General features: G+C 40.9%; 2 protein-coding genes across 3 annotated transcripts; one reads left to right on the top strand and one right to left on the bottom strand.

Annotated features, from left to right (window-relative positions):
* Positions 1-1,311: 1,311 nt before the first annotated feature.
* Positions 1,312-40,107, top strand: RNF13 (ring finger protein 13; the record flags this gene model as incomplete). The annotated part of the gene is made up of 9 exons (XM_082003538.1): positions 1,312-1,425; positions 4,471-4,551; positions 11,811-11,936; positions 17,840-17,927; positions 19,106-19,196; positions 20,502-20,607; positions 25,673-25,766; positions 37,903-37,983; positions 39,743-40,107. The coding sequence occupies 9 exons, from the start codon at positions 1,312-1,314 to the stop codon at positions 40,105-40,107; spliced, it is 1,146 nt and encodes a 381-aa protein (XP_081859664.1).
* A 4,421-nt stretch (positions 40,108-44,528) lies between these two features.
* On the bottom strand, positions 44,529-50,528 carry PFN2 (profilin 2). Of its 2 annotated transcripts, none has more exons than XM_082003637.1 (3): positions 50,091-50,528; positions 48,306-48,498; positions 44,529-46,289 (listed from the first exon to the last, which is right to left on the bottom strand). In XM_082003637.1, exons 1-3 carry the CDS (start codon positions 50,220-50,222, stop codon positions 46,192-46,194), a joined length of 423 nt encoding a protein of 140 aa, XP_081859763.1. In that variant the 5' UTR covers positions 50,223-50,528; the 3' UTR covers positions 44,529-46,191. The 2 variants fall into 2 exon arrangements, with proteins under 2 accessions (XP_081859763.1, XP_081859762.1); XM_082003636.1 differs by having other exon boundaries at positions 46,196-46,598.
* Positions 50,529-62,020: the final 11,492 nt, after the last annotated feature.

The following is a 62,020-nucleotide window of genomic DNA, read 5'->3' as shown; positions in this document are numbered from 1 at the left end:
TCTGTAACTTGTTTTGAAGAATACTGAGTTTCTAAGATGAGCAGTACTGTAGATTATTGTCTTAAGTGTTAGCTTTCATCTTTGCTGGAAAGAATTGAAAGGTTCAAAATGTAAATATTCTATCTCTAGCATTTGTGTTGTAATTAATGGGCCAAATTTTGTGGTTTCAAGATAAGTGTGATTGTAAAATTGCCCTTTTTTTTAATATGCGAGATTACATAATGAAATCTTACCATTGCAGTTAGTGCAGGTATTAAATTTGAGAGGGAGTTCTCTTCATGCAAGTGTTTGTTTTGTTTAGGGTTGGGGGGGTGTTTTGTTGTTGTTGAGGGTCTTGGTGGTGTTTTTTTGAGGGTAACATACTCTCAGTGACTTCAATAAGGGTGCAGGTATCATTGCTTGTATAAGGAAGGCATTCAGGCCCTCAATTTGTATTTTTAATATATTTTGAAAAAATCTTTTTGTGGCAGAGTATAAAAATGTTTGTTTTGCTTCCTCCTAATGCCACTCCTCACTTTGCTTTGATTAATGATAAGCAATTTTATAGAACAGTTTCTGTTAGGAAACGTGCCCCTCTATTTCCAGACACAGGCTGTTGCTTTTTGCTGCTGGTTTTGATGAACATTTATTAACAAAGCGGAATTAACTTCCTTTTAATGTCATGAGCGTGTGAAATGCATACAAGCACACTTTACAGAATACTTGTGTCCTTTTTTTTAAAGGTCTCAAAAATGCACACGCTTTACAGGAGACTAAATCTGCTGTCCAGACCAAGAGTCATATTTGAGTATTTGTGGATTTCACTGACGTTGATAGAACTAGTTTATATTTGTTACCTGTTGGTATAACACTGGTTTTGCTAATGTGTATTTAGAATAAATGCTTTTAGTAGAATTATTCCAGGTACATGAGGAATTTTGCTGATTTCGATTTATGCTAGAAGGAAGGAAGATTAAAATTAAGAATGTCTAAGGATGATTAATACCATGTGAATGTTCATTCCTGTATACTGCTTGCTTTGCTACGTGTTTCCTAAAGCTTTTTGAAGTGCTGCTATTATATTATTTGTGTTTTATGCAGGCGTTCCCATGGAGGTTACATGCTCTTAGCAAAAGGAAGTTCTATCTCTAAAATAATTGTATAAATTAAAGATTACTTGTTTCTCAAAAGTAAATGTAGAATCACATTTTGCATACTTCTTTAGAAGAGAAGTTTTAACTGACTGATATAGCCCAGTAAAATGACAGAGGAAAATATTTGCTATATGCCTTGACTCTCTTGTTTTCTTTTGTTGCAGGTATTAAATAAAGTATGTTGTTGTCAATAGGAATGCTGATGTTGTCTGCCACTCAGATATACACTATTTTGACTGTTCAGTTATTTGCTTTCCTGAATCTTTTACCCGTGGAGGCAGATATTTTAGCAGTAAGTATAAGAATATTTTTCCACATAGACAAAATCTCTATAAAACTGAATCTTCTGTTAAAACTATTCTATTAGTGAATCAGTTAGTACAATAAATGTTATAGCAAGTTGTTTGGAATGGAATTAGCGTAACAGTTTAGTTCAATAAAATAATAAATTTGTACATTTTCAAATGAGTTTACAGATGATGTGTGCTCAGATACCATGACAGTGAAAGCACTTAATTCCTGCAGTCATTAAAAAATTTATAATCTGACTAGATACCTATAGCATGTTATAACCCTGTTAAAAGAATATTTGGTTTAGACATTTAGACAATTTAGATTTTGTTGATGGATGCCATTTTGTAGGGTAACTGTATATAAATAAATAATATTCTATGGTTAGTATAATTTATGTGTGGGCTGGAGGCAGTGTCATTAAAGTTTTGGTATATGTTACACCTAGATACTTTTTTTTTTAAATACCTACTAATCTCTGGTATCATTAAGAATAACATTTTCTGGATGTGTAGAATTTTAAATGATCAAGCTAATAAATAGTATAATGAACACAGGGTCAGTGGTAAAAGTTGTTGCTGGGCTATTTGTTACCAGATTACATATTGTGTAGTTTTATGGAGGAAGTCTTATGTGTCTTTGTAGGATATAGCTTAAGCCACTGAAATAATTAAACCGAAATACTGGAGTCTCTATATTCTCTACTAGTTACAGTGCTATCCAGGAGAGTTGTTAATATCATATCAATTAATTTAGGAGAACAGAGAGAAAAACCCTTGAAGCTAAATGTTAAAATAAAAATACTTAAAAGTTTGTGGTAATGTGGGGTTGATGAATACTGAATTACGTTATTTGGATCTTTGGGTTGTAGATAAAAATTTTAAATAAAAATTAATGCAGATAGATGATTGCTTTATTATGGAACTGACATCACCATTTCATTGTGAAATTTTAAACTGGCTTTCTACTGTAAACCTGATTTCCCCTCCCCCATTCCTCTCTCACCAAGCCTGTGCTTCCTTTTTTCATTAAAAGTAATTTTCATTCCTAGTACTTCGTCCCTTAGATATATTAAAAAAACAAACAAACAAAAAACCTAACCAAATAAACCAACAAAAAAAGACCAAGCCAAAAAAACAAAAAGGGCATTTTTGAAGCTTAGTTTAATTTCTTCTATTTAAGATTCTGTGTGCAGTATTCTAAAATAATGCCATCTAAAAATGAAATGTCTTTTTATTCTTGGATATTTGGAAGTTACAGATCTATTCTGAGAATATCTTTGAAGTAGGAAATGAAGAGATGAACTAGACACTGAAACTTTTCTGTGAAAAGGAGCCAGTGGAATGCTTAAGAGATACTCAGAAAAAGAGGGAATGTTTGCACATTGTGTCACATGGAATTGAAGGCGTACAGATAGCTTATAATCTTGAGAGATTTCATGTTTAATGATTGCCTGTTTGGGGAGCAAAATTCCAGCTGAAGTTTTGGGTTCGCCAATGAAAGAAATTCTTCTTTTTCGTACTGATTTAGGTGTGTTTTTATGCTGCTGTGTTCTCACATAGTTGCAGCCTCAAATGAAGGACACTGATTGTATGAAGTACTGTTATGTGTATATGAAGCATGATTGGTTATTTTTTCAGTAAGGAATAAAAATAAATAGGTTTGTGTCTGACTCCTAGCTTAAGTTGCGGCTTGCCAAGTGATTCAAGGGAAAACTTACAGTAGCACAAGGTCAGGAAAGATGTTTTGAAGAAGGTAGATGAGTGAGTAGTGAGGATGGAGGAAGACAGTGTACTGGTGCAGAGCTGTGCTCTGTGATGGTGGGATGGAAGATCCAGGAGGAGAGCTTATATGAAGCAGATTGATTACACAGAACAAAAACACTTCCTTGAACTATAGCTCCATTCCTACAGCTTTCCCCTCAATTTTATTCAAGTTTGTGGGAAGGAAGCTCCTTTGAAATGTTGCTCCCTTGAAAGAGTTAAGATTAATAGTGATAATGTTTTTCTTTAAACTACATCATAGGATGATTAAGGTTGGAAAGGACCTCTAAGATCATCAAGTCCAACTGTCAACCCAACACTACCATGCCTAAGTCTGGCTATTAGGAAATGTCCCTCTGAAATAAACACGATCCTTACTTGACTGTTCTGTATGACAACTGGATGATACAATGAATAGACAAATATTACTGAGTCACTAAACTAACCAACTGATGTGCATTAAAGTCAGTTACTGTATAATTCACAACTTTTGCGGGAAACTAACTTTTTTTACTTCTAATGAAACAAAAGTTAGGATACATACAATTTGTACTTATTATTGTATGGATTCTGCATTGGTTAGGCATATCACAGAGCTACAAAAGATGAACAAGGAAAGGGGAAACAAAGCTTCCACAGATTTAAGGTCTTCACAGTATTCCTCTGTTTTGAAATAAAAACTCATAGCTAGTATAAAACAAAACTGTAGAGATAGTTTTCGGCTACTAACCTGAATAGATACCAAGGAATTCAGAAGGGATAACATATGGAGGCTATTCTTTGCCTATAATAAACCACCTGTTAAAAGCTGTTCTTCCCTGTACACAAGTGAATTCAAAGAAAGAGACAGAAGAAAAAAAAAAACTAAAAACAAACAAACAAACCCCACAAACCCACTACCACCATATAACCCCCCCCCCGCAAAACCCGCAGCTCTTCCGATTTTTCCTTTTTTGGGTTGTTTGTAGTTTCTCTTCTGCAGTTATGATGCTATTTGAATTGTAGACAGTAGAAAGAGAGATTTAACATACAGCTAACAAAAGATCTATTACTTACTTTCATGTTTTGACAACTAGATAAGAAAAGAATGATGTTGCCATGTGAGTGGAAGACAAGTGGGAGAAGCAATTTTGAGATTTCATTGACTTGGTCAGAGGAGGTCCGATGTCTGATAAATACTTTAATCTAAAAAAATACGGAGTGCTGCTTATTTCTATTTACACTTGTTATCTATTTCTCTCTTATTGCAAACCTGAATTTTCTTTAAAATTTATTTCTCTTAGTATAACCTTGAAAATGGAACCCAGACCTTTGATGATCTACCTGCTAGATTTGGCTACAGACTGCCAGCAGAAGGCTTGAAGGTAAAATAAAAATAAAATGTATATATATGAGGACTGTATTCGCTGAGCACTTCTTCTGTAAGCTAAAACAGATAAAACCTAAATTAATATAGTACTGAGGAAAAATAAATACAGAGCTGATGAATCTACTGCTCAAGCAAAACAAATGTGCAAAGGATCTGGTATGAACTGTTGCCTGTGAATAGGGGATTCCTCTGTTAAGAGAGTTTTGGTAATCTGACCTTTTATATGTAAGAGAATTTGCTGAACATTTTTAATAAATAAATTAAAAATAGCTGAATGATAGGAATCTAAGAAAGTAAGTTTGGTAGACCATTGTTTTCTCCAAAGCTGGTGGCAGTACTGATATGTGATATCAGTTACCTTGCACTGGTATTAGTGGATGCCAGACAGAATTTTGTCTTGATTTTTTTTTTTTTTTTAAATATTTGGAGGATTTATTGCCTCTGTAGGGTTGTATATTGGCAAGCCCTTTCACACTGTAAAGTATGGAAAGGCAAGAGGGATTATCTTCCTTGCATGTGGCCCACGTTGAGTGCTGTGTAAAGGAATTTTACATCATTTTCTTGGGAGAGTACAAGAACTGTTGTCAGTTTGCTTCCCTCCTTGCATTTCTTGGGCAACTGAACAGAGAAGCTCAGGGGCTGCAGTTCTGCCTTAAGCCCCATGTGGTGTGCTGAGAAGCCAGGGGCTGTGTAGCAGGTGATTGATCATGCACCCTCTCCTGACACAGTTCCCTTTCAATTGCAATCCACGCCCCATGGCACATGAGAAGTTCCCCATTGTCCCAGTGCTCCTCTTAGGCACGTGTTGCACTAACACTGTTTCATTTTACTCTGTATCATTAAGTGGGGAAAATGCAGATAGCACATATACACATTTTTGTTAGTTATCTGTTATAGTGTCTTATACTCCAAATAAAATCATATTGGGATAGGAATGCCGTGACATGACTTGAAAACTGGTCACAGGATTGTTAACAGAAAACACAAGTAAGTGATAATATATTGCATTAGCAGAAAAGGTACATGTGACTTTTAAATCTTTTTTAGTTTTGTTAATCCAGTTTTCTTTGATTATATAAGAACTAAAACTATAATGTAAATATTACGTGCATTTTACAATTTAATATGGTACAGTATTAGAGAAGACAGAAGTAAGGTGTAAAGATTTGTAAGTATTAATGGAACTGGAAAGGGAAAAACCATGTTGACATTATACAAAGTGATGTGCAAAAAATGTCAAAGATAGCTATTACTGGGAATACATATAGCACTTTATCATTATTTTGCAGTAGATTAGAAATTCTGAAGACCTGATGTCTTCTGAAATAGAGCAGCAAACATGTTTTGGACAGCGGGACAATTCCCTCTCCACGTGTCTAGTGTAGTTAACACACTTGGAATGTAGTAAGATGTGTAGATGGACTGAATGAAATTAATAGAAGGGAAATTATGTTCAAGGTGAAATGGGAAAGGACTATGAAGAAGGTTAAATAAATGTAGCTTTCATAGGCAACGATGAGAAGGCATGTTCTACTTGTTCTGTCTTTTGCTAAGGTAGTTGCTGTCTGTATGTTCTGGTGGCAGTAGTCAGTAACTGGTGTAAAGACAAACTCACTTTTATCTGCATAAAATAAGAGAGGTAGAAAATAAATTAATTTAAAAATAAATTCTATGTGGTAATGTTGACACTGTAAACTGGTGTCATAATCCTGCTGCTTAGAAAAGTATTTAAAAGCTAGATGAATGTTCAGTTCAGTTACAGTCTTCACATCCTCTGAGGTAAGGTTGTTGCTGAGATTATGTAGCTGATTCATGTTGTCAAATGCTGGTGTGCTGTGTTGAATTCAAGAACAGTGGGTGTGCTGCATTTTTCTCTTTGCCTGACATAGATGCCTATGCAGTGACATGAACAGTTTACTCTCTCTAGGATCACATTCCTGCTGTCAGTGTCAGTAAGTTTGTTCATCTACAAGAAAGGCAATTTAGTTTAGCAGTCCAAACAGTTTACTACTTGTATGAAGTTCAGGTTTCATTACTTCTTATTTATTGTGCAAGTGGCTACATGAAATCAGTCTTGTGTCAGTAACTTGTTTGAACAGTGTATGAGCAAATATTTATGATGGAGATGTATATGTTTTTATTTTGTATAAGAATTCTAAGCTGTAAACATATTTAGGCAGCAGACCACTTTCCAGGTTCCAGTGAAGGGGAATTGCTGTCATTTACGCACCTATGGAGGCCGTGAATAGCACATGAGGGCAGCGAGCTGCTTTCCTATTCATTCTGTCTGTAGCCTGTATGGCCCCAAAACCTGGCTCTGCAGAATCATTGATGTTGTGATGCTTGTGAGTAAACAATATGCAAAAAACTAAGCTGATGTGAAGGTGCAGGTTGGATCAGTCTCTGGTTGCATGCTGCCCTTTTAATCCCAAAGGGGAATAAATTGCTGTAAGAATGCCTGTAACTCTTAAGAATACCTCTGCAAATGAAACCTCAGGAAGACTTCATTTTCATGCCCAGTGGGTTTTATCATGTGGAGAAGTGGTGTTAGAGCTGTATAGTTGTTTACTGACTATATTGAGAAACAGAGGGCGATTAAGTGATTTGTGCAAGTAGTGAGCCAATTTAATACATCAAAAATAGATATAAGGAGCTTTGATTCTAACCTTTTTAACTGTTAGACAGCTCTGTGTCTTAACTAAGGTAGATGTCGTCACCTGAGTAGAAATAATAATGAGTTTTAGTCCTGAATATAATACTAAAATTTTTTCTTTACATTAAGGTTTTAATTATTGTTAGAAAATGCTATAATTTTGGTTGAAATAGGATAAAAATGGTATACTTTTTCAATGCTTATAATTAAGAGTTACTAATATGCAACTTGTAAAACACAGTCTGTCAGACTCTATAATAGCAGGTGCAAAGCGTAAATGTAGGTGCTGGTTTGTTTTTTTTTTCTTTTGGCTTGTGTGCTCTAGTCATAAAGTGGTCAGTCATTTGTGCCTGTGTCCTTAGAAGAACAGCTCCTCAGTTAAAGATATTTAAGAACATATGGTAGCATTTGGAAAAATCCAGTGTAGTCATAGTTAACCTTTGGTTTCTATGTATGCATTGCTTGAACTGTAACACGACATTGTGTGATTTGTGTAAAACTTCTCTGTAGGATGCAGATGGTTCTAGACAGACCACTTTAGTTAAAAAAGAGTAAATGCTTTGCGTAAAACTACATAAGTAGTGTTTGCTATAGGAATGAGTGGAATCTTAGAGACCTAAACTTGGCTGTCAGCAAATGAGGGTATAATTTTCAGTGAATATTGCTTTTAATTGTTATAGCCTGTGTACTGTTGTGCCTGTCACTACAAACATGGCAAAGAGCAGATTACTGGTGCAGCTTCTCTGCCAAAAGGGATATTACCATTACAAAAATCTATTCCTCAAAGCAAAATTGCTTCTCTCTGTTGTAGGTTAAACTTTATGAATCACAGAATGGTTGGGGTTGGAAGGGAGCTCTGAAGATCATCTGGTCCAACCCCCCTGCCAAGGCAGGATCACCTAGGGCAGGTTGCACAGGAACACATCCAGTCAGGTTTTGAAGGTCCCCAGAGGAGGAGACTCCACAACCTCTCTGGGCAGCCTGTTCCAGTGCTCAGTCACCCTCACAGTAAAGAAGTTTTCCCTCATGTTGAGGTGGAACTTCCTGTGCTGCCATTGATGCCTGTTGCCCCTAGTCCTATCACTGGGCACTAGACTGGTTCCATCCTCCTGACAGCCACTCTTCAGATATTTATAGACATTGATAAGGTCCCCTCTCAGTCTTCTCTTCTCCAGACTAAACAGCTCCAGATCTCTCAGCCTTTCCTCATACGAGAGATGTTCCAGTCCTTTAATCATCCTCGTAGCCCTCCATTAGACTCTCTCCAGAAGTTCCCTGTCTCTCTTGAACTGGGGAGCCCAGAACTGGACCCAATACTCCAGATGAATAATATCTATAGTTTTAAATTTTACCTATAAATATATAAAACCTACATTTAAACTGACAGTTTATATATATAAACTGTGTATATATATAAACTTAGCTAAATTTTATATATTTAAAGCAACAGTTTATATATAGAGTCATAGAATCATTTAGGTTGAAAAAGACCTTTAAGACCATCAAGTCCAACTGTTAACCCAGCACTACCAAGTCCACCGCTAAACCAGGTTCCTCAGCACCATGTCTACGCAACTTTTAAATACCTCCAGAGATGGTGACTCCACCACCTCCCTGGGCAGCCTGTTCCAGTGCTTGACAACCCTTTTGGTGAAGAAATTTTTCCTAATATCCAACCTAAGCCTCACCTGGCGCAACTTGAGCCTGTTTCCTCTTGGCCTATCACTTCTTACTTGCAAGACCAACCCCCACCTCACTACGACCTCCTTTCAGGTAGTTGTAGAGCACAATGAGGTCTCCCCTCAGCCTCCTCTTCTCTAGACTGAACACCCCCAGTTCCCTCAGCCGCTCCTGACAGGACTTGTGCTCCAGACCCCTCACCAGTTTCTTTGCCCTTCTCTGGACACGCTCCAGCACCTCAACGTCCTTCTTGTCATGAGGGGCCCAACACTGAACACAGGATTCAAGCTGCGGCCTCACCAACACCGAGTACAGGGGCATGATCCCTGCCCTGCTCCTGCTGGCCACTCTGTTTCTGATACAAAAATATATATATATGATTATATATAAATATTTATAGTTACATATGACAATTATTATTTCTACACAGGGGATGACCGCTCTATCTAAAGCTGTCAGTGAAAACTCAGAGTTTAAAGCTCTCAAGGATGTATCTACAATGTAGCAATCATTTCTTGAGCCCACAGCAGTGCAACTTCTCATGATCTTTATTTGCATAAAACAATTTACTTATATTCTTATTTTCTGGCCGTTCACTGCTGTTTATTTGTATGTTAATTTGCTCTAACTTTAAAACTAATTTAAACAAGTGTGAATCTTGCAGGAATATACTTGTGCCAAATGATACTTCATTGCATTAGCATCCAAAAGCCTCTATCGCACTGTGACCTTATTGCACAAACACCTTAGAATAATTTTTCTGAAGAGGTGCATTTCAAATGGGGGGTAGACAAAACATCCTCTACGTGTACAGTCTGGGTTTTTCTCTATCTTGGTAATCAAAATCTGTTGTGAAGAGACTGGTGGAATCTAATTAATATAAATCTAATTATTAATTAACTAACCAATTAATATTACTCTAATTAATAAAGAAGCTTCAGGTCATCTAGAGATTTGACCAAGGAAGCAAACACATTCTAGTAAAGGAAAAAGGGAAAGTCTGTTCTCTTTAGAGATAGAACAAATAGTATTGTGCAGTACGGATGATATTCTTTTGGCATTTGTCTTGCATAAATTTCTGTGTCAGCCGTGTTTACAGAACACTTGCAGTTGTAGGAAAGAAAGTTCAAGGGATTAGTCAACCCTGAAGTCACAACCTTGTGGAGGGCGACTAGTTTCAGTGCATTCAGTATTCTCATGTTTCCTCTTGAGAGAAGCTGTAGAATTTTTTGGCAGATGTTAAAGCATGAGATTAGGAGAGTTTCTACTCCAGACATTTTCAGTGGTGGAGTACTAACTCAGTCACCTAAAACCAATCCAAAGGTTGCTTCAAGATTGGTAGAATTTTCTACTTCTGTGAATCTTTCAGCTGTAGCAGATTTGATGATCTATTTGATGATCTTTGCTTACCATAGTAAACCAGCTATTTTATATGCTCGTTCAGCATTGATTTCACACACCTAACTTTCTTCAGTTTCCCCTTTAATTGCCAAGTACTTAGTTTGTGTTAGTGCTTCTTCACAGAATCACAGAATGGTTGGGGTTGGAGGGGACCTCTGAAGATCGTCTGGTCCAACCCCCCTGCCAAGGCAGGATCACCTAGGGCAGGTTGCACAGGAACGCATCCAGTCAGGTTTTGAAGGTCTCCAGAGGAGGAGACTCCACAACCTCTCTGGGCAGCCTGTTCCAGTGCTCAGTCACCCTCACAGTAAAGAAGTTTTCCCTCATGTTGAGGTGGAACTTCCTGTTCTGCCACTGATGCCCATTGCCCCTAGTCCTATCACTGGGCACTACTGAGAGGAGACTGGTTCCATCCTCCTGACAGCCACTCTTCAGATATTTATAGACATTGATAAGGTCCCCTCTCAGTCTTCTCTTCTCCAGACTAAACAGCCCCGGATCTCTCAGCCTTTCCTCATATGAGAGATGTTCCAGTCCTTTAATCATCCTCGTAGCCCTCCATTAGACTCTCTCCAAAAGTTCCCTGTCTCTCTTGAACTGGGGAGCCCAGAACTGGACGCAGTACTCCAGATGAGGCCTCACCAGCGCAGAGTAGGTGGAGAGGATAACCTCTCTTGACCTGCTGGTCACACTCTTCTTAATGCACCCCAGGATACCATTGGCCCTCTAGGCCACCAGGACACATTGCTGTCCCTTGGATACCCAGGATGCCAAGGGCCTTCTCCATGGAGCTGGTTTCTAGCAGGTCAACCCCTAACCTGTACTGGTGCATGGAGTTGTTCCTCCCCAGGTGCAGAACTCTACACTTGTCCTTGTTAAATTGCATGAGGTTCCCCTCTGCCCAACTCTCTGGTCTGTCCAGATCCCATTGAACGGCAGCACAGCCTCCTAGTGTATCAGCCACTCCTCCCAGTTTTGTATCATCAGCAAACTTGCTGAGTGTACATTCCAACCCTTCATCTATGTCATTGATGAAGACATTAAACAAAACCAGATCCAGTACTGATCCCTGGGGAACACCACTAGCTACAGGCCTCCAACTGGACTCTGCGCCGCTGACCACAACCCTTTGAGCTCTGTTGCTTCTTAGGCTATTATACTTAAATTTTCTTGATTAGTCTCCATATGTCTTAGAATAATAGTTCCACAATATTAATGTAGTATATGCAGTCCTCTTTATGCTAAATTACACTGCAAAGTCTGAGTTGTGAGCTTCAGATGATATAATTGGAAAAACTATTTTCTTTCTAACTTTCTAATTCTTTACAGACTTAAAGATTTTGATGAATCAAAAAATAGTCAGGGATGTAGCAGAAATCTTGCTATGACATAGGGCTGAGTTGGTAATAAGAATTTGTTTAGCTGTTGTATGAAAATGTACAGTTTTCTTTCCTTATACTTGTCTGACAACCCTTTTGTTATTTTGAAATGAAGGTCCTGTTTCTGTTCCTGTTTTCTAGGGATTCTTAATAAATTCAAAACCAGAGAATGCATGTGAGCCTATAGCCCCACCTCCACTGAAAGACAACTCGTCCAGTGCTTTTATTGTGTTAATTCGAAGGCTTGAGTGCAACTTTGATATCAAGGTAAGATATTTCTATTCAGTCGTGTCCTGTGTCCCCCACCCCATTTCAAGGTCTTAAAGAATTTATTGGTGCTTCAGAAAAATACCTATAGCTAACAGCAGGATAGATACTGATGTGAAGGGAAGGGAGAATTTTATTGTCTACAGGCAGATAAAGCAGGATTGTAATATGATTTAGTTTAAGATTAACTGTTTGTGAGCCAACTTACATGGCAAATAAGGATGACGAATGCTGCAGTTTTATAATAGAAAGCATTCAGTAGCACTATCCACTTTTCTTGCTAGTTAGACTGTTTGCTGCCAGGGATCACAGGGGAGATTTAAGGTAACGGAGATAACCTAAAAGCACCCAAAATCTGCAAGCAACTTTCCTGATTTCTTTTTGGTTTAAGTAGCTGGGTCATTTTCTCGGGGCTCACACTGAGACCCCATGAACAATGGTATAGTTACAGTTGGTGGGGAGAGGAGGCAGTGCACTGCCAGACAGAAACAGGCACAAGTGGCAGGATGGGAATGTTTTTAAATGGGTACAACAGCTAGATGTTATATTATGAAGTATTTGTATTACAAAATTTTTGACCTGCATCTGAAGTGTAGCATTCTCTGTATTACTTTAAAAATAGAAAATTGTAATTGTTTGTATTTGGATAGAATATATGGTTTTCTTGAAAACGGCCCAGATGTATGGGGCAGCAAAGGATGTCTCAAGGTAAACAGGGCTTTTCAATTTGTTACTGACTTTCATGAACTAAAAGGAGATCCAGCTGTATTTGCTGTTATGTGGTATGTTCAGTTAACGTGGTGTTGTGAAACATGTAAATTCTACGCAGACTATAGATTCCAGCTGTAGAGGCAGCCTCACTGCTCATGTAATCTACCTTCACATCAAACTCAGGAATGTCACATATTTTATACCATGAATCCTGTCATTGTGTGTGCATATGGCTTAGTGGGAAAAGGAAGGGCAAATGACTGTCTTTTTCACGTTCTCTTTGCCTGTCTAATTGCTGCCCCCAAATTGATGGGACAGTATTACTGCTGAAGACACTGTTAAGGGAACAGGTCAGAATTTTTCTAGAAGAATACGTTTTAAATCGCAAATACAGCAAATGCTTGTTTGCTGAAAACAACTTGTTTTGTTGAAGAAGTTGGAATTATGACTGAGCCTTCAGCTTTTTTACTCTGATGCTAAACTAGAAAAATCACATCTGTCTTGCTGGTCACAGGATTCTGAGCAGCTTTGGAAAGCTGCTCAGCTAAAGGCGAGTCAAGCAGGGGGAAGATAGGTAGAATTGCTTTTCCACATAGCTATCAACTTACTAAATGTGAACTTCTGTATTTTACTTTTACACATCTTGATTTGCCACACTGTCAATGAGTATTCCTTGCAAAAAATGGAAGATTTGTACGTTACTGTTGAGGGATTTCCATGGTCAGTTCTTTAAGGATTAATTAACACTAGCTCTGTATGTAAGCTTTTTTGGTTATGTTTCATATTTCATGTAATATCCGTGGCAAAGTGGATTCTCACACATCTGTTTATTAGACAAAGAGCAAGGTAGAAAGTGGATCAGAAATTCCAAGGCGGGCATGGGTATCTGTATACTCACTGGCCAGTGAATTAACTTTTGTATGATGTTGTTATTACTATTGTAATATTGTGTTACATAATTTCATACATACTACAGCATTTTGCCCTGAAGTTTCTGCCAGGAAACATATTACAGATGTTATATTACATATCAGCTACTTGACTGACTGGATGCAGATTTTAACAAAAAATGCAGTTTTTTTGAAACTCCCATCTCTCCTTCTGTTTTACATTGAAAACTTGAAATACAAGTGCATAGCTATTTCTTCATTTTATTGTGTATGCATCTTTACTAGGCCAGAAACAGTCTCCTCTTCCCTTCCATCTCTTCTCTTAGCACCTAGTGATTTGTTACAGGAATTTTTCTTATGGGAAAAATCATGTCACAGTAGGAGAAGGGTAAAGGCTGAAAGCAAGTGGAGGTAGTTAAGAGCCTTTTAGAATGTGTCTTCTCACTCTCACTTGTTATAACTGATTTTTACTGCTGTTTGTGTTGGTGACCAGTGTGGGAAGGGGCTTGTCAAGAGAAGGTGGTGCTGTGCTTTCAACTCCTGCATAATTACAAAGCTTCTTTCTTTAGCCTGTGTTTAGGGTCTGGTTATCAGTGACTCTGGAATATGTCACTGACACCATGCAGGAAGCATCACATTTTCTGCCTGCATAAAATGTTTGTTTGGCAAAATAAGCATTATGTAAAATTGTGCTACACGTGGAAAAATTTATTATAATGGTCTGGGATTATATGTAATTTAAGTAAATGATACTTGGCTATATTAAAACTGCCTCTTTAGGCACAAAAAGTGGCTCATGGCTTAGACAGGTATACTCTTCACTGGGTAAAAAACTGGCTGCTGGACAGCCAAGCTCAGAGAGTTGCACTGAACAGTTAAATCCAGTTGGTGACTGGTCAAAAGTGATGGGTCCGCAGGGCTCCGTCTTGGGGCTGGTCTTGTGTAATATCTTTATCAATGATCTGGATGAGGGGATTGAGTGCTCCCTCAGTAAATTTGCAGATGACGCCAAGTTGGATGGGAGTGTTGATCTGCTGGAGGGTAGGAGGGCTCTGCAGAGGGAACTGGACAGGCTGGATCAATGGGCCGAGGTCAACTTGTATGAGGTTTAATAAGGCCAAGTGCCGGTTCCTGCACTTGGGTCACAACAACCCCATGTAACGCTACAGGTTTCGGGAGGAGCGGCTGGAGAGCTGCCCGGCAAAAAGGACTTGGGGGTGCTGATTGACAGCCAGATGAACATGAGCTGGCAGTGTGCCCAGGTGGCCAAGAAGGCCAGCAACATCCTGGCCTGTATCAGCACTAGTGTGGCCAGCAGGAGCAGGGCAGGGATCATGCCCCTGTACTCGGCACTGGTGAGGCCGCAGCTTGAATACTGTGTTCAGTGTTGGGCCCCTCACGACAAGAAGGACGTTGAGGTGCTGGAGTGTGTCCAGAGAAGGGCGACAGTGCTGGTGAGGGGTCTGGAGCACAAGTCTGATGAGGAGCGGCTGAGGGAGCTGGGGGTGTTCAGTCTGGAGAAGAGGAGGCGGAGGGGAGAAAGGGGCTTGTGGTGAGGTGGGGGTTGGTCTCTTCTCCCAAGTAACTAGTGATAGGACAAGAGGAAATGGCCTCAAGTTGTGCCAGGGAAGGTTTAGATTAGATACTAGGAAAAATTTCTTGACTGAGAGAGTGATCAAGCACTGGAACAGGCTGCCCAGGGAGGTGGTGGAGTCACCATCACTGGAGGTGTTAATAACAAAAACGTGTGGACGTGGCTCTTCAGGACATGGTTTAGCGCACATGGTGGTGTTGGGTTGATGGTTGGACTTGATGATCTTGGAGGTCTTTTCCAACCTTAATGATTCTATGATTAAACATTACAACACTTTATGTATGCACTATGGCTATTTCCTGTAGTGATGTAGTGTTGGCCAAACTCCAAACCATGCATCTACATTTACATTTAAAACTGATTTTTTTTTAAAAAAAAAAAACATTGGGATTTCTTAAGATGTCTACATTTTCCAATAACATTGTTCTGCTGTTTGGAATATAGCTGTTAGGAATATGGGGAGAGAATCTGAATTGGTGGCACTCTGAGGCACATAACTGTTGAGTAAAAAGTTGATTGTAATTTTCTTATCGTGGAAAGTTACCATGCAATAAGAAATCACTTCCTGAAGCTGTACCATCCTGCTTAGATATATCTTAAAAACAGGTTAATGCTTCAGTTTTGGTGCACAGGTAATGTTTTTTTTTGTCTTTGGGGCCCTGGGTAGCAAGGGTATAATTGAACAGACAATTGCTACTGCTTTTTGCAGCTAGATGGTGTCATTAAGCCTGTGCTCATTCATGGTAGCTTGTGCAGAAGGTGCTTGGCTGTGATTGTGTTAATGTCACTCTTTACTCAAGTAACCCTGTGTCAACAGAGTATCTTATAGGCATATTTATGTGTGGTTTTACACAGACACCATCATTTTATAATCCAATAATTAAACAAAAGGCCTATGTTATAAATAAGTGGCGAAAGTGTGTAGGGAACTAAAACATGTCCTTAAGTAATATAAATTATTTACTACCTGTCCTGAAGGACACATTTCAGTGTATAATGGACAGTTAATAAACACCTACTTGGGACATGATGTTAAAGAAGTAAAACAAGCAGACAAAAAACATTAATACTGCATAGAAACTGTCACTAATTGCCATAGCACATTTATCTGGATATGAAGATTAAGGACCTGTGATAAACAGGAAGCTTTAAAGCTCGGATCACTCAATTAACTTTTGTATTCCTTTCTTCAGTTTCAACACTTTGTGACCTGTAATCTGTGTTATTTGTGATATCTCCATTACTGCCATTCTGTGTCACAAGCTCAGATATGTAGATATTCAGTGCTTTTAATCCTTTTCTTGTTTTACTTTTGGCTGTTTTGTTTAAAATTCTCATGCTTTTTTTCTTATTTTTTTCTTACTTTTACTGTTGTGCAGCGTGCAAGAAGGCTTTATGTTTCAAGCTTGACCTAGGGAACCTTTTTTTAGAATAATCAATGGAAGTTTTCCAGCTTTACAACTCATGTTCCTTATTATTGTTTGTCTCTTCTCAAGAGAAATTGGGAGGGTGTATGCATGTGTGTATAAATACATATATTTTCCCCTCTCCTAACTTTGAGGATAGATGTCTTGAAAAAGAGCACCAGAATTTTCCCCTGGGTTTTTCAGATCTGGTGATGAGATAGTCTGCCGTAAAAGAGAGATGGTGGTGATTTCTTGGTGAGCTAGTGTAGGACAGGGTTCCCTAAGATTTGTTGATATGTATTTTTGTAAGGGTGGTGCTGTAGCTGGTATTTGTTGACTGATTAAGCAAGCTGTTGTGATGCCTTAATATCCGAATGCTGCAGCTGTTTTCCAGTTTCAAAGGTATTTAAAGCTGTGATCTTTGTTCAGTTGTACTTAATTGTTGGTTGTTTGCCTGGTACATAAATACATATTTGCATTACAGTCTCCTTAAATACATGCAACTAAGTGGAAATAAAAGCTGTCACTGTGTCCCATACTAACTCAATTCAGAGAAAGTCTGTCCAACTATAGCCAAGCTTACGATGTAGTTTTAAACAGGAGTTGGATACAGGATGAAACCCAAATGTTCCTCAAGGTTCTCTAGTGCTTTTTGCATCTTGTGATTGGGTTTTCATACTGGTGTAGATGCATTGGAAGCAATATCTAAGATGAAGAGTATCACTACATTAGCGATACTCACTGCAGCAAATGCCATCTACATGGACCTTAGGCTTTGCTTGTTTTGACAAAAAAGCCAGTACATATCGGAAACATAACTGGTACACAATATATTTATAGTTTTGTATCCATATCTGTAATTTTGTACCTTTCCGTGAGAAAGCTTCTGATAACCTGGGCTGTCAGGTAAGATACTTCCACATCTCTAAAGATACAGAAAAGATACTACTTCATGAGCTATCAAATTTCTAGTTTACCAAAGTCAGTCAGTGCCTCTATTTTCAGTCATGATTAAAAATTATTTTTATCTACCCATATAAAGTTTTTTTATTCTGTTTTTAATATATGTTAAAACTGTCTGTCTGCAGACAATATTAAATTATTTTTCTGGAAAAATAACAATTATATGTGTGTAAGAATGATTCTATTATTTTGTTTTGAAAGGTGACGCTTCTAAAATAAGTGAAAATTATGTTGTGCTAGTATTTATAACTTCCTGAAAGCGTACCTGGTCTTAGGGAGGACAGACAGGTTACTGTATTTTGAAGCAGTAGTTTAATAAGTATTTTGTTTTGCTTACAGGTTTTAAATGCACAGAGAGCTGGATACAAGGCAGCTATAGTTCACAATGTTGATTCTGATGACCTCATAAGCATGGGATCCAACGACAGTAAGTACAGGTATCACTTCTTCTCTCCTGTTTGAAAATCATTTCACCTGCTAGAGTGTGCAGTATTAAAATCAGTACAAAGCATTATGGTGAACTGTCACTTAAAATAAAAAACAATAAAAACCCCACCCCATCACCATCAAAAAACTCCAGCAAGAACGAACCCCAGCCAAACCCAAAAAACCCAAAGAACCCAAAAAAGTCTTTCGAAGTGGAAACACCATTGCGTAAGCTAGGAAATGAACTTTCAGGAAACTAAATGGTAGCTCAGTAGCCCAGAAAGCTATGTGAAAGTGGTTTTAATGAATTCCCAACCTGTGTGAATCTTATTTTCAGGTTTCCCTGAGAAATAAAAATGTAGAAGTTCACAATAAATGCAGACTTGGGTAGTGTGAGGTGACATTAAGCCCTGTGTGCTTTTGCCTTGAGGAACCTGAATGCTTTGGTAACTGACTAAACTAAACTCAAGGTACTTTGACCCTTAAATGTGAAGCATAAGTCAGAGGTGCAAATCAATATAAAGGGAAGCCAAGGAGAAGGTTTTCTAGAATATGGGATTTTTTTCATTTGTGCTGCATCTTTTGAGCTTCTTGTTGTCTTCACTAGTAAACAGAGAAGGGGAAGACGGTTCCATCCAGTTCCTTGAGACTGAAATAAAGATGTGGGATTTGTTCATTCTCTTTCTTCTTCTTGACCTTTTCTAGTCACAGCTGTTTCCAGTGTGTTCATTTATGTTTAGGGTGAAAAGGAGAGAAGAAAGATTAATTAAAATTTACAGTACCAGATCAAAATATCATATAAGTTGCTAGAAATTCTGGAAATCAATGGAGCTGTGTGACTTTACCAAGTATCTGAGTAAGAATGATGTTCCAGTTAAACTTACTCTGATGATGCCTCTTTTTTGGGGTCAAAATATTTTGGTTTTATGGTCCCTTTAAATATTCCATTAAGAATTTTGATTTCTATACCTGCAATAAAGTCCCTAGATATTTGACAGGAAAAGTAATACCTCTTCTTACATGACATAAAGATGTAGCATGCATGTGCATCAGTCTATATGTCATTATGTTAAAATAGTCTTCATGTTGTGATAGTCTCATAATGTTCAAGTCTTATGTCTTGAGTGCCCACAGAGTGTCCATGTAATAAGTTTTATTTTACTACTTTTTTTTATACAGTTGAGGTTTTAAAGAAGATTGACATTCCTTCTGTCTTTATTGGCGAGACGTCAGCTAATTCTCTTAAAGAAGAATTTACTTATGAAAAGGGGTGAGTTACCTCACATGCAGCTGTGTTATTCCTTGCATTAAGTCATTGCCTCTTCTTAATATTTATGGATTTAAAATAGGATGTTGTGATGACAGAGGCTATAGGTATTCCAGGTGCAACCTTGTGCCTAAGAGCAATGGGCAGAAAGCTTTTTAAAAATTTCCTGCGAGAGGGTTACCATATATTTATCAAATGTTACTCCTTTTATTTTCATGTAGCGGTAAATATATGATTTTAGCTAATGATCTAGGAATCACAGAAATATTTGTGAGTATGCATATTTCAGATCTAAGGGGGTGTTCATTTTACAATATATGTCAGTTCCCATTGAAGTCAGAGGGTGGTCTTTAAAAAAAATTTAAAATCTTCCTTTATTAATAGTTCTAGAACAAGTAAAGAGATAACATCCTATGCTAGATGAATCTGCAGGATGCATTTAAGATGATTCTAACAGGATGCATGATTAAGTTTGCACTGCTTCGGTTCTGCTTTTAAGTTTAAAAAGAAAAGCATTGTGAGAACAATGGTTAAAATATATACCTTGAACAGGATGGAAGAAGTGTGTTTTTTATTATTAGTCTAATGATCTTGCTTCTAGATTGTGTGATTCTTAAGTAGACACGTTGCTGGTGAAACTATTTGATAAGTAAAGTGTGGCTCCACATGAGTAGTGGTTATAGAACTACTAAAACTTTTATACATTGTACCTTCTCAGGTGTTTCTGACTACTTGTGCCAACAGAATAATAATGGGATCTTGCTTCCTTAAGTACCAATAAATACTAGTATTCAGATATCCAGTCGCCAGTATCTGTATCAGGTTCTCTAGGGAGATTTTTGGTCACTGTATTGTAATTTATTGACTCTCCAGGGGGCAAAGGGTGCACTTTACTATGCTTCATGATTTGAAACTAAAGCTCCTGTGTAACCCAAAATGCTTTAGTAAAAAAAGAGTGATTTCACAGTGTCTTTTGATAGTCATATTACATTTTTTTCATGCTGCTATCAAAGCAGCTATGAGGTTGTTTTCCTGGTTGCTTTAGATTTATTTATGATTGAAGTCAGTAAGTAGTTTTAACTCCAAAAACATTTTAAGAAACATTATTTTATCCTTTTACTTAATTGGCTTTAGATTATGTGGAGATTGGCTGAATTTTCTATTTTGTTGTGCACAGGTAGGTATTCCTTTCATGTGTCTCGTGATAATGTTTTATTTTAATGTTTTTTTTCCATTGTATTTATTCTTTAATTCATTGTGCATTAAATTCTAACCTATTTAGACAGTGTTACCTTTTTCTTCCCACAGTGGCCATGTGGTGTTAATCCCAGAGTTCAGTCTTCCTTTGGAGTACTACTTAATCCCTTTCCTAATAATAGTAGGGATCTGTCTTATTCTCATCGTCATATTTATGGTAAGTTCCTTCTTTTAATAACATTTTTTTCTTTCAAACAAATCATCATACAACTGTCACTTACTCAAGTTAAATGAAGGGATACAATAAAGGAACACCAAAAGCTTTGTGTACTGTACATACCTGTACCATGCTTACCTGTAATCCTTTATTTTCTCAGTACAATAAACAGGTGCAGAATTTTGGCAGAGGGACATCAAGAGCTCTTGGGATGTTCTACCTGGCATAGAATTACTTACAAAGAATTGTCCTTGCTGCTACCCTTTGGCTGCACAAGCGCTTTCTTTTTCGCCCCATAAATAATGACCTGTCCTTGTGCTCTCCTACACTGAGAGTATGTCCCACCTTACAAAACTTGTAGTGCTTCGTAAATGCTAGTCCCATTGTTCCATGGTGCAGGTCTCACTGTTTTTTACTGCAGGTATAGTAATCAGTCAGCAAGCTCAGAACCTGTTAAGAGCATATAGCATATATCTTGCAGCATATACATTACCTATATAGGTTCTCAGTTGGGCACGTGTCTCCTATAAAATGTAAAATAGCATGACTATATATTATTTCAGAATATTTAGTATCCCACTTCTTGGAATCTCTGCTGGTCTCTGACCAATTTATTATTTTACCTTTTGGTAAAAGTCATGTAATGCATCAACTGTGTCACAATGTTTTCTTAAAATACTTCTTTCTGTGTTAATGGTTTTTGCACTGCAAGTTATATATTTCATTGCCAATCCTGGGCACACCTGGCACAATTAAAATTGCCGCAGCTCTCTAAAAACAAAGCAGAAATGATCAGCTAGAGATGATGTAAAATTCACCAATGCTTTGTCTGACCTTCTGGTGATAACCTTGATTATAGAGGACTTTGTCTCAGTTAATTAGGTGAACATATAGCCTTATTGTATCCTGAAGGTCAGCAGTTTCAGGTAAGGAGGGAGGGTATTTCTAAAGGAGAGCGGTCATCAGGGACAGTATGGCTTCAGAACAACAGGTGTTCACAGAATGAGTATTCCAACTTGAGCTTCACTAATAATCTGCTTATAGTGCACCTAAGTTGTAAATTCAAACAAAATATTTGTTATTTAAGAAATGGAATGAAGAAGGCTTTGAAAGAGACTGTAGTATCATTTTGCAAATCATCAGTACTAGCTTTGCACTCTGTCAAAATATGGCGTGAAGCACCGATCCATCATTTTTCAGAAAGATACTAATTAGGGAATGAAGAGAGGGGCAATAAGAATAGTTAGGGGGTCCCTTATTTAAAAGAGCAATTTAGAAGGTTACCATTGAAGAGAAGACTAATGAAAGAGGGAGGGACATATGAAAAGTGTAATGAGGAGCATGAACTTGACTTTTATCATGACCACCACTGTGAAAATTCAGAAATGGAAGAGATGGTTTTTGCTCTCAGAATATTTTTTCATATTTTGCTTCAGAGCTTTTTCAACAGTTCAGCTGCTTTTATTTTTAGATGATGTTAAGTTAGTTGCAAAAATTCCTTATGGACTTCAGTGCTGTCATCTTCAGGTCAAGAAATGAGCTAAATTACAGACTGATTTGTGCCAATCACTTTAGCAAGGAACTAGAGTGTTATAAGAAACACAAGGCTAATCCCACTGAAAGGCTACCTCTCCTTAGAATTGCAGATGTTTCCCTCACTATGAAAACAGCAGTTTTCTGCATCGAAAGTGGCATTACAAATACTACAGGAGCGAGCTAAAGAAATTTATAGTGTTTGTCTTCAGGGTGTAAGTGAGTTCTCTTAGCAGAAGCCGTAGAATCACAGAATGGTTTGGGTCAAAAGGGACCTTTAAAAACCATCTTGTCCACTCCTCTGTCAGCAGGGACATCTTCCACTAGATCAGGTTACTGAAAGCCCTGTCCAACCTGACCTTGAAGACTTCCGATGATGAGACATCCATAACTTCTGTGGGCAACCTGTTCCACTGTCTCACCACCTGCATCATAAAAACTTTCTTTGCTATATCCAATCTGCATATACTGTCTTTCATAGATACTGATTCTTTTAAATTTGCCTTTTAAGAGCTGGATCTTTTTGTATCAGCGTACTGATACTCTGAATTAAAACAATTTTTTACTTCATGTGTGAATTTGAGAGTTCCAGATTCCAAATAAAATATATAGGGAAGAACCATCTGTACAATCCAAAAGGAATAAACAGATGCTAGGTAGGATTAGCTATGAGAAGGGGAAATAAACATTTGGTGTGGAAAATTTCAGGCATTTAAAAAGTCGTCTCCAACTTCCTTGCTTATTCGCTCTGAGGAAATGTAAAAAGGGCATGTCTGTAAACAATGATTAAGCATGTATTTTTCCAAACATGTCCCAGTTATAAAAGCAAAGCCCTTGAGAGACCTGAGTTTCTCTTCTGTTAGTGTCAATAGGTAATCAGTGCTAAAATGAATGGTTCTTCCCATGTCTTAGAATCATGAGGAAAACCAGACAGGAACCAGGAGAAAGTTATATTGTATGTCTGCAAGTCAGGGTTACCTATACTATGTATTTGGGACAGATGTTTGGAGGTTTTTGAAAAGAGGTTATGTAACGTTGGAAATGCCAAAATCCGTCTACACAGCTCATGCTCAACTGTGAGGGGCAAAAAGGAGAGGTAGGTGAAAGCATTTTCCAGAGCATCATAGAGGTTCAAAGGGGAGACAGAATAAAATCAGGCTCACTAGTGACAATGACATGAGGAAATGGCATGACAATGTCTGAGGGACGATGTGCTGGTGAGGGCTTTCGCTCTGCTCCACGACGTACTGAGTACACAGGGGCATATCTGAAATGTGTGTACACTAATGCACACAGTATGAGGAATAAACTAGAGGAGCTAGAAGGTTTGGCTCGCTCCCAGAGCTGCTACACCGTTGGCATAAGTGAGGTGTAGTGGGAAGAGTCCTGTGGCTGGAGTGCTGTGATGAACAGTTACAGACTCTTCGGGAGAGACAGGCAGGACAGGCGGAGGGGCAGCACTTGGTGTAAAGGAGGGGTTGGACTGTACAGCACTTGCAGTTGGGGATGAAATGGCTGAGAGCCTCTGGGTAAGGATTAGAGGAAAATCTAATAAAGTGGATGATCATGTCGTCTTTTTTTTTTTTTTTTACCACTAGTGGTGGGCCCTGGGACCACCAGAGCCCTGGATTGGAGGACCACGACTGGGTGATAAGCTCCCAGTTGAACTTGTATGGGATTTGCTGTTCCAGTTGAATGCACAGAAGGCTGTGGGGCCAGACGGGGTTCATCCCAGGGTACTGAAAGAGTTTGCCGATGTTATTGTGAGACCTCTCAGTTATTTGTCAACATTCTTGGGAATTTGGAGAGGTCCCAGCCGACTCAAACCTAGCAAATGTTATTTGCCCTGTTTTCAAGAAGATGAAAAAGGAAGACCCTGGTAATTATAGGCCTCTCAGTCTCACTTCATTGCCTAGTAAAATTGTGGAAAAAATTATTCTGGAAGTTACTGAAAAACATTTAAAAGACAGTGTGGTCATCGGTCACAGCTAACAGTTCATGAAGGGAACGTCAGTCCTTACTAACTTAATTTCCTTTTATAACAATGTTACCCACCTAGTGGACAAGGAGAAGGCAGTGGATATGTGGGGGTTGTGGCTTTTTGTGTTTGTTTCTTTTTGTTGGGGCTTTTTTAGCAAAGCTTTTGATACTGTCTTTTACGGTATCCTTCTGGAGAAAATGTTGACCATAAAGCTAGACAAGTATACAGTGGGTGAACAATTGGCTGAAGGCTTAGGCTCATAGAGTTGTAGTAAATGGGGTAACATCTGGCTGGCAGCCAGTCATTAGTGGTGATCATCAGGGTTCAATGTCATGGCCAGTTGTTTTCAATGTTTCTGTCAATGATTTGGACACAGGAGTTGAGTGCACACTAAGTAAGTTTGCCAGTGATACTAAATTAGGAGGCATTGATTTCCTTGAGTGTAGAGAGGCCTTAACGGAGCGATCTTGATGGATTAGAGCACTGAACAATGAATTGGTGCGGTGAACTTGATCCCGGGGAGGTTCCAGGTTGGATTTGGTCCTCATTCATGTGTGCTTTCGGCCCTGCTTCTTTCAGAAAATCTTGTTTCTACCTAAGAAATGAATGTGAAACTCTCTGATTGTTACGAAGTATGTGAATTAAAGAAGAAAAACTGCAGTTTATGTGTACAGCTCATTGTTTAGCTGCAGTGTAAAGAGTCTGAATGAACAGTTTAGCTCCAAATATGCTTAAAAAGTGGATAAATAAATTTTATTTTGCCAAAACCAAACGATCCTAATAATATTTGTCCATAATATACATACATTCATACTTCTAAAAAAAAAAATCTGTTGTAAAGTATATCTGTGCATTTCAGGGATTCTTAAAAGTAGATTCCTAAGGTGTACAGCACTTTGGCAAATTTCAAAAGACTTCTTAGTGTGTATACTTTGATTAAGGACTTTGTTTGTCATCATATTTGAAAAAGAATGTCATATCACAGATGCTAGAATTAGAAAGTGAACAGAAACAGCATTAGGGACTATTAAGAATATGGAAATGGAGTCCTTAGTATAGTTGAAGAGAGCGAGTAACTGACTTGAAGTAACCCCTTTATTCCTTCACAAACTACATCTAGATACTATGAAAACAGTTCTGATAAATATGGGAATAATCCTGTAAAAGAGCTGCAATAATCTAAAAATGTAAGCTAAACCAGTCAAACATAATAAATTGTGTTTTGCTCCAAAATGTGCCATCCCACTCTATATGGGCCTTGGTAGAGGACTGCAGTGGTGGTCATTATTTTATATAGTATGGACATTTTTTTTTTCTTTCCTTCCCCAAAAAATCTTGTGTATTTTCAGTTTGAAGTGCCATGGTCATCGAGAATATCCTTTAGGCTTGTTTGGCTTCATCCTTGAGTCCAGGCAAGGAAAGAGGTGATTCAGTTTGAGCTGGAGTTCCCTTTAGACTAACTTACTGCGAAGACTCATAAATTAAAACTTTTATTGTTCTTTTATTGTTTTAACTTACTTTTCATATTATCTTACTTACGTCTGTTTCCAGATCACAAAATTTGTGCAAGACAGACACAGAGCAAGAAGGAATCGGCTTAGGAAGGATCAGCTTAAGAAACTTCCTGTACATAAATTTAAGAAAGGCAAGTGGATCATTCTTTGTCTAAGTAATTAGACCCTGTTGTTTTTAACACCAAAAAAAACTAAATTGAGAGGATTTGTAGTTTTGGAGATAATTTTGAGTACACTTGAAATTAGTAGAGTTTGGAGTGAAAGTGACATTTGACTTGACCCTTCAGTTCTCAATGAAATAGATACATTCTAACATTTCTTTAATGGAAGTAGGGCAGATACCATATGCATACTGTGACTGAGAATTATAAATGTTGCTTAACTTACCACAAAATCAGTACAGAAATTCCATTAAAGTTCCTTGTTGCATGTGATGCATTATTTACATTATTTGGAATTCCTGTCTGGAATACTGCATCCAGCTCTGGAGTCCTCAGCACAGGAAAGACATGGACCTGTTGGAGCAGGGCCAGAGGAGGCCCCAGCAATGCTCCAAGGGCTGGAACAGCTCTGCTGGGAGGACAGGCTGGGAGAGTTGCGGTTGTTCAGCCTGGAGAAGAAAAGGCTCCGGGGAGACCTTATTGTAGCTTCCAGGCCTTAAAGGGGGTGTACAAGAAAGATGGGGACAGACTTTTTAGCAAGGCCTGTTGCAACAGGACAAGAGGTAATGGTTTTAAACTAAAAGAAGGCAGATTCAGACTAGATATAAGGAAAACATTTTTCACAAGAAGAATGGTGAAACCCTGGCCCAGGTTGCCCAGTGAGGTGGTAGATGCCCCATCCCTGGAAACATCTCAGGTCAGGTTGGACGGGGCTCTGAGCAACCTGATCCACTTGACGATGTCCCTGCTTATTGCAGGGGGATCGGACTAGATGGCCTTTAAAAGTCCCTTCCCACCCAGACTATTCTACGATTCTGTGACTATTTGTCTGGAGACTGACAAATACTAGTGGCACATAAGTTGCCTGACATTGTAGAGACTAAAACCAAAGCTATCTTGTGGGTATAATTTATCTGCTTTTCCAGAGAAGTGCTCCTTTCATTCAATCCCAATACTTCTGTGAGGGAAAGAGCACTTCAAACATAGTGCCAAAATGCTTGCTGTTGCAATTCTTTGTAGTGATTACTTTTTTTGCAAGATCTAATGACAAGGTGAGAAATAAAGCTGTAGTAAGTTACTTTATTCAATGAAATAGAATAGCTGTCTTAAGTCCTTTGTTGCAGTCTACTCCTTAAAAATTGAAAAAAATCTACTCTTCTGTTTTTTAAAATGTTACCATTTTACCATCTGATTGTTCATTCGTACAGGGGATTACAAGGTATGAGAACAAAAGGGAGGAAAAGGACTTAATTGAAGTGATTGATTACTACATAACATGTCAATAGAAAATGTGTTTGCTGAGGTGCAAAGACCATGTTAGGGGATATGCCTGGATTGAAGGATAGAACCACTTACTGTTCTTTGCCCTTGATAAAGCCGACCTGCGTTATTAATGCCATTGCTGTCACTTTGTGCAAAGCAGATGTCCCATTTGAGCGGGTACAGTACTTGTGCAACGTTAGCCTCATGGCGGCGGGCAAGTGTTTTCCTCTGCAGGGTTCACAGAGCCTTACTATAATGACCTATTGCTATGGATTTAAAATTACCTCAAAAAATTATCTTAAGCCAATAAAGCTCATATTAATTTTGTTTCCTCTTACTGATTCTCTATGAAATCTAATTAGAATAAAAATACAAAATAAATTATGTTGTACTTAAAAGAGAAATTTGCAAGGAAAAAGTTGCTTCAAGAATGTCAGTTAGTGTCTTTTTCAGTTAATTGTGCACATCTGTAATACTATTTCAGAATTGCATGACTTAAGTAGCCAGTGTATGAAAATATCTTACTGCTGTTTTCCTCATTCTCCTTCCTCTTTGCATTGCTGAATTTTAAACAATATGAATTGTTTGGAGCTCAGTCAGTCATTGTAAAGTAAACCTGGCTGTAAATACCCAGGTTTACTTTATGGTTTTTATTTTATTTTTATTGAATGCAGTGGCTGGATATCGTGGCTGACGTACCTAAAGAATTGTTAACACAGAAAATACATGAATCATCTTTAAACAGGGTTTGAGTCAAATACTGCTGTAATGCATGGCAATTTTTTACTAATTTTGGTAGTCTTTAGATCAGGCACTTAACATTTCTGTAATGAGTTGAGAATGCAGTAATAAAAGATGTGGCATTGACTATTTTTGCAAAGTCCTAATCAACAAGCCTCACCTTTGAATAATTCCACAGAATGCAATGTACACTATATCAAAATCTGTTTTCTACACTGACAGAGTTTTGGGGCAGTTGTTGTGTTGTGGTTCCTTACAAAATGGATTACATTTTGGTCATAAAAAAAGTCAGTGGGAATTGTTACCTTTTGTATGATGTCTTTGTTAAAAAGTGAAGACAGCAAAAAAGACAGATCCATTTGATGTGCCTGTAATTTGATCATTAGCAAATCTGAATAGTCTAAAGAATAATAGCTTAGAAAAAATATAGGTTAGAAACTTTGTGAATTGGTATGCATTGTAGAATTTCTTTTTAGAAATATATAATATTATTTTCAAGCTAGCTTAACTGTACACTAAAATGGAGTCTAAGCCAAGCCTGAAAAGATTTTTAGATTTTAACTGCAATGAAATTACAGTGTAACCTTTCACTTCGATAGAAAAGAAAATATCGTAAATTTAGTGAACATAGAATGCTGCGAAAGAAAGAGATGTGTGGGCTTATTATTAAGAAATTAAAAATTAACAAAGCAATTTTTTTCTACATGGAGTGTGAAAAGTTAGGATCCTAAAGGAGTGGTTAGATACCTGAAAAATAAACTTATTTTTATGTGCCAAATAGTTAGAACATGATTTTGCTTACTAAAGACTTTTCATATGCAGTTTATTTAAGTAAGATACTTTATTTTGCAGAAGTTTCTGTACTTCCTTTTTCCCCACAATTTTTGGTGGTTCGGAGCCAGCTTCTAAAATACGGTAATGAGTACTTGAGAAAAAGATGTCTGCAAAGTGTCCCTTTTAAAAATTAAATCTTCTGTTCTTTGAGGGGCACGTAGTCACGGAGGTGAAACTAACTCGGAGACTAGTCAAGGAGGCTCCAGGATTCACAGAAATCATCCAGGTCTCAGTACTGAGGAGGGCTGGCATTTCTGGTCCTGGCTGCTGCATGGGCTTGCCTCCCTGCCCCAAAGCAGGATGAGCGCAAGAATCTGGGTAATAGCATTGGTGTTTTGTGTGACGATCTGTTGGAGGAATGTAGCGGATGGACTGCAGTTGATGGATCCGGTGGGTGCAGGTGAAGCAGTTGGGCTGAGGGCTTGTTGCAAATTACTGTGCAATGCAAGATGGGGCTGTGAAGTTGGGTGAGGTGGGCTGGATACAAGGCCTTGACAAGAGTCGGAGAAATATCTCCGCAGTTAGCCAACATGCTGTCGGATGGATCTGTGGCCTCCATGTTTGAGAACTTTAGCATCGGCCTTATTGAGAAAACTTTTCTTTACTTGGCCTAGAAACAGATGGGATGCTATACCACTGCGTCCTTTTTTTCCTCAGAGTGCTGTTCGTTTCCTAGGGGATGCCGTAGTGAGATAAGCCTGCTCAAGAACAGTGTGTTACCATTTTTCAGGACTTTCTTACACATATTGAACGACTAGTTAGGAAAAAGACAGCTGTATTATTTGAATGGGTTTTTTGGGTTTTTTTTTATTTTTCTCTGAGATATGATGCCCTTGACAGTACTGCCTGATTGTTAGCATTCATTTCTGTGTTGAACATGATAATAATGTGCTGATTATAAATGATCCATAAACATAGTTTGACTGATAGAAACAATGGAGAGAAGGAATGTCATAGCAAAAGAGGAAGTAATTTTTTTTAAAAGTCTATAGCTGAAATACTTCACTGTATTAGACAAAAAGTTGTATTTCAGTGATATAGGTCTGGCAGTGATGGACTCCATTTAATCTCTCTGACTTTTCCTACCTGCCCATGAGGTTTTTTTCTCTCTCCTGCTTTCCCTTTATCTTCTCCTGTTGTAGCGTAACTATCAGAAAAACTGCATTTGTAAGTGGTTCTCATGTCCACTGTGCTTATTTTCTGAAACGCCAAATTACAGCAATATTGTTTTCCAGTGGCGGTCATCAGCTTTGCCTTTATGTTGAATAACATATATTAACCAAAACAACATGAACCGCATTTCACAGACTTCCTGTGCCACCACAAAAGCCCTTGGAATTTATCTTTTGGGAAACAGATGAGACTTTGGTTTTAATCGTGGATTTCTGTTACTTGGAGAACAGACTTATGAACTGGGAGGTCCTGAATTGCAACTTCTACTCTGATTTACTGCATGCCAAGATAAAATAATCTCTGAACACTTTCTTTTACATCCCTATGAAGTAGGATTGAGAATATTTACTACTTTGCAGTGCTCATGTGGAAATCAAATATTTAATGTTGCCATGCTCTATCAATAGTATGACTTTTTTTGCATTAATCCTCCTTTTATCGCCTTTTGGGTTTTAAAAAAATGTACTGAAAGCAATGTAATTCATGCATATGTGCTAATCTGTGTAATTTACCTTTGCTGATAGTGAAGCACATTGCAGATGTGCTCCTTCACTTAATCTCTGCAGTCTTGCCTCCATTCTCTTTGCCCTGTCAAACCACTAGCTTTAGCAAACCTGTAATTTAAACAGTTTGCTGTGTCTCTGGTAATTGTACCCATACTGCTGGCTGTGGGGTTTATGTAGTATGATCTATAGTAATGCAGATGTCAGGTAGTAGGTAACAAAAGACCTTACTGCATTAGAGATCAGTCTATTACACAGGTGTGAATAGTTTTTAGCATCTATCTTACATCCACAAATAGAGAAATGCTTTTACTAATGTGAAGAACTTACCTTCTAAGGATATCTTATGTGCCTTGGTTTCATATCTGCTATGTAATTGAGTACTGTTTAAAATATTTTGTTGTGTTTATAACTTTGGAAGGAAAGTTAGAAGTTTTTGTTCTGGGTTTTGGGGTTGTTTTTTCTTTTAAAACCAAAGTGTTAGGCACAGGTGAAAGATAGATTCAGTAGAAATTCTTTCATGGCTATCATACAATATGAGAAATTGAGTGTAACCAATATTTTGGTAAAATGAGAGGGCTCATTTTGCATTCCTTTGCTTATTTGGGGAGTTTAGGTTGCATAGGGTATACAAGAGCAAGCCTTATGAATAAAGCAAGAAAAGAATTATATGCAAGTAGGCTTCCCTTACCACCTTGCAAATATATACCTAGTACCACAATGGATAGCCCTTCACATGTTCTATGTTCTATTTTCATCTCTAATAGATGCCGTTTCAATTTTGTGAGTTACTTTTGAAATATTTAAGTTCTTAAAAAAAGAAAATAATTTTAGTAGAGCAGCAACACATGACAGTCATGATCCTGTGTAAGATTTTATTCCATATTTTCCACCCTGTAGAAAAGCCCAGAACAGAACTATTTCCATGAACATGCTTTATACTGAGAATTTTTAAGTCTACAGAATGTTAGCTGCTATAAACTTCAGAGAATTGTCTGCACAACAATATGGGATTCTATAGTAAAATAATTCTCTGAACTACAAAAATCAATCCTGTTTGATTTTGATTTTTTTACATCATAGTCAATGGGTATTTCAACATTGGAATGATAGAAAAGGCACCTGCTAATAATGCAGCTAAACACAAATTCAGCTAAATTAAACAACCCTATTGCTAATGAGCTGGCTTAATCTTAACTCACTTTTCACACAATCACAGAATCATTAAGGTTGGAAAAGACCTTTAAGATAATCAGGTCCAACCATCAACCCAACACCACCATGACCACTAAACCATGTCCTGAAGTTCCACATCGACATGTTTTGTGAACACTTCCAGTGATGGTGACTCCACAACCTCCCTGGGCAGCCTGTTCCAATGTTTGACCATTCTCTCAGTAAAGAAATTTTTCCTAATATCCAATCTAAACCTCCCCTGGCGCAACTTGAGGCCATTTCCTCTTGTTCCTATCACTTGTTACTTGGGAGAAGAGACCAACACCCTCATCACCACAACCCCCTTTCAGATAGTTGTAGAGAGTGATGAGGTCTCCCCTCAGCCTCCTCTTCTCCAGGCTAAACATTTAGTCTTTTGATAACATCTAAAAAAGAAGGCTTGCAAAAATCCTGAATCAAGGCAGAGGAGTACTTGCCTTCTATTCTGATAATGTGGAATACAAGCTATGTCCTTATTTAAAAGCTGAAGCTACAGTTATTTCTGTATGACTATATGAATATGGTAATTCTTAAGTTTGTTTTTTATGATTTTTTTTAAAATGAGAAAGTATTTAAACATGATCAAAGCTAATCATGCAAGTTAAAGATTGTTTACAGACTAAATGGCAAAGCCGTTACACTGCATTTATTTGACAGTTTTCTGCATTTTCGAATTAAAAATGCTTAAGATTTTTATTTTTTTTTTTACATCTGCAAAGAAAGTTTATTTTTCTTGGTGAAATATATTGTTTGTTACACAGTTAATGAAAAATCCTGGTCAAGTTGCCTTTTAGAACTTGTTAAGTGTTGAATTTTTAATATTTGTGCTTTAGTTATTAAAAATCTTACTCTGAACACGTAAATAGAAAAATAGTACATCTTTGTCTCTTTTCTGTCACTGAACAACTTCATTTTGCTGATTCTCTTTCCCCAAAAACTGTCTCATGTAATACTTGAAATTTGAGTAGATGATAGCAATTCATCTGTTGTGCCTCTACCTCACTGATGAGTCACCAGTGTTATTTCTGTTAGTTTTCTGCAGCTTCTGTGGAAAGCTCAGCTCCTTTGTTGCTGGACTACAGCTCTTAATTTTTCTACTGTGATGTACTTAGTCTCCTTACATGTACTAAGCAGATACAGAATAATGATGCAGAGTTGCGTACAAAACCTAAGTTTTTCTTTGAAAACTGACTCTAAATACCTAATATAGCTAATTTTGCCATCTATAGAAAAGCATTGGGTTTAACAGCATGGTATCAAAAGAAATTTTGAGCTGAGTTTCTAGAAAGTCTCTCCTGCGATGCAGTTTCATTAAAGTAAAGGGAAAGCCCTGTACTGTTCGAGCTTTTGTGTTGAAATGATGTCTCTTCTGAGTAATGCAAAATCGGCCTGCTTCCTTTATTTGCAAGCTTCTCAGTAACATAGGGTAAGCTCATGACCCAAACGTGGGCCTACTCTAGCTACATGTTACTGAAATCTGCCCCGTATTTTCCACCTTCTCCCCAAAGCAGTGCTTTGACTACTTGTGTATTATATCAACTCTTGAATAAGCTTGGAGCATGAACTGTGCCTCTGATTTGTCCTCAGCTGATCTCAGTGTCATGTATGTAATCTGGACAGTGCTTTGAAGTAATACGGGCATTGCTATGGGAAAAAAAAAAAGGAATTTGTGCTAAATGGTGTTGTGTCACAGATTACTGTCTGTGCTATGTGTATGGTGAAAGGTGAACTAAGTATGTAAGAGACTCTTGTTGTGGCTATTAACTCTAGCCCTAGCACACATCAGTCTCACGTATTCAAATCTGACATCTCCAATGTCAAACCTCAGTGATGTGCAATGAAGTTTGAGTGCAGCAGGTGGTCCAGAAAAGACTTGATAGAAGTCTACTGGGAGAGGGTTAAGGTGACACTGTGGGGAACGGGAGTAGAGAATTGAGTTGTGAGAATGACTGCTGAGGTAACACTTGTGGGATGGATGGGGCTCGGGTTAGGTGGAATTTGGAAGGGACTGGAAGAGGTTGGAAGGAGATGGAGAAAGCTGCTGTGAGGGGCGCTGGGAACAAGGTACAACATCTCAACCCTTTTTTTCTTTTACCTTGAGGTGACAAGGTCACAGGGGCCTCATTTCTCTTACAGGGGTCTCTGCCTTGCTGTATGCCTGTTCCCATTTGTGTTTTGATATATGAGAGAGTGAACCTTATGTGTATATACTCTTTCTGATGGGATCTACATCTCCTTACTTCCCTAGCTCCCCTGCTGTATGGTAAACCCCAGGATCTCGGCTAGCCCTGAAGATGGTGAAAATGTAAACTGCTGAGCACTGGGAAATTAAGAAACAGCTGTGAAGATGGTACAGGTTGGGAACAGGCAGACTCAGTGGGCTAGGACTGCTATTACAAATACTTAGTCAAGATATGCAGAGAGAGTGACATAGTTCTGTGGGGCCATGCCCAGGATATTGCAGGGTGTATCTGGGGTGTCCATCCTTTAGCAGGGTGGGACATAGACTCTTTTTTTCCTGACGTGCTATCATTGGTGCCTTTCCTTCTCACAAAGTGTATAAGCAGGATGCAGGCACCCTAGCACCACGTTGAGCAGATGACTGCCCTCGTGACAGGATGTACAAATACATGCTGGATCATTTGACCCTGTGACTATCCAGTCCCTCAACCAAACGTGTTAGTCAAGTGATAGGAGGGCTTGCAGTTTAGTCTACTGGCACATGTACTTCTAGCCGTGTGACAGGGGGGACTTAATAGGGGAAGAGGCAGGCTGGGGCAGACTAATTTTTTTTCTGGTATGCTGTAGGTTGGGCATCTAAAGAACTCTTCATAGTCAGGAGAGTGTGCAGCCCTAGTAAGCAGCTGCTTCTGAAGAGACAGTGCAGCACTGGACAGTAGTGTTAAGACAGTACGGTTCAGTTGTCTGAAGTGGCGTAATAGAAGTACCATCTGCAAATATTGACATGTTGGATGTGTAGTGACACAGTTGCAAGAGGTGTATGCAAGAAGAGTTCACCAACTTCTGCAGATACAGTGGCTTTGTGCACACGGCCAGAACTTTCCCAGCCTTGACAGAGCTGAGCAGATACTCAACCCAGCTCATGTCAAAGCAAGGGATCCAAACAGTGACAGGGGCCCTTTCACTGCTTAAGTCTGTCTCAGAGCTTGATCAGGTAAGTATTGACAAGACATACAATGAAATACAGCTCCTTACAAAATGAAATATAGCTACCATTTTATTTTAAAAGATGTACTTTGCACTACTCACCTTTAATAATACAGCCTAGTTATTGCTGGTCTTAGACAGGAATTGGGGGATCTGGGTTCAGTTGCCTCCGTCATCTTCTAGGATTAAGATGTCCATTTCCATCTCCTTCCAGAGGCTATTCTCTTAAGAACTTCCTGTGTCACATACCTAAAACGTATGTACCTTGACCTAAAACTAGGTTTGGGGAAATGGGGAGGTTTGGCCCTTTACCATGATTACCTTCTGATGGTCCTGAAAGGCTAGTTCAGAATATCACTGCTCCACTGGTCAAATTTTCTTTTTACTTCCAACCTAATGATTCCTGGTCAGATGATAGCTCTTTTTTTTTTTTCTTTGTCTCCCCACCTGCCTGCCCCAGCTTCTCTGTCTTCTCTGTCCATGGTATTGCTCCTCTGTGGTGTTTATAAAGAAAGCTGAATCCCCTTTCAGCCTTAAGATTGTTAGATTAAAATTATCAGGCTATTTTTAAGAATTTTTCTTTCTCTGTTATGTGATCATGATATTATTTCTTTGTTTCTGTTTGAATCAATCTTTTGAGGATACGGGTGGCCACGTGACAGACTCCTGAACAGTACTTACCATTTCTGGAGAGACTACTCCTGATGCTTCCTACTATTGCATTTTTCTTTTTCCCAGTTGTATCACCTTAGGAACACTGTAGTGATTAACCAGTACACTCCGTTTCTTCTCAGTTGTTTATAACTGATGAAATCTCAGCTAGAAACTCCCAAGGACGTAATCCCTAACTAAATGGATGCACTTGCATGTTGTAGTACTGAATTTCATTCATGTTCCACTACTTCAGATTACAGATTTTTCTGTGCTATCCCAGTTACCCTCTTGATGATGCCTACTTAATTGTGTCTTGTATAATTGATACACTCCTTGTTTTTGTATGAATATTTTTCCAAAGCAATTCTGTAAAAAGACAATACTGGTAACTCTCCTCCAACCTAATCAACTTCTTCCAACACCACCAGTAGCAACTTTGATTTATTCAGCTCTCTGCTAATCGTCTGTAATCTTACTAAGATCAATCATTTCACACATAGAACTTTATTGAATGTTGTATCAAAGTCCACAAAGATAAGATGTGCCATATCTCTTATTTCTAGAAATCAGTTTGGAAAGGCATTGTCTACCTTCACTATGAACATAGAATCACAGAACAGTTTGGGTGGGAAGCGACCTTTCAAGGTCATGTAATCCACCCGCCACAGCAGTGAGCAGGGACATCTTCAACCAGAGCAGGTTGCTCAGAGCCCCGTCCAACCTGACCTGGGATGTTTCCAGGGATGGGGCATCTACCACCTTTCTGGGCAACCTGGACCAGGGTTTCACCATTCTCGTTGTGAAAAATGTCTTCCTTAGGTCTAGTCTGAATCTGCCCATTACCCCTTGTCATGGCCCTGCTAAAAAGTCTGTCCCCATCTTTCTTGTAAGCCCCCTTTTAAGCACTGGCAGGCTGTGTCCAGTTCTGGGCTTCCCAGTGCAGGAGAGACATGGAGCTACTGGAGAGAGTCCAGTGAGAGGCCACAAAGATTAGTGGACTGGAGCAACTCTCCTATGAGGAAAGGCTGAGAGAGCTGGGACTGTTCAGCCTGGGGAAGAGAAGGCTCAGGGGGATCTCTCCAATGTGTATAAATACGTGAAGGGAGGGTGCAAAAAATGGAGCCAGGCTCTTTCCAGTGGTGTCCAGTGACAAGACAAGAAGTCTATGTAAATATTGAATATAAATATTCAAGGACACACAAGTTAGGAAGAGAAAGTTGACATTGAAAATTGTGGTATTTTACAACTTTATTTGCAGTAACTTAATCTGTGAAAAGGGCTGTACTGGTTTTGGTTGGGATAGAGTTAATTTTCTTCATAGTAGCTTGTATAGGGCTATGTTTTGGATTTGTGCTGAAAACAGTGTTGATAACACAGGGATGTGTTAGTTATTGCTGAGCAGCGCTTGCACAGCATCAAGGGCTGTTCTGCTCCTCATCTTGCCCTACCAGCGAGCAGGCTGGGGTGGGCAAGAAGCTGGGAGGGGGCACAGCCGGGACAGCTGACTGACAACTGACCAAAGGGCTATCCCACACCATGTCATGCTCAGCAATAAAAGCTGGGGGGAAGAAGAAGGGAGAGGGGGAGATGTTCGGAGTGATGGTGTTCGTCTTCCCAAGTCACTGCGATGTGTGATGGAGCCCTGCTGTCCTGGGGATGGCTGAACACGGGCCTGCGATGGGACGCAGTGAATGAATTCCTTGTTTTGTTTTGCTTGCATGCACAGCTTTTGCTTTACCTATTGGACGGTCCTTATTTCAACCCATGAGTTTTCACACATCTACCCTTCTGATTCTCTCCCCCATCCTACGGGAGGGGAGTGAGCGAGTGGCTGCGTGGGGCTGAGCTGCCCACCAGGGTTAAACCACAACAAAGACATGAGCAGCTGGTGTAGCTGCAGAGGGCCAGAATCTTCCAAGAAATTGCAAAGAACCATTTGGATTGATGAAAGGACTGTGTTGTAAAGCCCTTGATAAAAATGCAACAGGAATAAATCAACTTCTAATAAGTGTTTATGTTTTGGTCATATAATGCATCACAACAGTGTGCATAATGTCAATACTGTCAGTAATGGATATCTTATTTGTGAGGTTTGAATTACAAAATAATGTAAACTTTATCCTGTGACTAGACTATCGTTCTTGATTATTCTGCTTTTTTTATCCAGTTGTCTTTGCTATTTTTCTGCCTAAGTTTTCTCAGTAACTTATTAATACCTGTATAGTAAAGTGAATCCTATATTTTAAATCCTTTTATTTTACTTTTAATAAGAATGTAGAATATTACAGAGATAGCACTTCACACAGTTTAAAATATTTTTACTAATCTGAAGGGAAAGTAAATGAGCTATAGGTCTAATAAAGAGAGAAAAACAGCATTCAACTATATAGCTTCCAAAAACCTGCCCCTTGCCTGGACAGGGAAGAGTAATAGTTTCTGCAACCTGTGAAACTAAGCAACCTGTGAAACTAACCAAGAGAACCTGCATGTATGTGTCTGAAAAGGTCTGTTGCAAATCTTTTAAAGTTAAATTGATTCTCAATTGTGTGCTGTAGGAGATGAATACGACGTATGTGCCATTTGTCTGGACGAATATGAGGATGGAGACAAGCTCAGAATCCTTCCATGTTCTCATGGTAAGCAGCTGTATTTTAGGTTTGGTATTTGTATTAAAAACAGCTCTCTAAAACACCATGTCTAAAACCTACAGTGAATGTGTTTATTGGTTGATTTATAAAATGTATTTTTTCTAATATGCAGGAGTATATATACAAATTGGGAAAAGAGCAAACTTTTTTCTCTTTTAAAAAGCAAAAAAGGCGAGCATTTCCACGTTGTGTTTTTCTTTGGATGTACACATGAAAGAAAATCTGGGCTTGCTGCTGTACCCTAAATGTCTGTATTTAATAGGAAAACACATTCCAGAGTTACTTTTTACATTAACAAAAACAGGCTTTCACTTTCTCCAAGACAAACCATAAAATGTAATCCAGCTATTAGTGACACAGAGATATGCTTGAAGGGATATAGTCTGTCCCACAGCCTGGAGCCATATAGACCGCTGCCTTGACTGCACTTGGAAGTCAGTGTTGTCAGTGCAAAAATTAGTGGAGTATTTTTACTGTGACAAGTTGTGCACTGTCTGAACAGTCTCTCTCAAATACAGCCCACTGCAAAAGGTATATCTAGTAGTCACATACATATTTATCCACAAGACAAGACTGCTCTTAACTGCATGCAAGTACAAGAAGCATTTTAAGAGCTTGTATCTAGAAATTTGGAAGAGGCCCAGGCCCAAGAGTGTCTCTAAATTTAAACTTTTTTTAATAAAAACTGTGTAAAATCTATCAAGAAAGATAGGATTCATCCTTCCTAGCTTGAGACCCTCTCTCTACCTTCCAGTCCCATTAAGTATATTGCAGTGATTTTTGGCTGGGTGCAGTTTTACCCAGCTTTTTCTCATTACATTCCTGCTCTGACCAGGCACTACAACAGCAAATACCACATCACTAAGAGATTTTAAAAAAGAGGCAACTGATGTTACAGCCTTACATGCACAGCGAACACAGCATATGACAGACTGAGCTTTGTAGATCCTGTGATAAAAATAAATTTCAAAACAGGCTGACAAAAAGTTCTAAGAAGAGAAAGAACACAACCATAGCATCTGTCCCAGCTAGGGACTGCAAAGTTAACTAAACCTGATCACTAATATCAAAGATTACTGACAACTTAAAAATAAAAGGCAAACAAACCAAAACCACCAAGCCACCGCTGTCAGTTCTCATGGAGAACATGCTACTAACTTGCTTGAACAGGTACTAAACACAACATGCTTGCCCTTGTAAATACTTAACTCTTTGCCAGATAGAAGTCTGTTAATAAGCAGAGCTGAGTTTGTAATGCCATAAGTGAGACAGTTTCAAACACTTTTTTTTTAAACAAGACACTGACAACTGTATACCTAATTTAAAATCTGCAAAATCATGCAGTGATTTTATTTAATAACAAGGTGCTTTAGTACATCTTGGTGGAAGTTAGAGGCATTATGACAATAATGATGGTGGGTGTGTCTGCTGCAAGGTAGGTATAATTCCTCAAGAAGCTTTTAAAGTTTATTTAATCAAATTTGGCTCATTGCAGGACTGCTCTCAAATTCATTCAGTAGAGGAAATAGGTATTTATTGCATATATCCATATAGCAGAGATCCTCATCTATTAAGTGTTTTGTACGTAAGGATAGACAGCCTACATGCCAACAAACTTGTGACTAAAACTCTGTGTATGAGCTAAATTCTAAAATTCTCCTATGTTACTAAACATAAATACAATTTAGCAGGTTTCCTTGTCCTTTTCACTTAGATAATGGTGTACTTGTATTTTGTTTTCTAACAGCGTATCACTGCAAGTGTGTGGACCCGTGGCTGACAAAAACAAAAAAAACATGTCCTGTATGTAAGCAGAAAGTGGTCCCTTCTCAGGGGGACTCTGACTCTGAAACAGACAGTAGTCAAGAGGAGAACGAAGTATCTGAAAATACTCCTTTGCTTAGACCATTAGCCTCAGTTAGCACTCAGTCATTCGGGGCTTTGTCAGAATCTCATTCCCATCAGAACATGACCGAGTCCTCAGAATATGAGGAAGATGACAATGACAATATTGATAGCAGTGATGCAGAAAATGGAATAAATGAAGAAAGTGTAGTGGTTCAACTACAGCCCAATGATGAAAGGGAGTACAGAGTGGCAAATACTGTTTGAGACTACTAATGATGAATAGTGTATGAACAAAAGAGTTCTTAAGGCTATACTTCACAAACCTTTACGTAGGGAATATATTTTAGTCTGTAATCCATTTGGTTTCTTCAATAGGAACAGCAGTTCATGTAGTAGTACTATGGTTAAATCATTACAGATAGATTTATTTTTGATTAAGGTATTCAGTCACATGTTTTGTCTTCTCAAAATGAACAGTTTAACTGGACTTCACAATACTAATGAATAATGTTAATAGTTTATATCAATAGAAGTATCACACAAACTCTAAATGTATCTTGTTGACATGGGATTTATCTGGAAGTAATTTTTTTCCATTTTGTAGCTACAACTGGGTCATACTGATAGCAATATTTATTACATGTATGGTATGTGTTAGCCCTTAAGCCCAACAAAAAATGTATTTGCATGTTTGTATAGTTTTCCTAAAAACTGCCACCACTACTGAAAGAAAAATGTAGAACAGATCAATATTCTATACGCTGGTGTATCAAAAGAAAGCAGAAGAAATTCCTCTTTCATCTCAAAGCAGTGATTCCAAATAATCCTTTGGAGTTTTCCACAGCCGCTGAGTTAAAGCAGTTCCATTGAGCAATTCCTAGGATAAGGAAACTTAGAATATATGTCTAGTTTTGAGCAATTCACAAGGTAAGATCCACCATAAGCACATTAACTATCCCTACTTGCTACTACAATGTAGTCTGGTTTCCAGTGATGATGTGGGAGTTTGGGGGCGGGGTGTGTGTGACCAAAACAGAGGTTTTGTTCCACATAGAAAAATAATTTTAGGTAAGTATTCTATTGATCCTCAACTCATATACCTCTTACTAAAGAGCATTTTATGCTGCGTTAGTCTGCTAAACTATGTATATAGAAAAATTGTTCTTTTTCAAATACCTGATTTGAAAACAAGTGCTTATAACTGTTTAACAGAACTCAGTACTTACCAGTGTATCATGAAAAAAGTAAATGCTATATAATACCTCTGTAACTATGTAGAAAGTAAAAACATAAGTATAATCAAAATGCAGAGATTTTTTTTATATGGCCTTGAATAAGGAAAGCTTGAAAGAATGTTAATAAACATGTTTTCCACTTTAAGTATCAAAAAATTTATTGAACTTCTGCATTGCTTACATTGTGTACTCTTCTCCATTTATTACTAAGGTTAAAGTATTTTTAAAGATCCAGAACATGCAACTGTTAAGATCCCTTAGTAAACATTAACCTGCATTGTGCTGTACATCACAGTACAAAGTGCTGTACTGATCAGTATTGTATGTGGGAGCACTAAGTTACATAGAAGACCTTAATTTTTGTTCACTTGTAGTTTGAGGAGAAGTTGCAGTCAGGCTGGGTCTGTACATGTAACTTGGATGGGGGAGAGGGGAGGAGGACCAGAGCACTGTTAATATTTCCTGCCCACTTGCCAGCACCTTCAGAGCTGCAGTCTGTGAGCCTGGGTTCTGGAAGTCGGAAAACACCAGATCCTGGACGGAGGCAATGACAGGTGAGGTGTTTCCATTTGGTGTTTCTGACCTAACACACAGCGCAGCTACACCCTCCTTGCTTCAGCCTGACAATGGAAATCACTTCTCTGGGACTGGCTAAGAGCAGAGAAAGTTTATTTTGCAGAACAAGGCATGGTAAAAGGATAATAATGAAATAATGATTCATCTTCAAACCACTGCCACAAGCAATCCATGGGATTAAACACGAACAACGTATTGCTGTATTTTCACCATGTAAAATTCCCCTTCAGCTTGCATATGTCTAGTTAAGTCCAAATGTGAAAACTGATTTCTGGGAACTTACTAAGCTGAAAGATGTTTCTTAAAATAGGTTCCTGCTGCTCGTATGTTATGAGTGCATGTGTTTGTTCATAATTGCACTTCAGGCACCCCAAAACCTGAAGAGATCCAGAACCTTGAACTGAAGCAAACGTTATAACATACGCTCTCTGTAACTCTAGTTGTAGTATTTGCTGTAATGACAAAAAGTAAAATTACACTATTTTTATCAGTTTCTCACCTGCTATTCTCCATGCTCTACAGAGAAAATGCGCGCAGCAAAGGATATTCTGTTTCCATCCCAAATACATTTTATTTAGAAATGGGAACAGTTTTGGGGTTTTTCTAATACCACTAGGAAATTTATGTAAACTGTATTCCAGCAGGCCTCGGTAGTAACCATTGTGGTGATACTCCCCCTGCTGTATCTCCCTGATGCCACAGATACAGTTTGTCAGTTGCCATTGCCAGTGAGAATGAAAATTAAAGAAGGAATAGCACTTTATTATTAGAAATACTTTGGAAGGTTAAGTAGCTCTTAGCATTTCTAACTAGAACTTGGGGATTTCATTAAAACTTGCTGGATAAATTGTCTGTCTCAAAAGGTATGGCCTGTCCAAACCCACAGGAAAAGATAAAGATGGATTTTTCTTTGGGCTGTGACCTGCTACATTATCCACATGAAGTAGCACTGTTTCCTCACGATCTGCCATGAACAGCTGGCTCCCAGGGTTTTTTTGCTTATGTGAAGTCTGTTGATCTAACTTCACTCTCTGGCTATCTTTGAGAATAGTATGTTGGTGCTTTAAAGAGGTTCATACTTGATTGCCTAGTTGAAAAAAAAAAAAAGTGTTCTAATAAGTAGTTCTAACCAGTGCCTGAAGTTTAAAGTATTCCATGGGACTGCCGAGGCCTATCATCTCTGCATAAAACAGCATAGGTACCATTGACAGTTACCACAAAACAGTATTTGTATGACCAGTATAAATAGCTCCTCACAAAGCAAGCTTGCAGCAAACCTTTCATTGCGTAATGAAAAGGAGCCACAAGAGGACAGGAATTAAAACTTGCCCTCAGAGGGGAAGGGGAGCTTTCCTGTGGTGGGGGTGGGTGGGAAGGATCTGGTAAAAAGTGACTGGAAGAAAGTGATGTGTCTGACAACTGTTTTTCTGGACAGGTCAGCAATCAAGGAATGGAGATTTCAAATAGCAAAACTAACCACTCTCCTCACCGTCCCTCAACAGTGTACAATCTTGAGAGAGTTCCAGGGCCAGTGTTTGAACAAATGGTAATAATGGGTACCTACATCCAAAATAGTACAGTATTAAAAATTGGATGTCTGAAACTGCCATGTCATAAGCAGTGCAGAATGTTTCTACAGAATTCTAAACACATTTGTTATAAATGTAAGGCCCTCTGAAAGGCTAATAATGGCTTCTATAATTAAAATCTGCCTGTGAATTATTATGATGCAAAAAGTACAGTAACAATTCATAACTATATTTCAGAGAAAGTAAGGGACTGATTAGAATGGCCTGGAAGTCAGCCATAAAAACTTGTAAAGGCCTGATATTCTGTACATAAAAGCAGCCTCTCATCACCTTCCAGTGTATGCCATGCAATTGGAGGTGTAAGTAATTGGGGATAGCAGAAAACCTTCAGAAAATGAAGCAATTCAGTCAATAGTGATTTCTCTTCCTGAGTTTGAAGAGACAGAACAACTTGAGAGCTACCCTGAAAAACACACCCTTTGAAGCAATTCTGCATGTTCTCTAGATATGCACATCTTTCTTTCCTACTCCATTCTCCTCGTGCATTTTTCAGAACACTAGTGTGAGTTCTGTTCTTCTACCCAAGCCTTGAATAAGAACATATGCTACAAAAGAAAAAAAAAAAAGAGGGGAGGGGAAGGCTGGTGCTTTGCTTCCTTGGCTGGGAACTGCTGACGTAAGGAAAGACGCAATACTTCTAAAGCAGATGAGCACTCGGAGAGCTTTTTTATAAAATGGCAGGCACTGTAAACCACAGTGAATGAGTTTGGGAGCTCTACTGCAAGTTGAGGAGCCAGCAGCTATCGAAGGCAGCTGCATGCCAGTGAGGTTTCTAAAAACCATGGTGTTTTTCATGGTAAGAGGGTGAAAAAGGTACAAACCATGAGCACAAAAACCACAAGAACTGTACAGATCAGGCACCTACACTGCCACCATGTATGAATCCTTTTACGAAATCCCAACTGGTAAGACACTTGAGAGCAGGTAGAGCATAATAAATGGTGCTGAAGTGGCTGGAACAGTGCTGATGTAACACCAGCTGGCTGGCAAAACGCAAAACCTTCAGCAGTGCAATCCTGCCCACCATAGGAGGGGTACTGCACCTGAAGTATTCACGTGGCAGGGGAACCCCCCACCCATGGAGCTGGATAAATGCAGAGTCAAGGGACAAGAAATCATCTCCTAATTTAAGATCTACTCCAAAGACTGCCTGGCCTTTGACTAAAGCTGTATTATCATACTATTGCTGTCTTAAAAAACTTAGAGCTGCACTGTCATCAGCCATGCAATGAAGAAGGGCCTCAGAGGATTCCTAGGGGAAGGAAAAATTACCAACAGTCTGATTTTGTTTGGTTGGAATAAATTTATTTCATCTGTCTGTAAACAAGGTGTTTTTAATAGTTATGGCATTTTTTGAAATGCATATTAAATCAGATGAGTTAGACTGTATCCCAGATGTAACAAAGTGCAGGGAAAGAAATGGACAAATCAGCAACAAGAATTTGTTTAAATCTGTACATTATCCACAAGGCCCAACAATAGAAGCAAATACTAGAATGTCCCTAAAGTAGTGCCATTCGAAAGAAGCCCTCGTAGTCAGTTAAAATCCATCTCACAATAGCAACAGTTCATTTTTTTTTTTTAAACAATAGTATGGCACAGAATACATATTAAAAAAGTCATCACAAGACAGCCAAGTCAGTTATTCCAACCAATACCATCTCCCATTTATTCTTTTGTATACAGAGTTCTGCAGTTCTCTTTAAATGGACATACAAGTTAGTACCGTGCCTGAACTGAGAGTTTGGTTACAGACATTTCAAGATGACTAGTGCACAAGGCAGTTCACTCCATAATTTCTGCAGCAAGGGTGTGACAGGCCAAATGAAGATTTTAAATTTGAAATGGCATAATTTTGACAGTTTAGCTTTCAAACTACCGACCTTCATCCAAACAGTGGCTTCAGAGCAGCAAAACTCTTTACAAGTGATCTGCCACAAAGACTGGACTCAGTCAGAGCTCCCCATATAGCTGAAGGTGGCAGTTTTCCACAATGACATTGCAGTTTTGTATTCGAAAACAACAACAACAAAAAAACCAAAAACCCACGACCCCCAAGCTGCAAATTAAAATTGGTCCTATGAAAAACTGAAACCAGACACACTCCAGATGGTTATGTTGGGATATCTAATGTCCATAATGGCAGCCTTTTACAATTCAACTACAGAACAGGAGCTGGCCAAAAAAAAAAAAAAAAAAAAAGTGCCTGAGCTATTGCAATGATGGAATGTCTCTGGGGATTCATTCAGGATGGTGGTTTTAAGGTCATGGGAGGAAGTGCATCTGTACCCTTTCATAGTTTTGTGATTGCACTTGTTAAGCAGTACAAGCTTCAGAAATCATGAAGAAAAAATAAAAAACTCAAGCCTACAGTGAAGTGCAACAACAAAACTAATGTAACATTAATAGCTTTTGAGTGGCAAATTGGTTAAACAAACCAGGCACTATAAAAATGGGTGTAAGCAAACAAGTGTGGATTTAAAAAAAAAGAAAAAAAGAGAGGGACAGAAGTAAAGATATGCATGCACTTTTTTCCTCCCAAACATGCTCTATGAAAGGAAGACTAGTGAGCTGTGTAATTGCTCAAAGTGCTGAAGAGGCATTGATCAAATTAGATTGTACAATCGGCACCTTGTTTAGTATTTAAGTTGTTTTAGTTGTCAATATCACACTAATTGCTAAGACAAAGCAAAGCCTACACTTGGCATATTCCCCTCTGAAGAGTTTTTCAAGGTATCATGCATATCATCTTTGTGGTGCAGTAATGGTGCCAGATATGGGACTTGGTTACATACAGTGGTTAACATATAAATGAACAAAGGGTAACTGGAATTATGACATTAGGAAATGGGTAAATAAAAAACACGAACTACCATCTACAGTCTGGTAGCACTGAACACAACTGGGTGGTGGTGAAGACAGTTGCTAGATGGATGGGGAGAGGCTGCTTAGACGTCAGACCTCCTCAGGTATAAAGCCAGTTCATATGCTTTCTTGTTGAGTGTCCCTCCATGGACACCTTCCTTTCCCATGACTATAACCAATGCTGGAGTACACAAGGAAACAAAACAGAAATGAACAGAATTAAAGAAAAAAATAACACCTTTCCCCACCAACAAAGGGATACAAAGGAGACACAGGTTCATACCCCATCACCCTGCATTGCTAATAAAGTTTCCAGAATGTAAGGTTTAAAGCTCACCGCCAGGAAAGTTTAATAGCAATCTTCCCCTAATACTTAACAGTCTGCCTAGCAACTAGAACCCAGAGTCTCTCAAGTATTTTGCCATTGAGTATGCCTTCTTATTCAATCCGCCTCCATGGACCCCTTCTTTGCCCATTACAAAGACCAAGACTGAAAGAGAAAAGAAAAAAGTTTTAAAAAGAGTGTGTTAGACAAGGAAATAATGCAAGTTTTAGGCAGTGCAATAAACACGCTCAAATTCAAGATTTAGTATTTGGGTATTAAGCTAGTTTAACAGGAATTTTGTAAAAATACAGACGTAGACAGGGCTGGGAGAAGGCATGAGTTATCCTCAGGGATATTATGTCATGAGAGTTCACTGCTAAGAAAAATGCCACCAACTATCTCAAAAAAGCATCACAGTGCCTCTCCACCATCAGCACCCTCCATCATCACTCAACAAGGAAGCCCTGGCTGCATCTTAAAAAAACAAAGGGAAAAAAGAAGTGTTGTCCGGGACAAAAGTAGTTGTGTATATAGAAGAACTGTCACTCTGAAGAGCAGGAGAGAGAATATTCTTGTATTATCTGTAGCAGTCACTACTGGTGTAAGAACCCAAGTAACCGCCTTGACACTAGCAAAAAAACCCACGGGGTCAGACTCAGGCTAAGACTTTTCATGCAACAATACAATTATAAAGCATGCTTTTTGCAGAAGACAAAACGCAGGGAAAATTTTAATGTTGATTCTCTCTCTCTCTAATCCCACAATTTCGGTGAAGTGTCCCAATTGTCTCGCGAACAAGAACATCCTAAGGTTCTTCAACCAGTGAACGCCACTTGCAAGTTGCCAGCAGATGTCAGCAGCAGGTACACAGACACAATAAGCGCTGTGCCACCACAACCAGAGTAATTGTTTCCCAAGCTAGGAATACTGTAATTGGAATACTGCAGTCAGCCTACCTACAGGCAATGGTACATCTACATAGCAATTTGCTCACAAAAAGCTTAAGCCAGGCAGTTCTCGTGGCATTTCACAATTTGCAGCAGTCAGAACCCTGCTTGTTTCACTTCAGCACTGCGAACATTCTTCCTGTATCGCTGCCACCCGGCTTTAGCCTACAGACAAATTTTGCTCTAGCTTTGGTTTTATACTTGCAAGCAAAAGTCTGCTGCTCACCAATTTGTCCTACAGCGAGCCAAAAAATGCTAGGCCAGGTATTTTGAACACAAGGCATACTACTTGTAGCCAGTATTTTAAGGCACGTTTTCTATACCCAAAGCTAGTGCCTTCCCCGTAAAATGTTTTACTAGCAGTTAAATGAGGAGCGCAAATGAGTAGGCGTACTGGCATAAAGCAAGTTTCTCAGTGATACCACACTGGACAGGCTTTTTTGCCTGAAGACAGACTTCAGAGACCTCAATAGGAAGTGCAAGAACAGTTAGTGTAGAACTTGTTAAGAGGCAAGTAGGAGTAGCTCATACAAGGAATTCACATCTTTGCAGAATAAACTTTCCGTTGAGCAGTTTACAACAAAAAAACTAGTTTCGCTACCAGTCGTTAATAGATCCCTACCATAAGCTTTACGTACCAAGCTATTGTATCCTTGGCAAGCTTACTTCACGCTACAGCATGCTGTTTCCTGCTTGTCAGAGATCTGTTTAACCACTTCACACCCTAGCACCCAGCTGTAAGGGACAAGTATGAAGCCCAGGCAGAAAGCTCGTTTGTCAGCCAGACCACTGCGTCCACCCCCCTGACGTCACTTCCTGAAATTAACCACTAAATCCAGGAGTCTGGTTTTCTTCATAGCTGGAGTCTACACTTAGGGTCATGTTCTTAATTCAGTGATCTGAAAGTGAAGAAAATCATGCTTACCTCGACCAGCTCTGCCTACAGCAACATTGTATGTTGGCTCACCACCTTGACTCTTTGTCCTGATGTCCATTGTGCAGTCACCATCAACATACAGGCTATCTCTGATCACAGAGCACTTCTTTGCACCAAGGGTCAGACCATTGGTGAAGAAACCCTCTCGGTCTTTTCCTACAATCATATCTATTTCTACTGGCTGTCAAAGAAAAAAGTCCAGTGTTAGCACAGAAGTATTTTACCGTGTAATTCCTACTCAGAAAGCGTCCTGTCTCGCGTCGAGAGGATGGGACAGCGAGTTCCCCCTTGCTCCCCCAGGAAGCGCTCCACAATACAGGGCTTTGTTAGTCACACTTTCTACCGCACCGGTTTACGGCCACGGTAAGCCGTGGAACGCCCCGCAGCCCGCGCCACCGCTCGGCTCCCAGTCCTCGTCACAGGAGGCCCTGCCCGACCGCGGCTGGCGAGGAACAGGGCACGTGTCTCGGTGACGGAACGCGCCCGGTTAGAGGCCGGCCCCGCAGAGCCGAGAAGCCCGCTAGCGCCTGTCCCCGACGGGTCTGCGCGGCCGCCAGCCGCCCGCACCCGCCCGCGCCGACGGGGCATCGGCTCGGCCCCGCCGGGGCAGCTCCCGGCACGCGCGGCCGGCCGCGCTCTGCGGCGCCGTGCCCCCCCGCCGCACGGCACCGCGCCCGCCCGCGCCGCAGTGGCGGCGGTGGGCCTCGGCTCTGCGGCGGGGGGCGGCCGGCCGCGCCGCCGCTCGTCCCCGCGCGAGGCAAAGCACAAGGGCCGGGGGGGGACCGCGGGGGCCAGGCGGCGGCGCGGCCCGGTGAGGCGGCGGAGGGGAGGGGAGGGGAGGGGAGGGGGGGGGGGGGGCCGCCGGCCCGGCCGCGACGCGGCGGCCTCAAAGTGCAGCGTCACGGCGGGCCCGGCCGCCCCAATCACGGCCCGGCTCTGCGCGGCCGCCCGCCGCCAGGCGCGCCCGGCAGCCGCGGGCCCCTGCACGGCCCCGCTCTGTCCCAGCCGCGGGACCGGGCCCCTCCGCGCCCGCGGCGGGGCGCGGCGCTGGCCGCCGGGTCGCCCAGGACGGGCCGCGCTGCAGCGTGCTGCCCGCCCCGCACGGCCCTTATATAACGGCGGCGCGGGTGCCGCACCGGCGGGCGGCAAGCGCGGGGCCGGCAGGAGCGGGGCGGCGGCGGCCGCGGGGGCGAAGGACGGGCAGGGGCGGGGGAGGGGAGGGAGGAATCAATGGCAGTGCGCCATCTTGGCGGTGAAAAACATGGAGCCAGCGGCGAGGTGGGCATTCACGAACGCCTCCTACGCCGCACACGTAAGCCTCGCCGCAGCGCCGGGCCCGGGCGCGGGCGGCTCTACGCAAGCCCCGCCGCGCACGCCCCGCGCGGCCTCTCCCGCCGGCTCCCGCGGCCCCCGCGCGGCGGCACCGGCGGCCCCACGGCCGCGCGGGCGGGCCCCACCGCATCGGGCCGCAGCCGCGGCCCCCGCCCCCGCCGGCGGGAAGGGCCCTTCTCTCGCGGCCGCGGCAGCCGCCGGCAGCCGCAGACAAAAAGGCGGCGCGGCCGGGCCGGCCCCTCGGCGGCAGGGGCTTGCTCCCCCGCCGCCGGGCCCGCCGCCGCCTTCCCCCGCCGCCCCGCAAGGTGCCCCCGTCCCCCGGGCGCCGCCGCCTCGCCCCGCCGCTAACGGCCGCACCGCGCTCCCGCGGGGCCGGGCCGGCGCCGCAAGCGGGCTCGCCCTTCTCCGCTCCCTCCCCGCCTGCCCCGCCGCCGCTCTCACCGTGATGCTCTGGAAGATGCCGCCGGCCGTGGCTGCCCAGACGTACTTAGCGTCGCAGTAGCCCACAATGGCGGCCTCCTGGCAGCAGCCATCGCACATCAGGTTGTCCACGTAGCTCTGCCAGCCGGCCATCTTCGCGCGGGCGGCGGTGGGGACGAGCGGGGCGGGCGGCGAGGCGCGGGCCGGGCGGCGGGCGGCGGGGCTGGGCGAGGCGGTCCCGTCCCTCTCCTCTCCCTCCTCGACGGCGGAGCGGAGCCGAGCGCTGCAGCGAGCGGCGCGGCCCAGCCCTCCGCGCTGCCGGCGCCGAGGGGCGGAGGGGAGGAGGGGCGCGGCCCGGCACCGCCCCCCGCACCGCGCGGCCGAGGGGGGAACGGCGGAGCCGCGGCGCCTTCCGCCGGGCGGCGGAGCGCGGTGCGGGCGGCGAGGCGGGAGCCGAGCGGCGGCGGGGTCCCGGTCCCGGCCCTCGGCGGGCAGGCAGGTGCGGTGGAGCCCGCGGCTGCCGCCGAGAGGAGAGCGCTCCCTGTGCTGGCCCGGGCCCGCGCGAGGAGGAGGCGCGGCGCAGCCGGGCGGATCGTGCGCCCCCGCTGCAGCGCAGCCGGCCGCCGCCCCGACCCCCGCCCCGCCGCCCTGAGCCCCGGCGCGGCCGTCGGCGGGGCCGCCTGTCAGGGCGCTGCCGCCCGCCGACACCCGATGCTTCTGCCTGCGCCGACCGGCGCGCCGGGGAGCGGCCGGGGCCGGGTGAGTACCGGCTGCGGTGCCGCCCGCTCCCGGCAGCCGTGGCTTGGGGAGATCTGAACGTCGCTCTGACGTCCCAGAAACTGCGGTGTTCTCCCCTTCCGGAAGCCTGGTCGTTGCTTGGGTAACCCCCCGCTGTTTTGCAAGGTTGACGAGGCAGGTTCATAGCTGTAGTTCGCCAGAGCAGAGCCCCAGGAGGACCTGCTCCGCGGGCCCGGTGTGCGGCCGAAGGTCGCTGTGTAGAGGCTCCGTTCCCCCAGGTCTGCCTCTCGGGAGGCACCGTCAGCCTACCTAGGGGCATTTGTGTTTTATTTCTATGCCTTTCGTGTCTTCCTTTGCGTAACTCGGCAGCTGTGCGAGTCCTTGGGGAAGCGCTGTGGGTGGCCATACCCTGCTGCCCTGCTTGCCTCGGCGAGCCGAACCAGCGTCCCGCCAGCGTAGTGACAGGTTTTCTGTCTCAAATCGCTGGTCTTGAGCTGGTGGGCTCCCCATCTGATACGCCGGCATCTGTGATATTTTATTTCTGCGTGGTTTTGTAAGTGGTGATTTCAGGGTTTATTCTTTCAGGTTCCATCGAGTTTCTGCTGAAATAATTTACTTTTCATGTTCCTTTATAAGAGGTCCAGGTCTGATACCCATATTTTGTTGCATTGATATTGTGCCCTGGGCAGGATCACTGCTCGGAAGACTGTCCTACTACGAGTTGCAGGAATGTTCACCTGTAACTTTAAGGGCATGTTTTAGGGCAATGGCTCGGTCTTGCTTAACATTGAAATTGGGGTGAGGAGGTCACCTTTTTGAGCAGGGTGATTTTGCCTTACTTTTGGTATCTGTTGTGGTTCTCTGGGAAATGGAGACAGGTGGGATGTGAAGTGGCTGTCCCTGTAATTAACTTTGAAGCTTTAATTTAAGAAGTTAGAGCTTATATGTGAATATGCCAAAGCATAGCATACAGTATTGAATCTGTCTTTTCCTGAGGTTATATCCCCCAGGAAGAATATTCACCAGGTATTTATAATGAATATCCCTACAGCATACTTCAGCGTGTTCTTAGTCCTTTTAGAACCTAGTTCAGTTTTCATGGGATTGACTGCTGTGTAGATACTAGTAGAGATTGCTTAGATTACTAGATAATTACAAAAGAGCTTATTTTGCATCTTTTAGCTGAATTCCATAAGCATTTTCTCTATTTTATTTTCACAGTGCCTTTCCCCCTCTGAATTTGGACAGCAAGAGAACTTTGCTTTATCCTTTTCTGGCCATCCATGCATACCGAAAACATCCTCGTGTCATTGTATCTACCAATGAGTTACAGGCTTTAAATTTGCTTTCAGCTTTTTAAATAGCTGAAGCTTTTTGTGAAGTTTGGATTGCCTTCATCATCCTTTCTCCGCAGATTCCTTCCATGGGAAGGAGAAAAAGTTCTCTTCTGCTTGAAGTTGCTGTTGAGGGCCACTTCTTCTTCTTTTTTTTGTTTTTAATGCTTGTCTGTAGGACGTCCCAGTTTAATGCTATTACTTGCACAGAATGGAATGTATGTCTTAAATGAACAGGAGGCTGATGGGCTCATTATTTTTAGAGTTCAACCAAAATGTGTTTGTTTTTTGTCTATATGGAGTTTAGATTTGTTGTTGTTTTTGCAAGCTGCAATAAGGATTCCAAATTGTTTCACTTTAATAAGTGGATTTAATAAATATAGAGGCCGACATCTTATCACCCTGAACGCAGGGGGAGGCCTTGGGAATTTCTGTTTGCTAGCATCGCTGTCCTTTGATTAATGAGAGGGGGACTTCGCACGGACGGCGGGCTGCTTGGTACAAGCATGGAGTTATCTCACGCAAGAACCTGTGGGTTTCCAGGGCTTCAGCCAAAGGCTGCATCACCTCTTGCCCAGAGGTATTTCACCTTCTAGCAGGCACTCTTCCATGTGTTTGTCCGTCCCTTCTGCCCAAGGACCAAGCACGCACTTCCGAGCCCTCACGACCCAGTGTCCAGTCCTGTTTCACGGGAGGTGGAGACCCGAGGGTCACTGCCAGCTGGGAGCTGCGCCGAGTCCGGGCGGAAACGCTGCTACTTCAGTAGCTGCCGAACTGCTGCGCATAGGGTACTGCGTAGCGGTCCCCAGGATTCCAGAGCCTTGCCAGTTTAATGTGTGGTGGGTTCAGTGCTTTGCCTCTTTGATGAACCAAATGTTTCACCTGGATGTCAAGGAATGCAGAGTGGGTCTCGTAATACTACCACTGCTTTGCGGGGAGTATCACCTTTTTTTAACAGCTGCGTAAACCAGGTGATCAGTCGTGTGAGTGATTGAGAGATGAGCAGATTGTGTTAGCAATACAGAGAATACAGTTGTCTGCTTTTCATGATTTAAATTGGAAATAACTGCATGGAAGCCTGGGATCTCCTGAACATAAATGGATGGACGAGAGTAGAGGATTTGCCACCTGCTTGGTAGCTCGGCTTTTAGTCGTATTATTTGTGAAGTAACTAGTAACGTATTTAGAAAGGGAAGTCTAAATTGGGTTACTGTTATTTAATGTTATGAATCTACCAGGTAGCTTGTATAATTAGCAGATTCAGCGGTTACCAGTGCTTTTTCTAAAAATCATAATCCTTTAATTCTATTTTCAGTGTTAGGTGCCTCATTTGGTTGTGTTCTCTGTTATACAATCATTATAATGCTATTTGTATAGACGCTACTGCAAAAGCACCTTTGAGACTGATTTAAGAAAATGAGGATGTGCTCTGTATATTGAAGACCGTAAGAGAGAGGAGTTCCAGTTTTATTTTTTTGTTACGAGTCCTAATTCGAATCTGAGACATTTGTTAAATGAAGGATTTATATATAAACAAAAATATTGTTGTTAAAATTGGTAGATGTAGTGGATCATTTTAACATCAGTGCCTGGAATGATGTATGAAATGATGCTGTCTATAAGCATGTCTGTAGCATATGATGATGTCATAAGCTATACATGTATGATAAATGGTTGCTAAATAGTAGTTTCTTGTATTTAATATCTTTCTACATTCTGCCCAGTAGTTCTTCTTTCTGGAACATATTGGCACACAACAGCCACAGTTTGGGGTTTTTTTAATGCAGCTTGTAACAATTATTAGTCTTTTTGCTTCAGTACAGAACTTCGTCTAAAATTTATGTTGGGTCACATCTAAGAAAAATAATAATTTGAAAGAATTTTGAAGTACCGACTGTGCTTAGCCAGAGTGTAGTATTTATAGCTTTGTAAGAAATTGTCTGCTTTTATGTTAGTAACATAAAAGTTGAAATTGGCTGAAAACTTGAAGGAGGGCATATATTTTGTTAGTAGAGTAACCTGCAGTTTTCTGTCAGGCTTTGTAACTACCAGAGCTGCTGCTGTGCTCAAAACGGTTGGACAGCCAAGGGTAGGGTTTCTTACAAAGTCCCATGTTCTTCCTGTTTTTCACCAAGTTGGCCCATTTAGAGGTAACTTTAACAAGCATTTATGTGTAAACAGGAAAGGCAAGTGACCATCAACAGAATGCTGCCTTACTTCTTTGTGAAAATTAAACTTTACAGAGCCAGAGCTCCCTCAATGCATTGTTCGTCTCCAGCGTTGCCACTGCCCACGTCAGCCTGTGGTGCTGCTCTGGTGACTTCCTCTCCAGACCCTATTGGATTTCCTGTGGCAGTCTTTCTCTTTACCACAAGTGCTTTCGGAAGTGCAGAGAGTAAAACTGATTTAGAAGTGCTAGCAGATTCACTTCTGCTGGTTAAAAGCCAAGAAGCAAGAAGGAGTCTGTCTCACAGCCTCGTGGTGATGACGAGAAGACGGGGTTTGCAGGGTCCTTCCACAGCTACTTAAGTGACTTGGCTGAAAAATGAGGAAGCCAAGGGCTAGGATGAGTGTTAGCTAGAAATAAATTGTAAAAATGACATATTAATGAGCTGAAAACTTGAAGCTAGCTTTAAAAAAATACAAAATGCAATCATCAGATTAACACCCCAGTGCAAAGTTTTATTGCATAGCTACACCTGTGCATGAAAAAAGTCCTGTCCAGGGCTAGCAAAGGTCTCACTGTGCTACAAAGAGCCCTGTAAAACAGCACTTGAAACCATCCAGAAAGTTCTGGAAAAAAAAATGTTTTTCTGATGTATCTTACCTCATTTGGAAAGGTGGTTTAACTCCACCTTAACTCCACTCCTCTATGGAGTTTTGGCTCCATGGAGGAGATTTGTCTGGTATGGTTTTCTCTGGTATGGCAGAGATAGCTCAGCAAAACCTTTGTCTTTCTAAGAATTAATTATGTAAACAATTAAGAAGAATTTCCCTTCCTTATCCTTTCTTTAACCATCGAATTCAAACATAACAAACCTAAAATGTAACTTTTAAAATCAGATCCAAGTTTAAGGGGTATTGCTATGTCAGATGATAAGGGTACGAGATTGTTTCCATATAAGTGGCTTCCAGAAATGCTTTAAATCTGAGGAAGGACAATTTTTGTGGATCTGATTTATAGACTGGCCAAAGCACTAAAAAAGATGTCTGTAATCATGGAACTTTGCTCAGCTTTTCATTTTTAAGGTAAGTTCTTGATCTTACCAGTGGCCCACAAAAAATAAACCTTAATCCCAGAAATTAAAGTATATTATATGTAAATTCTTACTTGGGCAGGTAGTCTCTGGTTCATAATGGTGTCTTCGGTGAGAGTCCCTGTATGGGTGAGATGTGCAGAATTAGGCCTATATGACCCAGCTTTCTGTGTATGCAGATTTATCAGTCAGGCTTCTCAGTGTGCTTAGACCCTGCAATATTTTATTTTGCTTCAAATAAAGCAAACAGAACCCAAACCTCTGTTAACTTTTCAATTATGAAACAAGGGTATGTACTGTGAAATTCGCTGAGTTTGTAGATAGCTTGACGCAGCGGAGGGAAGGTGGTAGCATCTTCAATCCAAGCTCTTTTATTTCTTTTATTTGATTTTATCCAGGCTCAGTGGTGACTCATTACATGCCTTTGTTAACTGATTATTTTGGTGGGTGAAAGGTTGTGTAGAAGTTAATCTGAAAAGCGAAAACTAAGACTAAGGAATGCGGTAAGGGAGTTGGAGGAGCACAAAGTTGGAGGGAAAGCAGGAAGGTGGAAAACGGAGCAGAGCAAGCACGGGCTCTCAACGGCGTCATTTTGTACAGGTATTGGTGCGGTGTGGTTAAGCAGGAGTAGCTAACAGCCTTAGTACTGCATGAAGTCCATACCTCTGATCTCGGTGCAAACTTCACTGACCGCACTGAGAAAGGATGTTAGATGAAAAGGAACAATGTTTAACCTTTCCCGGGCTGCCTGTGTTTTTGCCTCTGTCAAAGTTGACTGGTATGTGATTTTACCTTTTAAACAGCTGATCCGCAGTTTTGCGCCGCGCTAGCATGCGTTAAGGAAAACTCCCAGGCTTTTCCTGGAGGCGTATTGCACTGCGGGAGCGCTTTGGTGACCCAGACCTCTCCCGCTGAACGTGACCACAAGGTCAGCGGCACCTTCCCGTGTCGTGGTCCGTGTCCCCTTCCTGGCCACCCGTGCGCGGTCGTGTTCTGGTTGTGGAACTGGCGGACCTTCATGTTTTGCTCGCTCACAGTTTCCTTGGGGGATGGTTTTTGCGCGGCTTTCTGGTGCTTGTTCGATCTACTACGTGGTTTAGCCAGGGGACTCTGAAGTTTCGTTTGGTACATTATTTCCTTCGTTCGGCTTTCTTTCAGTGACAGTATCTGTAAGTATGTCTATCTGGGTGATACTTCATTTCCTGATCACAAATAATTTTGCTGTTGATGCTTGTTACTTGTTAAAAGTCCCAAGGATTTTTGGATCACAGATACATAAATTTATCTGTCATATGTAATTTCTACCCAAAACGTTCACTGTCTGCAAAAGCATTTAATAATAATTCTGAAGCATAAAAAGCCATATTTTCCCAGAGAAACTATACAGTTCCACCCGTATAATGCTCTGTAAAATTACAAATATATATTAGTTTTTGGATGAAGCAGAAATGGCTAAACGTTTTTCTTTTTTTAATTCTTTTTTTTAATTTAGTACCAAATTTCTCTTTAGCCATGAAGTACTGGATTCTAGCTGCCTGCTGTCAGTTCACCAAAGAAGAGCCAGTATATGTATATTTAATATTTAGAATATTTTTGTGTGAATTTTTGATAGTTGAAGTACTGCTTAGTTTCAGCACTCAGGGAATTATTTCTATCATAGCTGTAGTGCCTTTCTCTCAATTACATCTAGACAAATAAATACCACATTTTTGAGAAACAAAGTATATGAAAATTACTCTGCTGAAATTTGTCTACGTAATCACAAAACAAGATGAAAGAAAAATTTTAAAATACATGAATTATGTGCTTAGAAAAGATGTACTCAGTCTGAAAGTCTAATACAGCTGAACTGTAGAGCAGCCACTCTGGTATGGATGAAAGGAAACAGTAAGAATCTGAAAATGGGAGGAAAATAGTAAAGTAGAATTGAGTGAAGGGGAAAACAGCCTAAAAATGGTGTGGTTTCATTTAGAACATTTTCTCTTCTTTTTAAATACCTCACTGCAGGAAACAAGTAATACCCTATCTTGACCAAGCAGCTATTCATTATGAAAAGTAAACATGCTGAGAACATTATGGGGAAGAAAATTGCAGAGGAGTGTGGAGCTGAGGCAGGTCTCCTTCAGCATCGTGGTCATCTGGCATCTGCAGAGACCTGGTAGATGGCTTCAGGAGGTCATGGTTTTGACTGTGTAGCGCTCTTGTCGACGGATTGTGCCCCTCAGCATCACTGGTTGTAGCAACATTGTCCACATAGTAAGTGCCAATGGAGTCAAGCCTCTGAATCTTAGATTACGTGCTGTTTTGAAGCGGCTGCTGGGGTTTATTACCAATCTTTATAGCAACTGGGAGTGGATTTATGATGGTGGGAGGAAGAATCCAGTTACCTGCTGTGTGACTCTCCGTGCTCTTCCTGGTGTCCTCATCCAGCAATGCAGATTGCACCACGTCATCAAATCACGCTTAGAGTGTCCACGATTGCTCACACCTGCCTTTTTGGTCGTGCGTGTGCATGCTTAGGTTATGTGAAGACGTACATGGGAAAGATGCATCTAATACAGCTTGTCTGTACTCTGGATGAAGATAAATGCCAAATTGACAAAGTACCTTTTAAAGACTTGTAACTTGGGTGTATTACTTTTATCTAGAAGAGTGAAAGGATTCCTCCTATTTCATTTTTCTTTGAAACACAAATATAGAATGCAGAATGAGGACCACATTTCTTAAATGAAAATACACAACTTCAGTATATATATAAAAAAAGTCTAACGAGTTACTGCTTTGAACAATCAGAATAACTGTCCTTTGCTATGCAAACCTTGTCCTCATTATTAGGTTAGAATAGCGTGCATGAGGCAGTTGTGACGTAGCATGGGTTTGGTCACAGAGCTAGAAACAGGTGCGGTTTAGCAGTTGCCATTGCAAAAAAAAAAAAAGCAGAAAAACAGAGGAAGGGAACATTAGCATCAGCTAGACTTTTTTGTGTGTTTGTTTTAATAGACACCCATTTTCTTGTGTTATCATTCATAGATTTCTGTGGAGAAGATAATGGTAAACTGCTGGCAGGTGCTCAAGCTGTGCACTAAATGTAAGGGCACCAGCCTTTCAAACCCATCAATAAACTGGCTTTAGATATGGTTGAGTGAATTGGAATATGCAGTCTTTGACTGGAAGGAATTTGAACTGTTGTACTGAAGTAGGACAGCCTGGAGGCAGCATTTAGGCCAAGGGATACTTGTTTCTCAAAACCTACTGTTGGCATGGACCTGGGGACGGTCGTCAGCCAAATAATGGCTGCAGCAGAGGAAATGGCACCTCTCCTCCATGCCAGATATATGTTTTTCCACTTCATCCATTTATAACACCTTTCTAGTGGACACAGTTGTTTCTCCTTTTTGGGTACATATTTTTCTGTAGTTCCAACGATTATTTTTTTAAGAGTAGCTTGTGGCAAGAAGTAAGATTGCACTTCACTCTCCACACTTAAGGCATTGTAACTGCACTGGCTTTGGTGGTGGCTTCTGTTATTCAGTAGTGTGAGAGGATAATCATCTCTGTCAAATGATTATTAAAGACTAAGCAAAAAAAAACCCTTTGTAAGGAAAAAAAAGGTTTGTTTTAAATTTAATTTATTAAATATTTTTGTTTCTGTCTTTGCTGTTTTAGAAACTATATGCTGTAACAGGAAAAGAGATGCCACAAAAGGAGTTAAGTTTGTAAGTGCAGTACAGCCATGATCACCTTACAGCATGCAAAACAGTACTTTGAGTTTAGCAGTTCTGCAGTCTCTACTGCAGTTCCCTTCTCTCTCCTTCCTCCTTCCCTTCCCCTCCCTCAGGGCCCTTCCTCGTGCTCTGTCCTCTCAGAGTGGCAGCCTGGGGTGTACTGACATCTTCTGAAGTATTGGAAAAATGGATTGATTGATTGATTGATTTCCAGGTAGTTGTAAGGTGCTTTTCTGAAGGGTGTAAAGATAAATAAATAAATAAGTGCCCCAGGTAGTTTTCAAAATACAGTTAAAATATGGTTAAACGTAATCCACTCTTCAAGCATTTTCAGGAATACCTTTTTTTGCCACAGTGTAACTACTATTAAACACTGCTACAGTAAGTTCCTTTCCAGAATTAAAACGGTGATCTCGCTTACACACTGCTTCAAGGATGGCAGCTGGTGTCGTAAAGTATTTTCCGCTGAAAGAAAAGAGAACGTGGCTGGGGCATAGATCCAAAAAATGGAATTCAAGTGCTTAAACCCAAATCCTCCTGAAACCTGCTTTGTTTCCGGCTAGTCTTCGGGTGACCAGACGCTGTGCAGGCAGAGCCCGGTGTGGGGTCCCCGGCGGCTGGAGCCGCAGGCGGCGGCGGGGGAAGCACCGCAGCTCTGAGCGCGGCGGTGCGGGGAACCTGCCCTGCAGCGCTGGCAGCCGGAGCAGCTCTCCTCGGGCTTGGTCTCTTGGAGAGCGTGACCGGGAGGCTGCTCCTAGGGAAGGGCTACCAAGCACCAGCATCCCCCTCCAAAATGAAGGGGCGTCTGGTTGTGGGAGGAGTCCAGGTGCCATCGCCCCTTCCACGCAACCCTTCGGGGGCACTTGGCAAGAAGTGGGAAGCCCAGGAGTCAAATCCCTTCTTTTCCTGAGAAGTTACAATTTTTCCACTGTTCTTGAGTGCCCCAGCTCCCGGCGACTGGCTTTTGGGAGGAGTGCACCGCCTCCCCTCCCTCCCTGCCTGTGCCCCGGCTCCCTTGATCCAAAAAGGGAGAGCAGCGCAGAGCCGGAGCGTTGCGGCGCGGTGATCACGGAGCGCGGGGCACGTGCGTGGCTCCGCAGGCTGGCATGCCTCTCACTATTGCGGGCGTGTATTTTGAGCCCTTCGTCCCTGCCCAGGTAGTGCTGTGGCCTCTGTTGGGTCCAAGATACAGCAGCTTTAAAATTAAGCCCTTATACACTGTGAGAGTAATTGCAACAGACTCTCGTCGTCGGTGTGTTACAGCTTTGAGGTGCTCGGCTTGCTGCTTCTTGATAGTTTCGTGAGCGCGTTTGCTGGTTTTGGACTGCAAATCTTTCAGTAACTTCCAAGACCCTGGCACTAGATGGAGCTTTGATCTACTTGCACTTAGAAGTCTATTAAGCTTAACCGCAAGTTAAAAACAGGGAGGAATAAATGAAGATATGTATGCCTGCCACCTCATTTACAGTGCCCTTTTTCCCTTCTGTTGGCAGAGTGGTGTAAATTATAATTTAAATTTAATTTAGATGAAAATTTAAAAATTGACGTAGAATCTCCTTGATCCAGTAGGTGCTTCATAATGACTCTTACTAGCACCCTTTAATGTCCTCGGGCTCATGGGAGAAGTTGCTGTAAGTTGGATATGCTGAAAGTGTGCTGCCTATTTAAGCTAATTACTAGGCTGTGCTGAATAAAGGTAATACCATTTTCTGAACAAAGTTTCTGGTTTTATTTCAGGATGGGGTGGGGGTGACCAAGCCTTCTGTTGGCTCTGCTCATTCAACAGTGCATTTGTATTTTCACTTCATGCTACCAAAGCCAACAATTCAGGATCATCTGTTGTCAGTGACTTTTTTTTTTTTCTCCATGTGTTACCCTTGAAAATATTGAACAAATAGAAACAATAAAAAACAGATTTGAAACTGTAGTGTTTAATACTTTTTATCTACCAAGCATCACGTCTCACAGGCTGCACAGCACGTATCAGAAATTTAAGACCATCTCTGCCTTCTTCCACAGAAATAACTGGAAGTAGATTTAGTTTTGTTCTTGGGTGCCTGTGTTCTTAGTAGCAAGAGACTGGTTCAGTCAAAACTGTTGTCCAGACACTGGAGTAGCAAACCGTGTAATCAGTTCCTATTCACAGCCCTTCTGCTATTTCATTAAATGGTTTAATATAGTAAGCCAGGAGATATATACTTGGGAGAAAAATCACCAGGCATGCTGTGCTCAGAACCCTGGAGGTGATAAAGAAGAAGACCGCATACGGCATCTCACTCCCGTCGCCTTCTCAAGGTCTAATCCTTCGGTGTCTTTCACTTTTTATCAGCTGGACTGAGGGACTCCACACATACCACAGGATAAACATCCCTTGTAGAAAACTGTACATGAATGCAGCTTGCAGCAAAAGCTCGTATTTCTGGATGAGTGCTACTATACTACAGAACTGTTAAGGAACCATGTTATATACAGAAGAGTACATGCAGTGTTGTAGACAACAGTGTTTGCATACGGCAATTTGATTACAGTACTGGCTGTGTTGAGTAGGGAAATGGTACAAGCAGCTTTCAGAAAAAGACCTTGCTGAAGAAAGTAATTTTAGAAGGGTATTTTTGTAGTTGACCTGGCAAAATTTTAATTGCTATTTGTGACCAGATTAAGTGTATTCGAAGTCGTAATTTCCATATGTATCCATGGAATTTTGGTGCTTAAGTATCTTTTAAGAACTTGTTCTTATGAGGTTGTCACTAGTTGCATTCAGACTGTAAAATTTCATTAGTACTGGTTTCAAGAGAAGTAGTTTACCACCCTTTGGAAAAACAAGTAGTAGGAATGAATACACTGATAACCTATTCTTCAAATGCATCTGGAGAGCAATGAGAAGTTGTAATTCCTGG

The sequence above is a fragment of the Phaethon aethereus genome (assembly GCF_964289735.1).
Source record: "Phaethon aethereus genome assembly, chromosome: 9".
In the NCBI taxonomy this organism is placed as follows: Eukaryota; Metazoa; Chordata; class Aves; order Phaethontiformes; family Phaethontidae; genus Phaethon; species Phaethon aethereus.
This window is presented reverse-complemented; position numbering and strand designations above follow the sequence as displayed.

Coding starts and splice junctions, on each gene's coding strand:
- PFN2 (XM_082003637.1), bottom strand. CDS start 50,222: ATGGCCGGCTGGCAGAGCTACGTGGACAACCTGATGTGCGATGGCTGC. Junction 48,499..50,090: donor GCATCTTCCAGAGCATCACG/GTGAGAGCGGCG, acceptor TTTCTTTGACAG/CCAGTAGAAATAGATATGAT. Junction 46,290..48,305: donor TGTAGGCAGAGCTGGTCGAG/GTAAGCATGATT, acceptor TGTGTACTCCAG/CATTGGTTATAGTCATGGGA.